The sequence below is a fragment of the Raphanus sativus genome, chromosome 1 (genome assembly GCF_000801105.2).
Source record: "Raphanus sativus cultivar WK10039 chromosome 1, ASM80110v3, whole genome shotgun sequence".
Lineage (NCBI taxonomy): Eukaryota > Viridiplantae > Streptophyta > Magnoliopsida > Brassicales > Brassicaceae > Raphanus > Raphanus sativus.
In genome coordinates this window covers 20,831,961-20,903,731 of record NC_079511.1, presented here as the reverse complement: position 1 = coordinate 20,903,731, position 71,771 = coordinate 20,831,961, and the positions used below count along the sequence as shown (strand labels likewise).

At 35.8% G+C, this 71,771-nt stretch overlaps 7 protein-coding genes and 1 pseudogene across 8 annotated transcripts in view; 4 read left to right on the top strand and 4 right to left on the bottom strand.

The window, feature by feature from the left end:
* Positions 1-2,897, bottom strand: part of LOC130496618 (uncharacterized) — a 3,723-nt gene extending 826 nt beyond the window's left edge. The window contains exons 1-2 of the mRNA XM_056988843.1: positions 882-2,897; positions 1-783 (exon numbers count right to left, since the gene is read on the bottom strand). The exon at positions 1-783 is cut by the window's left edge and continues 826 nt beyond it. Coding sequence (XP_056844823.1) covers positions 1-783; positions 882-2,875 — 2,777 coding nt within the window. The 5' untranslated portion in view covers positions 2,876-2,897. The remainder of the gene's footprint in view (positions 784-881) is intronic.
* An 18,403-nt stretch (positions 2,898-21,300) lies between these two features.
* Positions 21,301-25,636, top strand: LOC108841044 (uncharacterized). The gene is made up of 3 exons (XM_018613832.2): positions 21,301-21,852; positions 21,973-22,070; positions 24,840-25,636. Exons 1-3 carry the CDS (start codon positions 21,347-21,349, stop codon positions 25,487-25,489), a joined length of 1,254 nt encoding a protein of 417 aa, XP_018469334.1. The 5' UTR covers positions 21,301-21,346; the 3' UTR covers positions 25,490-25,636.
* Positions 25,637-29,074: 3,438 nt separating this feature from the next.
* Positions 29,075-30,399, bottom strand: LOC108827121 (uncharacterized; annotated as a pseudogene).
* A 780-nt stretch (positions 30,400-31,179) lies between these two features.
* On the top strand, positions 31,180-32,367 carry LOC108856565 (uncharacterized). The gene is made up of 2 exons (XM_018630401.2): positions 31,180-31,408; positions 31,511-32,367. The coding sequence occupies exons 1-2, from the start codon at positions 31,205-31,207 to the stop codon at positions 32,261-32,263; spliced, it is 957 nt and encodes a 318-aa protein (XP_018485903.1). The 5' UTR covers positions 31,180-31,204; the 3' UTR covers positions 32,264-32,367.
* A 7,895-nt stretch (positions 32,368-40,262) lies between these two features.
* LOC108805526 (hexokinase-like 1 protein) lies at positions 40,263-42,938 on the top strand. Its single transcript, XM_018577499.2, has 9 exons — positions 40,263-40,650; positions 40,828-40,978; positions 41,062-41,247; positions 41,313-41,387; positions 41,469-41,621; positions 41,701-41,796; positions 41,895-42,025; positions 42,222-42,303; positions 42,386-42,938. The coding sequence occupies exons 1-9, from the start codon at positions 40,358-40,360 to the stop codon at positions 42,710-42,712; spliced, it is 1,494 nt and encodes a 497-aa protein (XP_018433001.1). The 5' UTR covers positions 40,263-40,357; the 3' UTR covers positions 42,713-42,938.
* A 7,822-nt stretch (positions 42,939-50,760) lies between these two features.
* On the top strand, positions 50,761-52,126 carry LOC108840644 (AP-2 complex subunit sigma). Its single transcript, XM_018613473.2, has 6 exons — positions 50,761-50,918; positions 50,991-51,089; positions 51,161-51,211; positions 51,308-51,481; positions 51,714-51,773; positions 51,883-52,126. Exons 1-6 carry the CDS (start codon positions 50,916-50,918, stop codon positions 51,922-51,924), a joined length of 429 nt encoding a protein of 142 aa, XP_018468975.1. The 5' UTR covers positions 50,761-50,915; the 3' UTR covers positions 51,925-52,126.
* Positions 52,127-52,651: 525 nt separating this feature from the next.
* Positions 52,652-53,246, bottom strand: LOC108851732 (uncharacterized). The gene is made up of 2 exons (XM_018625197.2): positions 53,152-53,246; positions 52,652-53,086 (listed from the first exon to the last, which is right to left on the bottom strand). Exon 2 carries the CDS (start codon positions 53,076-53,078, stop codon positions 52,800-52,802), a length of 279 nt encoding a protein of 92 aa, XP_018480699.1. The 5' UTR covers positions 53,079-53,086; positions 53,152-53,246; the 3' UTR covers positions 52,652-52,799.
* Positions 53,247-68,977: 15,731 nt separating this feature from the next.
* On the bottom strand, positions 68,978-70,626 carry LOC108859222 (GDSL esterase/lipase At1g59030). 2 transcript variants are annotated; one of them, XM_018633104.1, is made up of 5 exons: positions 70,383-70,626; positions 70,153-70,283; positions 69,611-69,835; positions 69,261-69,516; positions 68,978-69,171 (listed from the first exon to the last, which is right to left on the bottom strand). In XM_018633104.1, exons 1-5 carry the CDS (start codon positions 70,624-70,626, stop codon positions 68,978-68,980), a joined length of 1,050 nt encoding a protein of 349 aa, XP_018488606.1. The 2 variants fall into 2 exon arrangements, with proteins under 2 accessions (XP_018488606.1, XP_018488612.1); XM_018633110.1 differs by having other exon boundaries at positions 68,978-69,150.
* Positions 70,627-71,771: the final 1,145 nt, after the last annotated feature.

Sequence of the window (71,771 nt, the reverse complement as noted above, 5' to 3'; positions counted from 1 at the left end):
CGGCGAGGTGATGAGAAGGTCAGGCGAATATTCCACTTGTCACAAAATATTTTGAAATCGTGGGATATGAATTGTCCTCCATTGTCAGTTACGATTTCGTATGGGACGCCGTGTCTACACACGATATCTTTCCATACAAATTGCTCGACCTCGACCCTGGTTACCTGCTGGAAAGCTTCAGCCTCTATCCATTTCGTGAAGTAGTCCGTTAAGACTAAGAGGAAGCGTAGCTTCTTCTTTCCACTTCCTGATGGTACTAGTGGTCCCACGATATCCATGGACCATCTCATAAATGGATAAGGGGCGGATATGTTAGACAGCTTTTCCGCAGGTTGGTGTATAATCGGTGCATGCCTCTGGCATTTGTCGCATGAAGAGGAATAGGCCTCACAATCTGCAATAATGGTAGGCCAGAAATATCCTTGTCTTTTGATTCTGATGGCTAAAGCTCTTCCTCCAGAGTGGTTCCCGCAGGAACCGTCGTGCATTTCCTTCATGAGTCTCATAGCAACGAGGCCATGGACGCATTTTAGGTAAGGTCCGGAAATGCTTCGTTTGAGGAGGACAGATTCAGTTACGCAATATCTCGCGCTTAATGCTTTGAGCTTTCGAGCCTCCCATTTATTGGGTGGAGTCTTTCCCTCCAGGATGTATTGCGTGATTGGAATTCTCCAATCCTCTCTTCCTACAACTTTGTTATGAAGAGACGAGGGAGGTTCCTGTTCGGGACCTGGTGTCGTGGTGCCCCCGGAGGTATTGGTAGGATTGGGCTCCAGGGAGTCTGAATTCCGAGGAATACCTCCAGATGAATTTTGGAGAGCTGTACGGCTTCTGGTTTTAACTCTGCAGATGACTGGGTCTGAGTTGGTGCCCCCGGGGTATTCTCGAGATCAGGCTCTAAGGAGTCTGAATTTCGAGGAATATCTTCCGTGATTTGGATTGTGTTCCCGGAGGTATGCTTTTTTGCGCTGCATATTCTGGTTTTTGGAAACCAAAATGTTGTGAAAACCTGGGTAGCTACCGTTTCAGGGCAGGTACCTTCGGGTTGCGCTGTTAGTTTGCTCTCTTTCTCAGCTTTAGTAGCTATGTCGATGCTTGGTTTCTCGATTCCTTCTACGGGTATGATTCGTTTTACGAGGGGGTCTGACGTGGAAGCTAAAGCAGCCAACGCATCTGCTGAGGAGTTCTCACCTCGTGGGATTCTCGTTAGCTCGAATTTGTCGAACTGCCTAGTGAGGTTCTGGACGACTTCGAGATATGCCCCCATTCTTTCGTCCCTCGTTTCATATTCTCCGTGAAACTGGCTAGCTACTAGCTGTGAATCACTATAAGCGTTTAGCTCTCGGATTCCGAGGCTTAGGGCGAGCTTCAACCCTGCGATTAGTGCTTCATATTCAGCTTCGTTGTTTGAGGCGCTGAATCCGAGCCTATATGACTGCTCAATGGTTTCTCCTGCTGAAGAAGTTAGCCTTAGACCGATACCGGAGCCCTGTTTTGATGAGGCTCCGTCGACGTATAGGCTCCACTTCGGAGATTCCATTTCGGAGTCTAACTGCTCGGATGTCAGTTCAATGATAAAGTCGGCAAGGACCTGAGCTTTCGCTGCTGCTCGAGGTCTATACTCAATATCATATTCGCTGAGCTCTATGGCCCATTTAGCCAATCGCCCTGACTGGCTAGGGCTGTGCAATATCATTCGTAATGGTTGTGAGGTCATTACAACGATCGAGTGCGATTGGAAGTAAGGTCGCAATTTTCTGGCAGCTGTTACGACTGCTAGAGCTAGTTTTTCCATTGCAGGGTACCTGGTTTCGGCGTCTATCAAACTTTTACTGGTGTAATAGACAGGTCTTTGTTCGTTTTGTTCCTCTCGTACTAGAACGCCGCTGACTGCAGCAGTTGATACAGCGAGGTATAGGTACAATGGCTCTCCTACTACTGGTTTAGATAGGATCGGAGGTTCGGAGAGGTAAGCTTTCAATTGCTTGAAGGCTTCCTCACATTTCTCGTCCCATAAGAACTTCTTATTATTTCTTAGAAGCTTGTAGAATGGGAGACATTTATCGGTGGACTTGGATATGAATCGATTCAATGCCGCGATTCGTCCAGTCAATCTCTGTACCTCTCTGGTCGTCTTAGGTGACGGCATTTCTAGGAAGGTTGCTATCTGCTGCGGGTTGGCTTCAATGCCTCTTTCGGTTACGAGATAGCCTAGGAACTCGCCTGAGGGTACCCCGAAAGTACATTTAGTGGGATTGAGCTTCATATCGTACTTGTTCAGGATATCGAAGCATTCCCTTAAGTGGGAGATATGATCTTCTCCAGCTGAGGATTTGACTAGCATGTCGTCGATATAGACCTCCATGGTTTTTCCAAGTTGTCCAGCAAACATCTTATTTACTAGCCTCTGATAGGTAGCTCCTGCGTTCTTTAATCCGAATGGCATAACCTTATAACAATAGGTTCCTCGTTCGGTTATGAATGCAGTTTTCTCCTGGTCCTCAGGATCCATCATGATTTGGTTGTATCCTGAGAAGGCATCCATGAAGGATAGGAGTCGATGGCCAGCTGTTGCTTCAACCAGGCGGTCGATGTGAGGTAACGGGAAGCTGTCTTTAGGACAAGCTTTGTTTAGGTCTGTGAAGTCTACACAGATTCTCCACTTCCCGTTTTTCTTCTTTACCACTACTGGGTTAGCTAACCAGTCGGGGTAATGTACCTCTCGAATGGACCCAGCTTTCGTAAGTCGGTCAACTTCGTCGTTAACAGCTTGAGCCTTTTCGAGGCCTAGCTTACGACGCTTCTGTTTGATCGGTTTGAAAGTAGGGTCAACTTTTAGCTTATGGGTGGTGACGTTCGGATCTATTCCTTTCATGTCACTGGTGGACCATGCAAAGGTTTTGACATTGCTTTTCAAGAAATCAATGAGCTCCTTTTTTGTCTCAGGAGGTAGCTCGGACCCGATGCTCACCTGTCTTTCAGGATCTGAGTCGTCGATGCAAACTTTTTCGGTTAGGTTCCTGGGGGACCTCGAATATTTTGTTGCATTTCGCGACCCTCCTGGATCTGTAATTGCTATTGGGGGACTTTTTGAGGATTTCGAATCCTCCCAAATAGCAGATCCTGGATATCTTCTGGCTACCATGTACGGTAGCTATCCCTTCGGGTGTTGGGAATTTTACGCACTGATGGTACGTTGAGGCTACTGCCTTCATTTTGTGAATCCAGGGTCTTCCCAAAATCGCGTGGAACGGGGAAGGTCTATCGATGACTACTAAGTTGGTCATTTTCATTATTCCGCCAGCTATGACTGGGAGCTTGATAGTTCCCAATGAGGTAGCTGTTTCTCCGGAGAAGCCTACGAGGTTAGCTTTTTGGCCAATAATTTCGTAGTCGTCTATTTCCATCCCTTTTAGGGTGTTATAGAAAATGAGGTCGACAGAGCTTCCTGTGTCTATCATGAGCTTAGGAACCTCGTATCCTGCGATGTTCAGGGTGACGATCAACGCATCATCGTGAGGTCTGTCAAGGTTTGAGGTCTCGCTTTCCCAGAAAGAAATCTTAGTATTGGATTCAGGGTTAGGAGGCTTAGGTCCAGTGTTAGACACAGCCTTCCGCACGTGATTCTTAATGGAATTGACGGAGTCTTGACATATGTCTGATCCTCCAAGGATACAGTCCACCCTCGAGTCGGGGCTCGATTGAGGGGACGGTTTGCTCAAGAGAGCTTCGACTTGTAAACTTTTTCCTTGGGGGAATTTCCCAAGAATCATGTCGACTCTTTTCTTGGGAGCTGGAGGTGGCGAATCGGTCTCCTTCTCAGGTGACCTCTCGCGGTTCGGGGAAGTGTCCCTGGAACCTCTTTTCTGATAAGGTGGTGGCTTTTTAAGGTCCACGCCCTTTATTTCTCCAGCTGCGAATTTAGCTGCCAGCTGGCGTTGGAGGTCCCAACACTCTTCGGTTGAGTGTCCTTCGCGATCGTGATAAGAGCAACGTTTGCCTTTATCGAAGCCTTTTGACCAGGGAGTTTTGTTTGCTGCTGCAATAGGTTTCTCTTCCTTGTCTTCCTCGATTGCGTAGGAATGTTCTCCCTGAGTCTGATTATTTCGAGGGTTACCCTTTTTATGAGGTCCCTTAGTCTCAGAGGAGTCACCTTTCGAATGATTCTGAGGTTTCTTGTGGAGTTTATCCAGTGCAGCTGTCTCCTCCTCCAAAGTAATATATTTGGTGGCTCTATGAAGAGCGTCATCGATAGTTGGAGGAGCATTGAGTGTTAGCTCTGACCAGAATTTCGATCTATAGAACAGACCTCTCCTAAGGGCCTCGATGGCGACTAGGTCGTTAGGATTCGAGAGCTTAGTTCTTATTGCCCTGAATTTCTCGATGTAGACTCGTAATGAGTCTCCCATTCCTTGACTGACCTTCCAAAGGTCGGCCTCAGAGGCTTGCTTCCGGATATGGGTTGAGTATTGCTTCATAAAGGCGTTGGTTAATTGATCGAAATTGTCTATCGAGGCTGGCTCGAGACCGGAGAACCACTCAAGGGCTGTTCCGACCAAATTTTCGGCGAATGTCCTGCAGTAACCTGCTTCACATTCTTCCTGTGTGAAATGGGCTTTAACAATTGCCAATCGGAAAGCTCTCAAATAGGCTTTTGGGTCGGAGGTCCCATAATACTCGGGAATTCTGATTTTTCGGGTATCTCTTATGTGAGAGCTGGCAATTCTGTCCGTGAATGGAGTTCCACGGGTTTCCTCGATTAAGCTATCGATTTCGGGAGCTGAACTCGTAGCTTTATGGACTTGAGCTCCCAATTTCTGGAGAGCCGCGTGAGTTCGCTCCATATATCTACGGATAGCTTCAGGTCCTTCAAACGGAAGGACGTTTGGATCGTTCGCAGGTACCCGACGGGCAGGTTCCTGACGGAATCGAGTTGGCTCATCCTCCCATGCGGTTGGTGGGCTAAGTCGCTCGGCATTTCTTGGGTTATCGGAATCTATCCTTTGATAACCGTCCCCATTCGGGATCGAGCTTCTAGTTTGATAAACCGAAGCTGACGCTCTGCCCCCAGATGGGAAGGATATTCCTGCTCCGGACCTAAGATCAGGCGGCGGAGGAGGTAAACGAGTACTCCTGTCAGTAACCTGACCGGGTGTGGAACTAGTTGTCGCTATGTTACTTCCCATAGCACTGGCGTTAGGTGGATTAAACACGGGAGCTGTTCCAGTATGAGGTGTCTGGAAAGCAGATCCGCGTCCTTCCGGGGCAGTGCTATCAGGGGAAAAATTTAAACGTGCTCGGGGAAATGAGGGATCGGTTAATCGATCATGAAAGATGACCCCCGGAGCTTGACGTTGCGGTGGTTGGGTTATTGCGTTTAGAGATCTAGTTATCTCTTCGAATCGTTGTTGACGTACGGTCAGCTGATGCATCGTGCGCTCACTTTCCTGAGCTCTGTCTACTAATTGTATCATCATCTGGCGGATCTCAGAGAGCTGAGCCTCTGTTTGAATCAGAATGGCTTGCTGCTGAGGATTCTCGGTAACCGGGAGCCCGGAAGTGTTTCCACCTGATGACCTCGGGTTAGTAACTCCGGTTGTAGTTTGGCTCGTTTGAGCATCAGCCGGAAGCTGTTGCCCAGATCGGTGGTCGCCACGTTGAGGCTCTGTGATTACGAGACTAGAGGCTCTGTCGTTCAGTGAGCCATCGCTCTGAATCGGGAGGTTAAGGTCAGACGGGTTTGTTGTCTGATCGGTAGGGTTCATCTTCAAGTTAGAGTAAGGGATTCGATTGTTTCTTCCCCACAGACGGCGCCAATTGTGAGGAGTAAAACTCACACCTAGATTTTAGATCAGGTTTTATATTTAGGAAAGGTTTGTGAAAGATTATCGCGGGCTGAATCCCGTAAGAACTTGTTGAATGAACTTCGATTTGTATTGATATAATAGAAATGGGATGGTTACAAAAGATGATCTTTGACGAATACAAAGATTACAAGAGAATTACAATGAGAACGTTTTGATGAATATTGAGTAAAATATCAGTTGGGTCGGATCCCTTTCTTAGTCTTTTACCCTCTCCTTTTATAGCCTTGGACTTCTTTAAGTTGTCTCCAACTGACCTCCGAGATTTTCTCCACTTGAGATGGAATCCGCAACAGCTTCCCCTTGACCGGGTCCTGCGCTTCTTCTTATTATGACGTGAGCTTCCTCTTCGTCGTGACCTCCTTGGTTAGGATCCTTAGTTTTCAGCCTTCGGCTTCTACTTAGCTCTCTTTAGACTTAGAACTCGTGATGGGCTTATCGCGGCCCATCGTCATCTTTTACTATTGAATGATCAGCTACCGGCCATATTTGGGCCCAACAGTCGTCAGGAAGAAGAATGGGAAGTGGAGAGTCTGTATCGATTTCACGAACCTTAATAAGTCATGTCCTAAAGATCCTTTCCCTTTGCCTCACATCGACAAGCTAGTCGATGCAACGGCTGGCCATGAGCTGATGAGTTTCATGGATGAGTTCTCTGGATGAGTTCTCTGGGTATAACCAGATCCTAATGCACCCTGACGATCAAGAGAAGACCTCATTCATGACCTCAAGGGGTATCTACTGTTACAAGGTTATGCCTTTCGGATTGAAGAACGCCGGCTCGACCTATCAAAGGCTTGTCAACATGATGTTCGCCGATCAGATAGGGCAGACCATGGAAGTCTACATTGATGACATGTTGGTAAAGTCCCTAGACGCCGAAGACCATATCTCACACCTTCAACAAGCCTTCACCACTCTCAGGAAGTACAACATGAAGCTAAACCTTTTAAAGTGCTCATTCGGAGTAAGCTCTGAAAAGTTCCTAGGGAACAAGTCACCCACAGGGGCATTGAAGCAAACCCAGAGCAGGTGAGAGCGATCCAGTGATACCTTCACCTCGTAACGTCAAGGAGGTGCAAATGCTGACAGGAAGGATGGCTGCTTTGAGCAGGTTCATCTCCAGGCTATCGGACAAGTCGCACGCCTTCTTCGAAACCTTGAAGGACCCCAAGGACTTCCAATGGAACGAGAAATGTGAGCAAACCCTATCCGATCTCAAGGCCTATCTCACTACTCCACCTCTCCTCTCAAAACCCTTGGAGGATGAGGTCCTATTGCTCTACTTGGCGGTATCGGAACACGCGATCAGTGCCGACCTGGTAAGGGAAGAAGGAAGAAAACAGCATCCTATCTACTACGTGAGCAAGTCTTTACTAGACGCGGAGACCCGCTATAGTCACCTCGATAGTCACCTCGAGAAGCTGGCCCTTGCCTTAGTTAACGCTGCCCGAAAGCTACGTCCCTACTTCCAGGCTCATCGAATCGTGGTAGTAACCTCCTTCCCCATCAAGGATGTTCTGCATAAGCCAAAAGTGTCTGGACGACTAGCAAAATGGGCTATAGAGCTGGGGAAATACGACGTGATATTCCGGCCTGCAACGGCCATCAAATCGCAAGTCCTGGCAGATTTCGTAGCTGAATTCTCTCCTGCCATGCTTCCAGCCCTGGAACAAGAGGTAAAGCTCCGTAATAGCGAAGGGGAGAAAGGCGAATGGACATTGTACGTTGATTGATGGATCTAGTAACGTAAGGGGCGCAGGCGTGGGACTAATCCTAACTTCCCCCAAGGGAGAATCAGCCTCAAGGCCCGTACGTTGCAACTTCAAAGCAACGAACAACGAAGCTGAATATTAAGCTCTAATAGCAGGGCTGACACTTGCCAAACAGATGGGGGTAGAAGATATCCAGGTCTTCAGCGACTCACAACTGATCATAAGCCAAGTCCAAGGAGATTATCCGGCGAAAGATCCGAGTATGATTAGATACCTATCCGTGGCTAAGCGATTACTCGACAGGTTCCGACATTGTAAGCTCACCCAGATCCCTAGGGAGCACAACTCCCAGGCTGACGCTCTAACTAACCTAGGGTCCGCCCTAGAAACTACGAGTCATATGAGCATCCCACTACTGGTACTCCAATGGCCTGCGACTGAAAAGGAGACGGAACCTGAAGAAGTATCTGTAGTAGACGAAGGAGAGACCTGGATGACACCCATCATCAACTATCTAAGGTACGACACCTTACCCGAAGACGAGACGAAAGTCGGAAGATAAGGCGCCAAGCTGCAAGGTATTGCTTTTCTGAGGGGAAACTATACAGAAGATCCTTTTCAGGACCCTACCTACGATGTCTTACCCCTAGAGAAGCCGCCAGGATACTAGAAGAGCTTCATGAAGGAGAATGTGGTTCCTATTCTAGTGATCGGAGCTTGGTACTCAAAGCTAGAAGGACAGAGTACTATTGGCCAACCATGGCGAGGGACTCCCTCAAACAAGCCAAGCTCTATAGCCAATGCCAGAAGCACGCGCCAATCTCCAACCTTCAACCAGAGAACCTCAAATCCTTAAGTTCTCCATGGCCCTTCCGAAAGTGGGGCATGGACATCGTAGGAAAGTTTCCTATGGCACCGGAGCAAAAAAAAATTTCTCCTAGTCGTGACAGACTATTTCACTAAGTTGGTGGAAGCTGAAGCACTAGCCAAGATAACAGATCTCCAAATCAGGAAATTCCTATGGACTAACGTGATCACACGCTTCGGAACTCCCCATGAGATCGTCACAGACAACGAACCCCAGTTCACAAGCTACAACTTCCGAAAGTTCTGCAAGGACTGGAACATCAAACTCTCCTACTCAGGACCACGACACTCTCAATCTAACGGCCAAGCCGAATCCACTAACAAGACAGTGGTGAATGTTGGGCCCGAATATGGCCCGGTAGCTGATTGCTGAATAATGAAAGACGATAACAGGCCACGACTGGCCCATCACGAGTTCGACATCTAAAAGGAGCTAAGTTGAAGCCGAAGGCTGAGAGCTAAGGCAATCTTTAGAGAGGTCACGGCGAAGAGGAAGCTCACATCATAACAAGAAGAAGCGCAGGGCCCGGTCAAAGGGAAGCTGTTGCGGATACCACCTCAAGCGGAGAAGATCTCGGAGATTAGTTGAAGACAACCTAAAGAAGTCCAAGGCTATTTAAAGAGAAGGTCGAGGACTAAAGAGGGGATCCAATTTTTATTCACTTTTTACGATCATTTACGTAATCTCCAATTCATTTTGTTATCTTTGTAATCATCAAAGAACATTCCTTGTAACCATTCTTTACCAAAATCATCAATAAAATCATTATTCATTCCACAAGTTTTTACGGGATTCAGCCCGCGATTATCTTTCCCTAACCTTTTCTAAACACTAAACCTGATCTAAAATCTAGGTGTGAGTTTTACCCCTCACAATTGGCGCCGTCTGTGGGGAAGAAACAATCGAATCCCTTACTCTAACTTGAGGATGAATCCTACCGATCAGACAACAAACCCGTCTGACCTTAACCTCCCGATTCAGAGCGATGGCTCACCGAACGACGGAGGCTCTAGTCCCGTAGTCACAGAGCCTCGACGTGGCGACCACCGATCTGGGCAACAGCTTCCGGCTGGCGCTCAAACGAGCCAAACTACAACCGGGGTTACTAACCCAAGATCATCAAGTGGAACCACCCCCGGGCTCCCGATCACTGAGAATCCTCAGCAGCAAGCCATTCTGAATCAAACGGAGGCCCAGCTCTCTGAGATTCGCCAGATGATGATGCAGTTAGTAGACAAAGCTCAGGAAAGTGAGCGTACGATGCATCAGCTGACTGTTCGTCAGCAACGATTCGAAGAGATAACTAGATCTCTAAACACAACAACCCAACCAACGCAACGTCAAACTCTGGGGGTCACTTTCCATGATCGATTAACCGATCCTTCATTCCCCCGAGGACGTTTAAACTTTTTCCCTGATAACACTGTTCCGGAAGGACGCGGATCTGCTTTCCAAACACCTCATACTGGGGCAGCTCCCGTGTTTAATCCACCTAACACCAGTGCTATGGGAAGTAACGTAGCGACAACCAGTTCCACACCCAGTCAGGTTACTGACAGGAGCACTCGCTTACCTCCTCCGCCACCTGATCTTAGGTCCGGAGCAGGAATATCCTTTCCATCTAGTGGCAGAGCGTCAGATTCGGTTTATCAAACCAGAAGCTCGATCCCGAATGGGGACGGTTATCAAAGGATAGATTCCGATAACCCAAGAGCTGGTGAGCGACTTCGCCCATCAACCGCATGGGAGGATGAGCCAACTCGATTCCGTCAGGAACCTGCCCGTCGGGTACCTGCTAACGACCCAAACGTCCTTCCCTTAGAGGGACCTGAAGCTATCCGTCGATATATGGAACGAACTCACGCAGCTCTCCAAAAATTGGGAGCTCAAGTCCATAAAGCTACGAGCTCAGCTCCCGAAATCGATAGCTTGATCGAGGAAACCCGTGGAACTCCATTCACTGACAGAATTGCCAGCTCTCACATAAGAGATACCCGAAAAATCAGAATTCCCGAGTATGATGGGACCTCTGACCCGAAGGCCTATTTGAGAGCTTTCCGATTGGCAATCGTTAAAGCCCATTTCACTCAGGAAGAATGTGAAGCAGGTTACTGCAGGACATTCGCCGGAAATTTGGTCGGAACAGCCCTTGAGTGGTTCTCCGGTCTCGAGCCAGCCTCGATAGACAGTTTCGATCAATTAACTAACGCCTTCATGAAGCAGTACTCAACCCATATCCTGAAGTAAGCCTCTGAGGCCGACCTTTGGAAGGTCAGACAAGGAATGGGGGACTCACTACGAGTCTACATCGAGAAATTCAGGACAATAAGAACTAAGCTCTCGAATCCTAACGACCTAGTCGCCATCGAGGCTCTTAGGAGAGGTCTGATCTATAAATCGAAATTCTGGTCAGAACTAACACTCAACACTCCTCCAACTATCGATGACGCTCTTCATAAAGCCACCAGATATATTACTCTGGAGGAGGAGACAGCTGCACTGGATAAACTACACAAGAAACCTCAGAATCACTCGAAAGGTGAACCCTCTAAGGCTAAGGGACCTCATAAAAAGGGTAACCCCCGAAATAATCAGACTCAGGGAGAACATTCCTACGCAATCGAGGAAGACAAGGAGGAGAAACCCGTTGCAGCAGCAAACAAAACTCCCTGGTCAAAAGGCTTTGATAAAGGCAAACGTTGCTCTTATCACGATCGCGAAGGGCACTCAACCGAGGAATGTTGGGACCTCCAACGACAGCTGGCAGCTAAATTCGCAGCTGGAGAAATAAAGGGTGTGGACCTTAAAAAGCCATCACCTTATCAGAAAAGAGGATCCAGGGACACTTCCCCGAAACGCGAGAGGTCACCTGAGAAGGAGACCGATTCGTCACCTCCAGCTCCCAAGAAGAGAGTCGACATGATTCTTGGGAAATTCCCCCAAGGAAAAAGTTTTCAAGTCGAAGCTCTCTTGAGCAAACCGTCCCCTCAATCGAGCCCCGACTCGAGGGTGGACTGTATCCTTGGAGGATCAGACATATGTCAAGACTCCGTCAATTCCATTAAGAATCACGTGCGGAAGGCTGTGTCTAACACTGGACCTAAGCCTCCTAACCCTGAATCCAATACTAAGATTTCTTTCTGGGAGAGCGAGACCTCAAACCTTGACAGACCTCACGATGATGCGTTGATTGTTTCCCTGAACATCGCAGGTTACGAGGTACCTAAGCTCATGATAGACACAGGAAGCTCTGTCGACCTCATTTTCTATAACACCCTAAAAGGGATGGAAATAGACGACTACAAAATTATTGGCCAAAAAGTTAACCTCGTAGGCTTCTCCGGAGAAACAGCTACCTCATTGGGAACTATCAAGCTCCCAGTCATAGCTGGCAGAATAATGAAAATGACCAACTTAGTAGTCATCGACAGACCTTCCCCGTTCCATGCGATCCTGGGAAGACCCTGGATTCACAAAATGAAGGCAGTAGCCTCAACGTATCATCAATGCGTAAAATTCCCAACACCCGAAGGGATAGCTACCATACATGGTAGCCAGAAGATATCCAGGATCTGCTATTTGGGAGGATTCGAAATCCTCAAAAAATCCCCCCAATAGCAATTACAGATCCAGGAGGGTCGCGAAATGCAACAAAATATCTGAGGTCCCCCCAAGAACCTCACTGAAAAAGTTTGCATTGATGACTCAGATCCTGAAAGACAGGTGAGCATCGGATCCGAGCTACCTCCTGAAACAAAAAGGGAGCTCATTGATTTTCTGAAAAGCAATGTCAAAACCTTTGCATGGTCCACCAGCGACATGAAAGGCATAGATCCGAACGTCACCACCCATAAGCTAAAAGTAGACCCTACTTTCAAACCGATCAAACAAAAGCGTCGCAAGCTCGGCCTCGAGAAGGCTCAGGCTGTTAACGACGAAGTTGACCGACTTACGAAAGCTGGATCCATTCGAGAGGTACACTACCCCGACTGGTTAGCTAACCCAGTAGTGGTAAAGAAGAAAAACGGGAAATGGAGAATCTGTGTTGACTTCACAGACCTGAACAAAGCTTGTCCTAAAGACAGCTTCCCGTTACCTCACATCGACCGCCTGGTTGAAGCAACAGCTGGCCATAGACTCCTATCCTTTATGGATGCCTTCTCAGGGTACAACCAAATCATGATGGATCCTGACGACCAGGAGAAAACTGCATTCATAACCGAACGAGGAACCTATTGTTACAAGGTTATGCCATTCGGATTAAAGAATGCAGGAGCTACCTACCAGAGGCTAGTAAATAAGATGTTTGCTGGGCAACTTGGAAAAACCATGGAGGTCTATATTGACGATATGCTAGTCAAATCCTCAGCTGGAGAAGACCATATCGCCCATTTAAGAGAATGCTTCGATATCCTTAACAAGTACGATATGAAGCTCAATCCCACTAAATGTACCTTCGGGGTACCCTCGGGCGAGTTCCTAGGCTATCTTGTAACCGAAAGAGGCATTGAAGCCAACCCGCAGCAGTTAGCAACCTTCCTAGAAATGCCGTCACCTAGGACAACTAGAGAGGTACAGAGATTGACTGGACGAATCGCGGCATTAAATCGATTCATATCCAAGTCCACCGATAAGTGTCTCCCATTCTACAAGCTTCTAAGAAATAATAAGAAGTTCTTATGGGACGAGAAATGCGAGGAAGCCTTCAAGCAATTGAAAGCTTACCTCTCCGAACCTCCGATCCTATCTAAACCAGTAGTAGGAGAGCCATTGTACCTGTACCTCGCTGTATCGACTGCTGCAGTTAGCGGCGTTCTGGTACGAGAGGAACAAAACGAACAAAGACCTGTCTATTACACCAGTAAGAGTTTGATAGATGCCGAAACAAGGTACCCTGCAATGGAAAAACTAGCTCTAGCAGTCGTAACAGCTGCTAGAAAGTTGCGACCTTACTTCCAATCGCATTCAATCGTCGTAATGACCTCACAACCATTACGAATGATATTGCACAGCCCTAGCCAGTCAGGGCGATTGGCCAAATGGGCCATAGAGCTCAGTGAATACGATATCGAGTATAGACCTCGAGCAGCAGCGAAAGCTCAGGTCCTCGCCAACTTTATCATTGAACTAGCATCCGAGCAATTAGACTCCGAAATGGAATCTCCGAAGTGGAGCATGTATGTCGACGGAGCCTCGTCAAAACAGGGCTCCAGCGTCGGCCTAAGGCTAACCTCTTCAGCAGGAGAAACCATCGAGCAGTCATATAGGCTCGGATTCAGCGCCTCAAACAACGAAGCTGAATATGAAGCATTAATCGCAGGGTTGAAACTCGCCCTAAGTCTCGGAATTCGACAGCTAAACACTTATAGTGATTCACAGCTAGTAGCTAGCCAGTTTCACAGAGAATATGAAACGAGGGACGAAAGAATGGGGGCATATCTCGAAGTCATACAGAACCTCACTAGACAGTTCGACAAATTCGAGCTAACAAGGATCCCACGAGGAGAGAACTCCTCAGCAGATGCGTTGGCTGCTTTAGCTTCCACGTCAGACCCCCTCGTAAAACGGATCATACCTGTAGAAGGAATCGAAAAACCAAGCATCGACATAGCTACTAAAGCTGAGAAAGAGAGCAAACTAACGGAGCAAGCCGAGGATACCTGCCCTGAAACGGTAGCTACCCAAGTTTTCACAACATTCTGGTTCCCAATAACCAGAATATGCAGCTCTAAAAAGCATACCTCCGGGAACACAATCCAAATCACGGAAGGTATTCCTCGAAATTTACGCTCAAAACCCATGTGAACCGTTCTAATCGGAAGAAGGGACTAAAGATTTGTGAAGGCGCGAATCCAAGAAATGAATACAACAGAAGAAGGCGAAAACGATAAGTATTATTATTATTATCAGAAGTCTTTATTCGGTTACAAAGTCATCAAAAGCCCGGGGAAAGAGATCATAATATAGAATAAAGCATAAACGAAAAACACTTCAAGGCTTCGAATGCGGCGCCGGAGGAAAAGCATCAAGTCTACCTCTCTCATTCACCGAACCTTGGATGGGCCCTCTGACAGGTCCCCAGCGGTTGATATTCCTCTCCGACCACTCCTTCACAAACTCCCAACGAGCTTGCTCACGGGCTCTGTGCACAGTCAAGGCTTGATGGGATAGTACCTCTCGAAGCTGAGTACGAATAGAGAGGATTTCCTCGTGCAGCGAAACACGCCGACGGGGACCAAACAATCTGTTATTCCCTACATTCCTCAGGGTTGAGGAAGTCGCAGTTGGAGGGACGAAAGAAGGCGATACATAAGATCGTCTTCTATAAGGGTTGACCCTACAATACTCGTTATATACCGATGATATTGAAGCACCAGGAGTCCCACCTAAAAAAAACCCAGCAGATCAAAGGGTCAGAATTGATCGAGTGATTGTTTAAAAGAAAGAAGAACTGTCTTACCCCAAATACGACTATGGCGTAAAGACATTCGGCTCATCAGAAATAAAATCCAACGGTATCGCCTGGGAATGTCCCTTGCCAGCTTCACCATAATCCTGCCAGCTGGGAATACCGGTCGGAAGATCTCTGCAAAAAGCACTACGTAAGGCGGGATAGCGACACAAAAATATCTTAAAAATAATAAAGGGGGCATACCAATGGATCGCCAAAAGAGAGGATAGAACGGAGCACCGTTAACCTTCATGAACACATATCTCCTGTTCCAGAAGTCGTTTGAAGGGAAACTTCCCCGGACTCCTCTGGGAGGCTCGTCTACCAAAGGTTCACCATCGCGAGACCAGATCTGATAAAAATCCTTCTTGTTCGATAAGGGAAGGAAGGAGTAGGAGTACAAAATTTCAGGTAGTCCGAAGGGAATACTGTGAAATTCACCCAACACTTGAATCGCCATCAGGGTACGCCACGTTGCCGGCGTAAACTGCTAGCCGGCGTAAACTGCGAGGGAGAAACCCCAAAGTAAGACGCTACTTCCACGACCAAGGAAGGGATGTCCCCCCTGAAGCCTGCTTCTAGGTACGCCTCGAAGATGGCTATCTCGTCGGTACCTCCATCGCGAGCGCGTTCGAATTCACTTGCACATCGGAGTTCCACCGAGTCAGGAAGAGAATAATTCATGCGAATCCCCATCAGATCTCCATGCCTTATGTCTGATATCGGATCATCCTCGCCCCCATCACCGAAAGAGCAAAAGCGACGCTGTCGCAAAGGAGCCATGGGAACATCTTCACTGCCCACTCTCGAAGGCGCTCCTGGAGTCAGAATAGGCGAGGCGAAAGGATCGCCGAACAGGTACCGAGGCCTAGCATGACCACCGACATGAGAAGCTGGAATCGCTCCAAAGGGGATCTGATCGTTCGACATTTTTCTCGAGCGAGGGTGATGGTTCTAATTTGGATCTATGTCATTGAAAGGTGCCGGAACATTCCTATATATACATGGACGGATTTTCCATTTAATCACCAAAGGAGAAAGGAAAATCGGCAAAAAATGTTCATCAATAGAAAAAGGAAGGAAGGGGAAAAATCGGAAAATCTCATGTATTCCTCTTCCGGAAAATTTCCAAAACCGTGTCAAGAAGATCTCACTGTCAACGGCTATCGGCATAGCGGCTAGGGTTTCTCCTTGTTTCCTTTTTCATGATAGGGTATCCATACTATGGCATGGATCGAACCCCGCTAAATTACTTCAGTCCTCATCAAGGGTCCCGGTCTGACCCACTACAAGGATATAAGGAACCCAAGAGAAAACTACCGAGGCTCAAGGAGTACATGTTATCCCTTGATTTCCACGAGCAAATCAAGGAATAAGGGGCAAACTGTTGGAGAAAGATATCCAGATACAAGTTTTCTCCAGCTTCCGGATAGGTCCTCGACTTCCAGACCCTTGCTCAAGAAGATACCAAGGATCGACCCCTGCCTTGGGTCCAACCCCTAGATCGGACCGACTCCTTAGAGCAAAATAGAAGTTTTCTATCTAAGGGGAAACTTCCATTTTCCGATTATGGAAGAGTTCTATTACTTGAAGCCGACATCTACAACTATAAAAGAGGAGCCCAAACCCTAGAATAAGGGATCGACAATTCGAGACTTAGAGATTATAGTTTAGGCGACTATAACTAGGGTTCATACACCATCAAACGTTGTAGTCCCAACCATTATAGTCAATAACATCTCTTTGCCCTCGATTCACAACTCTGTCTTACAAATCTTCTAGTGTTCTGTAGTACTAAAACGATCCTACATAAAAATACCCTAACAGCACCGAGGGCAGAGGGATTCTGAAATCATTCCTCTTCTCTGTAACTCCATTCCCACCGGTAAGGCTCCAATAATAATAGACCACATGAAGAGTTTAAGCTTTTTAGCTGTTTTACTTGACCATACATCTTTTAACCAGCTAAATTCCATGTCAGCGAAGGAAGTAGTGGTTGGTGGCATAGGAGTGAAGGGGAGCTTATAGGGCTTGTGAGTTATAGCCTGATTTTGTCGAGTACTCACCTGATTGCAGAGGGAGCCAGACAAAGGCATCTTCAGCTCCTTATTTGTTTGGCTTTAGTCATTGTATCTGCTCACTGAAATCGGGTAAGAATTTTTCTATTCTGCTTTTATTCCAATGGAGATCATCCGTTAGAAGATTAGACACTCTGAGGTCTATGGCTGCTTCTTGAATTGGCCCGTAAGGCTTTGTCTGCCTTGAGACAGAAATCTAAGCATCCTTCCATACTTTTATGTTCTGACCATTACCAATGGCCTTTCCTATGTTTTCTTGAAGCAGGTCTTTTCCGTGGAGGATGCGCCTCCAGCCATGTGAGTAGACCGTTGGAACCTGGACATCGAGGAAGTTTTTTTTATGGCAGTATTTCTTTGTAAGAACACGCGCGAGCAGACTACTCGGGTATGTAAGGATCCTCCAAGCATTTTTTTGTCAGCAGAGCTTGATTAAATAGTTGTATATCACGTACGCCTAGTCCTCCTGCTCCTTTACGTTTTGTTAACTTATTCCATGCAACCCAACACATGCTTTTCTTGTCTGCAGATTTCCCACCAGAAGCGGGTCAGAGTAGATTGGATTCAGTTGCAGAGGCTGATTGGCAACTAGAAACAAGACATGGCGTAGGTGGGGATGGCAGTGAGAACTGCCTTGAGCATGGTGAGCTTTCCTGCTCTCGAGAGGAAACATGATGACCACTTAGCAGCTCTTTGTCTGATCATGTCTACAATCGAGATAAATAATTTTTTTTTTTCTTTTCGAAAAGCTCTGGTAGACCTAAGTATTTCCCGACACCACCCTCTTTCTGAATTCCAAGGATATCTTTTGCTATTTGTTTGAATTCTTGAAGCGTTATTGATGAGAAAGTCACAGAGGATTTGGCAAATGTTGACCTTTTGACCAGACACTTTCTCATAATCCTGGACCAGAGTCCGACAGGTCGAAGCTGAGGAGTCACAGAACATCATAGTGTCATCGGCAAACACCTGGTGATTAACACGGGGCTCCCTCTATCCACACGCACACCTCTAAGGGAGCCATCCAGCTCATACTTCCTGCAAAGTCCAGAGAGGAACTCTGCACACAGGATGAAAAGATATGGAGAGATCGGATCTCCTTGCATAATGCCACGGTGAGGTTTAACTTTTCAATAGACTGAGTCAATTATAAGGTTGGAATATAATACAGTAGTGACGCACTGCATTATCCAGTTGATCCATTTTTTCTTGAAAACCTATACGTTGCATCACTTGTGAAACGAACTCCCACTCGACGCGATCATATACTTTAGACATATCCATCTTGACAGCCATAGAACAATTCTTCTGAGTGTGTGACGTTTTGAGATACTGCAAAACCTCATGTGCTATTAACACACTGTTTGTGATTGCTCGTCTAGGTATAAATGCAGATTGGTTCTTTGAGATGATTGAGATCATGACCGGTTTCAAGCGCAAGGATACCAGTTTGGATATCAGTTTGTAATAGACGTTACACAGCGCTATGGGTCGGTAGTCTTCTACCTATTTTGCGATATGAGTTTTGGGAGTGAGTCGTGTTTCATTTAGCGTAGGAGGCATGATTCCCATGGTGAAGAAGTATTGAATTTCATTAATGACAGAAGGACCGATAATATCCCAATTTGAGTGGAAGAAAGTTGCGGAGAAACCATCGGGGCCTGGGGTTTTGTCTGCGTAGATTGCAAATAAAGCTTCTTTTATTTCTACTGGCGATGGATCTCAGGTAAGGATTTCATTCCACTCCTGAGACACACATGGGTTCAGTGCTTGGAGGATTGTATCATCACTTTCCTCTCTTTTGTTGGCAGTAAAAAGCTTGTCATAGTAAGAGCAAACAAGAGCTGGTATTTAGTCTTCTTCAAAACGCGGGATCCCTCCCTCATCTTCCAAAACAGTAAGTTTGTTTCTTACTTTTCTAGTCTTAGGTACTGCGTGGAAGTATCCTGAGTTTGAATCTCCTAATGTGAGCCAAAGTTGGCGGCTTCTTTGTTTCCAGTAGGCTTCTTCTGAGAGATAGGCATTTAGGAGAAGCTCGTTTATTTCTTGAATTATGTCTTCATTTGGATCATCTTTTTACATTTGTTCCTCTAATTATTCCCTTAGGTTTTCAATTGTTTTCATGCTGTTCTTATGAAACAGCTGGCACCATCTGAAAATGGCCCTTCGGCATAGCGCCAGTCTTGCTTTTACTCCAAGGTAGAAACAATTTATCCAAATATCTGAGACAAGGTCTTTAATTTCTTTGTTGTCCTTTAGGCGTCTGTCATAGCGAAAGAGGTTATGACCTTTCTTCTTCGTTGTGTCTAGATAAGAGATGACATGACGATGATCGGACCCCTCGTACTTTAGGTACTTGGATCGACACGAGGGAAAGAGCTCAGTCCACTCTGGATTACTAAGGGATCTGTCAAGTCTGCATCTAACCAAGTGCGACTCTCTTTTGCCTCTCCAGGAGAGTAGACTACCAGAGTGCTTTAGGTCGAAGAGATCATTCTCAGATAGGGAGGTTCGAAACGCACCAAAGTTACCCTCTGCCCTTACTGGGCCTCCTTTCTTTTCACTATTATCAATGACCTCGTTGAAATCTCCAGTACGAAACCACAGTCCCTTTGGGTTAGGGTGTAGATTAGATAACGTATCCCAGATAGCCTTTCTTTTCGTATGGTCGGGTTCGCCGTAGACAAAGGTAGCTAGGAAGGTTTTCCCTTGTGATGTGATTTTCATATCAATGAAATTTTATTAATTTAATTTATTTTTTTTGTCATCATATTTTATTAATTTAAAAACCAGCATAATAATTTATGATTTATATTTTTTGAAAAAATCAAAAATCAAATTATATATATATATATATATATATATATATATATGTGTGTGTGTGTGTGTGTGTGTGTGTGACAAAAAAATTTCATAAAATATATATGTTTATTATTGTGTTAATATTTTAAAAGAAAACATTCACATAATTAGAAATATTTTAGAAAATATATTTATAAAAAATTGTTTTAGTTGGTTAATATTTAATTATAAATAGTTTATATGTTATTTTCTATCTTTTATAATTGAGAAAATAAAATTTAAGATAACAATACAATATATAAGAATTATCTTATTTAAAAAAATTTCTAATATTATTAATAATTTTTTTAAATTATATAATTAGTTATATATAAAATTCATTAAAGGTTATATTGAATTTAACCACTTAATTATTAAAATTTGTTTTATATCTTATTTTTAATTTTTATAGTTCAAAAATATTTCAAGATAACAACACAATACATAAGAATTATCTTATTTTGTAAAACTTAATATTATTAATAAAAATTCGGTTTGATTATATAATTAATTACATATAAACTTCATTAACGGTATCATCGACTTTGACCACTCTAACTTTTAACGTGAGAGCTCGATTACGAAAAATCATTTCGTAAATAATAGTATAGATTACGAAACAGAGAAAGTATATGGATCGATATGTATTTGTTTGTTTGTCCCCTCTTATACCAAACTGGATTTGCATGTTCTTAATTCTTTCCGAAAATATCATTGTTGTGGATATTTTAGACCTTTCCTAAAGTCGTGGGATCTTATGAACCTATAAGAAAATTTCCATGGTGTTTTATTAGGTACGTTGGAGTACTAATCTTAGCATTAGTACTAAAAAGATGGAAAAAGAAAAAGACAAAGAGAATGGTGGCTAACTCCACTACTACATTGCTAACGCTAACTAATGATACGATTCTATATAATCCAGAATCATATATGTTTGTAGTAGATGTCACCTACTCCGAGAAAAAATATATAAACTAATTGATTTCTTCTATAACGAGAGCATATTGCCACTACACCAATATCTAAATCTGGATCTGTGTCGACGTTTTGTATGGTTGTATGCGAGTAGAACTATCAACTATTATGTGCTCATGCAATTAATATTAAATAGAGTTGGTATATAACCAAAGTATATATAAATGTATGGATCAGTTTATGTAACAGTTTGCTCCCACTGGGTCTCTTTGTTTTATTATTATACGATCCCTTCCCACCAAAAACACAAGCAAAACAACAGAGACTTGTTCGACATACGGTGGCCACCGGGCTAGCGTTAAATCGCAAGAATACGTGGGTTGCCGTCGGTCTCGTAGGATTAGTCTGGGCGAAGCCTGGAACCCCACGGTTATCAAAAAAAAAAAAAAAAAAAACAGAGTCTCTCTCTCTCTCTCTCTCTCTCTCTCTCTCTCTCTCTCTCTCTCTCTCTCTCTCTCTCTCTCTCTCTCTCTCTCTCTCTCTCTCTCTCTTATATTCTATATATATATTATCGACAGTGCAATCTATTTTCACTGTCTTCGATATTCCTCTCTTTCATGGCTCCTCTTCCTTTCTTATCAGACCAAACCAAGTCGCAAACGCGTTTATCTTCAGATTCAAAGAAGAACAGAAACAAGAAAACAACTCCCCCGCCGCATCAGACGCCAACCCTAAAGCAAACGCAAAAGCTGAAGCAGAAGACCATATCATCAACGTCGTCTTCATGGAGCCAGATAAAGAACCTCCTGAGTTGCAAACAAATCGAGGGTCCACGAGTGCATGACCCATCAAAGATTACGTTATCATCTTGTGGCTCTTCTTTGTGTAAGTTCAGTGATGTTATTTATGGGAATGCCCGCGTGATTCACCGCTCAGATCACTCGCCGGAAAGCAGCAACCTTGGTCAAGATGGGGGGTTGTTGATCCGAAAACCTGCCACTCGTGGATCTTCTTCTTCAGTTAGATCTAACGGATGTAGTGCTTACACATCATCATCCAAAGCTATGCACTTCAGAAAACTCTCAGGTTGCTATGAGTGTCACATGATTGTTGATCCCAGCAGGTTCGATATTTTATCTTAATTTATTAAATTATTACTGAATTTGTTAAATACTTAGTTACATAGAAATAAAGAGAGAGATTAGTTAATTAAGGATGTGTTTATATGATTAAATGATGTTAGGTATCCAATATCACCAAGAATATTTGCATGTCCACAGTGTGGGGAAGTTTTTCCTAAGCTTGAAACCTTGGAGATCCATCAAGCAGTTCGTCATGCCGGTATGTTTTCAATCTTATTTATATTATCTGTTACACCTCGTACTTTATAACTCGGAGTTCAAACATTTATGGTAAGTAAATTTATAAAATTTGGCGTGATTTTAAACAAAAATGGTGACGTTCTTTCTGTGTAAAATACGGAATAGTATTATGCTATTTTTATCACAAAAATACATACGAAAACTAGATTAATTAATGAGACAGCATATTGACGATTTTACAATAACATATATTCTTCTTACCCAAATTACTGAAATCGTTCAGACATATTTTTCCTTTAATTAGTTTAGAAAACATGCATCAATTAAAATATTACTTTGGTCGTTTCATCGTTTGTCTTTTATATTTGTTTTCTAGTAATTGGGGCCGTAAATCTGGCATGTCATGTCGTTATTTTTGGACATGTATGCCCGTTTTGGATATGTATGCACAGCAGCATATTAAAATTATTATAAATAGATAGTACTAATTAATCTAGACGACAAACAACATCAACATTAGTAATCTCTTTTTTTTGGTCAACAACATTAGTAATCTATATTTTTTTTTTTCAATTTTAGTAATCTATATTATTAAAACATAACGATTTTGCCTTGATTTTAAAATTATTTACAAAGTCATGTCACAAAAATTAAACTTTAATTTAATTCTCAAAAAAAAGACATTAAACTTTAATACAAATATTATTTATGTAAACTAAACAACAGAATATTCTCTATCTTATGATAACTAATATTTTCCATATTTTATAAATGATAACTAGATTTTGACCCGTATTTTAAAAAAACGCAGACATTTCCTTTGTTGACGGTTTAAAAAAATTGTACATGAATTAGTAATTTTTTAATTGGAAACATTATAATTTAAAATTTGTTCTAATAAAATGTTTGAGTTTAAAGAAATATTTTTATATTCGACTTTGACCAACAGTCGAACTAATAGATCTGGCAGTCCGTATATAATTAGATTTGTATTTTATGAAAAAAAATCGTTAATTAAAAATCGATAAATTCGGTAAAAACAAAAACTTTCTACAAATCCGTGATCTGATACCAATTGATCCGATAAAAAGTCGGAAAATCTGATAATATTTTTTTAAAAATTGATTAAATTATTTATATACTTATTAATATTATATGAAACTAAATAAATGTGTGATTCCTATAACTTTGTTGATTTTTTTATAATGTAGTTGAAGAAAATGAATAAATGGTTATTAAAAACATAATCTCTTTTTAATTTCATGCATATATTCATATTTGATAGCAAGATTGCTAAATAATGCTATGCACAAAAATAATATTTAAATATATATTTATGATATAATGATTTAAGATATATAGTTTTAATTTGTATTGAAGATATGTATAACATTCGAATGATATGTTGTACCATTATATGGAATATGAGCTGTTTTTCATTAAAAATCGAACACTGATACTACAAATGTCACTTATAAATATGTGACTTCTTCGATATTATATTTTTCAACAATAACAGTATTTAGAAATATGTCACTGTTAATAAATCCATTTAGATGTAATTTTAAACCCAAAAATCTAAAGACAAAATTGTCATTAATGAAAGCTAATAATTCTTTATAAAGATAAGGATATTTTTGGAAAACTTCGAATTTTCATTAAGGGCATAAAACAATAATGATCTTCTTTTAATGGTATTGATAATTCTAATGTTCCTTTTTGAGTTTTAGTATAGTCTCCTAGGTTACTGACAAAAAAGTAATGTTTAAGCTTATATATTCTCCATTTAAATTAGACATCATTTTTAGCGTGAAACGATGAATATAAATATATACATGAAAATTAAAAAAAAAAAATTTACTATGTGATTTTTTAATTTATATAGATGCGTAAATTTTGAGTGTTTAAAAATACTTTAAAACTTATCATACAATTAAATTTTAGATCAAAAATAAATAAAAATACAAACTTATCATATACAATTAATAAGAAAAACTAATATTTTCATATTGATAAATTTTATTTTTATATTATCACTGTTACATTTTCTTCAAACGACATAATAAATTAATTATTAAAGTAAGGAAATACAAGTTTTTTCAATTCTATATACTATTAAAAAGTATGACTTATTTAATCAAAAGTTTCAAAATAATCAGATTTTTTGAGCGTTTAGTGTACCATCCGATATCGAATCGTGGATTAATAGTAGATTTATTTTTTTTACCAGGTTTAATCGGATTTTTAATTAACAAAATTTTGCCAAACTAAATCGGATTAGACAGATCGTCAAATTTATTGGTTCAACCACAGATTTGGTTAAGATACAAAAACATTGCTTAAAAATATCAAACATAATAATATAACAACTGTCTGAAATACTATTATAACAAATTTTAAATTATTTATTTATTTTCTTTACATACTTCTGTGCGTCTTTTAAATCTATTTAATTAAAATAACAATATGACCTATTGATATATGTGTGGTCTAACTATTTTACCACATGCCTCTTATAAATATTTTTTAAAAAAATATACAAAGAAAATTACAAATATAACTAAAAAATATAAAAATTAAATTTCTAAAAAAATATAAAACAAAAAATATATTCAACTCTTCTAAGGCGGATCAAAATCTAGTATATCTTAATATCACAGTTATAGTGTTTTGATCTGAATCTGGGCTGCCTTCCACTTAAGGTGGATTTAAGGATATCCTTCTCAACATCGACACGAAAATAATGTAAAGATTTCTCTAATGTTGTTAACTTTTGATAACATAACAGTGTCGGAGTTAGGGCCAGAGGATTCAGGACGAAACATAGTGGACATCATCTTCAAATCTAGCTGGTTACGAAAGGACAGTCCAATCTACAATATCGAACGTATATTAAAAGTCCACAACACACAGCGCACGATCCAACGGTTTGAAGACTGTCGCGACGCAGTCAAGTCCCATTCACATGCCTCCACCAGAAAAGAGCCTCGATCAGCAGCCGACGGCAACGAACTTCTCCGTTTCCACTGCACCACCGTTTCTTGCTCCCTCGGCTCCCGTGGTTCGACCTCCCTCTGCTCCAACATCCCTGGCTGCCGCGTCTGTACCATTATCCGCCACGGCTTCCACGCCAAAACTCTGCGTTTAGGTGGTGGGTCCAATGAGATTAAGGGTGTGAGAACCACGGCGAGCAGCGGAAGAGCACATGATGCATTGAGGTGCTTTGACCAACGGAGGGCGATGCTTGTCTGCCGTGTGATTGCCGGAAGAGTGAGGCGCGTGCAGAGCGACGCACCGGAAGATGAAAACGATTCTTGCTTGTATGATTCCGTAGCGGGGGCCGCTGGGGTCTACACAAATCTAGACGACTTGGCTGTGTTAAATCCCAAAGCCATACTTCCTTGCTTTGTAGTAATCTACAAAGTTTCCGAGCCTTGAAAAAGAGGGATACTTTTAAACGATTTGGATTTGTAAGTTTTTTGTGTAATATGTGAAGCAACATAATGTAGTATTTAGGGATAATAGCTAATTAATTGTGTAAAATTATGGTGTGGTGTGAAAGACTAGCGTCTCTTTTTCTTTTCATTCATTCTGTCATTTCGATTTTGGCATACATTAGTTGTTTCTCAAAAGATTATAGGGAAACAATTACTTTTTGTCAACTTGGAAAACAATTCTTGAGATAGATCTGAAGTAGGTAAACGTTTTGTCACTTGAAATTTCTTGATAAAAGAAAATTTAATATAGATTGTAGATGAACTGTCTCGATTCTACATAACAGGTCTTGTAGCACTTGAACAACACTAATTGACCACGCCATTTTGGCTGATATGTTTATTTGACAATTTCCACGTTATTATTTTTGGATAAAATAGCATGCTTAAGCCTTGAATTGATTGATCAAACATATATGCTCAAGAAGATAGAATAATAAAGGGTGACTTTATGTTTGCCATAAAAAGAGTAAAGTTGCAGGAAGAAGGGAAATGTGTTTAGCAAAAGCGAGGAGAGGAGTGATTTTTTGGGGTTAAAGGAAGAGTGAAGGTGAGGGATGTTTGCAGGTCGGTTTTATACTGTAGTGGCTAACTAAGTTTATTAATGCGATAATCACGCTTTAGTGCCATTTTGGAGCTTGGACTCCAACCTAATATGCGTTTAATAGATGGAACCCACTCACATCAAAAATAACAATTAAGTTATATTCGTTGATTCACTTCAGAAGTTTTGTATGGAAGAGTATATTTCGTTTTCGTATTCTAATTTCTGGGTTTGGTTTGTTAAAGCTTCTGGAGAACGATCTTTGTTCCTCCGAGGTTTTGACTCTAGGCTTTTTGAAAGTTGCCAGCTTGGTTTTTGGTGGGATTTCAACTGTTGTCGTTTTATGTAATTTTAGTTTCAACTTTAAAGTATTAACTAGATTTTGATGCATTTTTAAAACTCGGATTGTTTCTATTTAAAATATTATATTTTATAACATGTATATATAATTATTTTAGGAAATTATATAATGTATTTTTTGTATATGTGTTGTTTGGAATAGTATGCAGTTTAAAAGAAAACTATTGAAATTGTACAAAATAATAATTTTATTAAAATTAATTTTGTTAACCAAATGATGAATATATTTATTCTAAAACCATACTTTTGTAATTTTGTTGTTATAAAATTGCTCTTAAATAAAATTAGTATAAGGGAGAGAGGCTTATGAATCTATGAAAGGAAGGGATATTTCAAAAGTAGTAGATTTTATGAAATTTGTTGATAAAAAATGTTTTATAAAATTTAACGAGATCTCAAATATAATAAGTGCCCAAATATTGGCTGAATTGATATAATTTCAGAAAGATTACAAAAATATGCATGACCAACTATTTACTTACATATGGTGTAATACATAACGAACCGAAACATAAACAAAACTTCTAAAAACATCTGATACATATTTTCAAATTATTAAATAGCAATTTCACTCCGTGCAAGGCGCAGATCTCAACCTAGTAATGTATATAATACACATTTATATTACAGACACAAAAATTATTTTCTGCATATTACTTTTATAAGTCTGATCGATTATATATGTTTTATCTGATAATAAAATTGCATATCCTTCTCAATGTGTGTTTTAATCTGAAATAATATAATTATTCTTAGTTCTATTTTGAGCTAATAAACATTGAAATCTTTGTTAATAAAATGATATTACTAGTTATTATAAGATTGATCCGGTTAATTGACCAAAACAATAGTCAAAGAATTTCACTATGGATATTTTAATATATTGTCTACTAATATTTTTGCTTACACTTTTATGTTTATCTAATAATTTTAAGGATATATAATTCCTAAACCGGCTAACTAACATGTTAACGTATATATTTTTCTTAAATCATTTTTCTGGGCTGGTTCATAATTGTAATGGATATTATAATTTACATGCTTATAAATTAGATTTTTCAATTTCTTCTATTCAAAACTTCGATAAGCAAAAATTTGACCTCAACCAAATATCTTCCTCTCAACTTGACTGATACAAAATCTGCCAACTGACTCACTTATAATTTCACGAAGCTATTTTTTGAGAAATATGAGGTCAAACAGTGACACATAATAGACAAAAGGATAATATCATCACTTCTTTTTAACCACTTATGCAAATACGTATATTTTTTGCATCATCACCCAGTTACCACATTTAATTTCCATTGTTATTCATCTAAAGTGGCCTTGTATTATCTTTATTAGAGGGAAATATGAGAGATATTTTATTTTACCATATGGAATTTTGTCATTCTTCTATTCAAAATTCAAAATCTGCCTATTTTCTTTATTTTTCAATGCATGGCGGAAAAAGAGTGGATCTGCGGGGTCCCAAATGAATTTGCTTATTCTAAAGAAAAGCCTTGTTCTTTGGAAGACATACCTCGTCTCTGGTACTGCATGTTTCTGCTCTGCAAGAACTTTGAATCATTCTTTTGAAGCTCATATTTTTCATCATAAATTATCTGCTTGCCCACCATCCATCCATGTTATTCGCTTAATTGTTATTCTATACGGTGAGGATGTTGACAGTGAACCCATATTAGGTTATTTACACAGAGAAATGGAAAAATGATTGTTTTATATACTTATAGTTTGTTTCGCAATTTTTTTCATTTTGATAATTTTTTTCAATTACATGGATTATATCTGTTTGCACAAATACCTCGATGAGTGCCGCTCGTTAGTACATAGAGTCCAATCAGTATATCTTGAGACAGTACAAAAATGGGAAACCCTGGAATTAACAATGGGCAATCCTGAGCCAAATCCTAGGTTACTCGAACAAACCATAGTTTAGAAAGCCGGTTTATCTATTTTGATATTTTGAATTGAATATTTAGAATATCAAAGAATTGAAGTAGGTAAGAAAATGTATCTGCTCTAGCTGAAAAAGATATTAAGAGAGGTTTAGTCTATTCTACAATGTCTCAATCGGGTTATATGATATTAGAGCATATCCAATGGGTGATACCAATAAGGTATCTCAACATTTAAGAAAAAAGAAAAAAAAAAAGAAAAATAGGAAAGTAGGAGAGAGACATGGGAAAGTATCTCTGCACTCATACCCTTAAGGCATTTCCAACCCACACACCAAATTTGGTGTGAAAAAAACATCAAATTTGGTATTTTGGTGTTTCACTTTCTTTTTCATCTCCAACCACAAACACCAAATTCCACACCAAAAAGAATATTCTCTATTATTATAATATTAAATTTAGTTTGGTGTCTATTTTTTAATAGTTTTAATAAATAATTATTATTTATACAACTGATTAATTAATAAATAAAATAAAAAATTACAATTGATAAAAAAATATATTAATCAATAATTTGAAAACTGAAGAAATTAATTGGAATAATTTATTTAGTTTTGGTAAATAATAATATTATGTGATAAATTAAGAAAGATGTAAGATTACAATCCGTTAAACAAAATTACAATGCATAAAATATAAATAACCAGAAATAAAATACATCATACTAATTTTCAGAATTAGTATATTCAAACCACAAGTGTTCAATTAAATCATTACGAAGTTTAATATGCGCTTCTCGATCCTTAATTTTTCTATGTCGAGCTAAGAATTCTTGAAATCGAGCATCATCTTCACCCGTCATCTCAACTTCAGCAGCTGGGACTTCTGTTCGTTCTTCAATTGTTGCATCAACATCACGTTCATCCTCTACGATCATATTATGCATTATGATACAAGTTGTCATTATATCATGTAACACTTTCTTACTCCAAAAGCGTGTTGGTCCAGCCACAATTGCAAATTGTGACTGTAATACTCCAAATGCACATTCCACATCTTTTCTACAAGCTTCTTGCTTCTTTGCAAATAATTATTTTTGGGACCACGTGGATCGTGAATTGTTTGAACAAGAGTGGACCATTTTGGATATATACCATCAGCTAAATAATAACCGTATTATAACTTTCCCATTAATAACATAATTAGCGGGTGGAGCAGTTCCTTCAGCTAAATTAGCAAAAAGATGAGACGCCTCTAACACATTAATATCATTGTTAGATCCTGGTAGACCAAAATATGCATGCCAAATCCAAAGATCATAATCAGCTACAGCTTCTAGTAGGAGATCCACTACGACCAACATATTGTCCTTCCCAAGCTATTGGGCAGTTTTTCCATTTCCAATGCATACAATCTAAACTACCCAAACATACCTGGAAATCTTCGGCGTTCTCCAATCTGAAGTAGTCGTTCAACATCATTAGCGTCAGGTGATCGAAGGTAACTACTTCCAAACACCTCGACAATAACACGACATAATCGCTTCATACTTTCTATAGTAGTGGACTCTCCTATTTTGATGTACTCATCGGTGGAATCCGCCGGTAACCCATACGCCAACATCCGAAATACAACATTTATTTTTTGCAAACCAGACAACCCAAGTCTACCAACACCATCTCTTCGCTGGAAAAAGTAATTGTCATGTCTTTATATAGCATCATGAATATGCATAAACAAAGGACGGCTCATCCAAAATCTTCGTCGGAACATCGTCTCCGAGAACAAAGGATTATCTGAAAAATAATCATTAAAGAGATTGCGAGAAGAAATTTCTAGATCACGGTTGATAACTACATGACCCGGAATAGATCCACCGTGGGAACCCTCCGAGTTAGATAGGTTATGAGTGATGAAAAAATTGTTGTTAGCAGTAATTTGAGCTACTACTTGCTTTTCTATATCCTCGTAATAATCATCATCTGAAGAAGAAGATGAAGAAGAAGAAGAATGTAGTATATAAGATGAACTTCCATAGTTGAAATTCATTTTTTGTAAGAATTAATAGAAGATGATGGTGGTATTCATCTTATTTTCCATATATGGTACCCTCTTTATAGTGTGAGTAATTCAATCTTATCCGTTCAATTTTTTCGACCAAAATCTAACCGTTATATTGATCATTCTCATCATATTTATCTCAGTGACCACTATCTAAGAAAATACAAATTGATCTTACCCGTTAAATTTTGTCGACCAAGATCTAACTGTTGCATTGATCAGTCTCATCTTCTTTATCCTAATGACCACTATCTAGAAAAATACAAATTGATCTTGCCGTTGAATTTTGTTGACCAAAATCTAACCGTTACATTGATCAGTCTCATCATCTTTATCAATGACCATTATCTAAGAAAAATACAAATTGATCTTACCCATTGAATTTTTTCGACCAAGATCCAACCATTGCTTTAATCAGTCTCATCATCTTTATCAATGACCACTATCTAAGAAAAATATAAATTGATCTTACCCATTGAATTTTTTCGACCAAGATCCAACCATTGCTTTGATTAGTCGCATCATCTTTATGTCCCTTACCACTATCTAAGAAAAAAACAAATTGATCTTACCCATTGAATTTTGTTGACCAAGATCTAGCCGTTGCATTCACAAGTCTCATCATCTTTACATAAATTATAATTATCTCATAAAAATACCAAAATATCTCTGAATTTTTGTGGCCAAGATGTAACAATTACGTTTGCCTTCACTTGTCTATAAAATGTATACTTCTCGTTGAATGATCACACCATCTTGTATTTATTTTCTTACCATTAATATTCCTTTTAAAATGGCCTCAATTCGCTCTCAATCATATTCTATTGAAGAAGATAAACACTTATGTCATGTGTATCTTGATGTTTCTCAAAATCCAATCATAGGGATAAACCAATCAGGCGATCAATTTTGGACAAGAGTTCAAACTGAATATGAAAAATCTGAGATTTCTCTTACCCAACCAAGACCGAGAAGATCTTTGCAAACCCAAGACATTGTAAGTGTGTATAAATAGATTAAGGTTGTATTTGCTCCTACTTTATTATTTTTTATGTTTTCTAACTTATTTACATTTTTCTCTTTCTTAATATAAAATCAGTTAAACCAAGCGAAGATGTTATTGACACAAGAAGTCAAATACAAGAAAGGGTTTAAATTTGATCACGTCTGGCCAATCCTTAAAGGTATTGAAAATTTTTCAAATAACCACAGCAACAGATCAATTGCATTCTCAGTAGAAAGTCGTAATGCCAAATCGTCTTCATCAATCCAAGATGAGTCATCGCCATCCATTGGTATGAATTCCTTCGATCTAAATTTAAATAGTGAAGAATCCAGTGGTAATTTATCAAAGAGACCAATGGGTGTGAAAAAAGCAAAAAAAAAACAACACTCTGATGAACAATGTAAACAAATGATGGAGCAAAATGATAAGCTTCTAAAAGCTATGGTTAAAGGTACTTCAGAAAGAAACGAAATTAAAAGACAGAAAATAGAGTTACAAAGAAAGAAACATGAGCGTAAAATGTTACTCGCGGATTTGAGTTCTATAACTGATCCAGCAAGACATGCGTATATTGAAAATGAAAGAACGATGATTCTAAGTAGAAGAGCACCAACAACCCAATATGAAGAACACGGAGAAGGTTCTCAAAAACAATATCATGGATCCCAATATCGAGCATATCAAGCTCAAGGAGACCAAGCTCAAGGGGATCAAGCTCAAGGAAGTCAAGTTCAAGGACAACAACCTCAAGATGAAGACCCAAAATCACCAAGTGAGCAACAAGATTTTTCCCAGTACTATAATTTGCTTAGCGGAGGCGGAAATGGATTTCCCGGAATTTATTAGATTATTATTAAAATTTATATTTTGTGTGTTTTATGTGTATTTTTTTAAAATTATGTAATTTTTGTGTGTTTGATTTTAATTGATAATTTTATGTGTGTTTAATTTTAATTATTTGTATTTTTAATTGATGGTATTTATTTGTATTTTTAATTAATTTGCTTATTAATATATGCTAAAAGTATAATTAACTGATATATATTCATTTAAATATATTATTTTAAGATAAAAGTAAGAATAAAAATTATTTTAAGTTTCGGTGTTTTGTGAACAGTGTTACACCAAATATGGTGTAACACTGTTCACAAAACACCAAAAAATTATTTATGCCGTTGGGTTTGTCGTTCGGTTGGAGAGTGAAGCACGTCATATTTGACGTTTTGCCGTTCGATTGGAGTTACTCTTAGATACTTAGTATTACACATGTCATTTATTAAATGGTTTATAGTTTTAGAAGTCTTTTTAATTTTATAAATAAATAAAATGTTATCAAATAATAATTTTAATTTTTGTTTAGAAACTGAGTTACATACTCACCAATAAGGTTGCTCTTAGCTCTAGGTATGAGGTCTTATGGATCCACTTTAAGAGCTTGGGCAGCAGCAACAAGATTTGGAAAAGGAATTGATTGTGATTTTGAACCTGTTCTTTCTGTGACCTTGCAAGGCTAAATACTCATGGGTAACCGATAGCCTTGATTGTGAAATATCAATTGCTTATTGAACACTGTGAATTGCGCAAAAATAGGATACTAATACACAACCTAATAAAAATATATAGAATAGAACCTAATGAGATAGAATAAAATAGGTACAAGAAACCCCAAACTAAATAAATGGGCTTATTAATGTTTCAAAATCAAATAGATGTATTATCATAATCTCGAGCGGTCAGCTGTTAACTGATTGGTCACAGGTTCGAATTAGAGGGGAAGTCAGACTTCTGAAACTTGAGTGAAATATGAATAAAATATTAATAAATAACAATTTACTAAATATAACTATGAAATAATAATAACAAATTAAATAAAATGTTATTTCAAATCTTTCTTCTAATAACGTGTCTTATCCGGAAAATGGATATCCCACGAAAATATTTGGATTTTAATCCTTCTTCTTTTTTCTCCATGCGAATCAACCCGTCGGGTATGAATTTTACTAATCAGTAATAATAATGTAGTTTCTTATACTGAAATTTCATGAGAAATAAATGATTTAATTTTCTGGTCAAATAAAATTACTATGGTTTGAGAGATAGGCGGTGGTTTACCATGTGGCGGATGTCAGTGTTCGAGTCCGCTTATCTCCAAAATGTTGGTCTCTAACTAAAAGGGTAAATGTTTGAGCTTGAGAAGCTTCTCGCCGTGTAGGTCCAAAAATACAATTTTTAATTTTCTTCTAAAAAATACAAAATTGAGATTTTCTAGAGCGTGATAGACTTCTTACTATTAGAAGACTGGATTCCAGAAAAACTAAAAGAAAATTCTGTATTAGTCGAGGCAAATCTATTATAACATGGAGTGTGAATCAAACTCACATTTGAATTGAAATTGAGATACTGAAAACGGATATCTCTTGAAAATATTTTGAGTTCAATCCTTAATTTTTATTTCCACTCAGATCAACCCGCCGACTTGGCTTATAGATTCCATTTTTAAATGTATACGCCTTTTTGTGTCAATTTGAAATTGATAAAAAATTCCTAAAAAAGTAATTTTTAATTATATGTTTGTTATTTGATATGAAAAAAAAATATTTGACTAATCTGGCTGACACTGAATTTGATAAAATGAAATGATTGAATAATTGAATAATAAAATTATTAAGGAATAGCCGTTGAATGAGAAAAGTCTTTTGGTTTGATTAATCTTCCAATCAAAAACTTCATTTCAGTATAAGATATTACTAGAGATTGACACGCACGTCCGCACGGATATTTGTTCTTACATTTTTATACATCAATATTTATTTTTCATAATTAGTGTTATATATTTTAGATGTATCATAATGTAACTAATTAGATTCAAAAGACCTGTCGAGAAAAAAAAAGATTCAAAAGACCTAGACCGAATCATGTAATATGGTTATTTTTGGTACATATATTCAAATCCATTTTAGATACATTGGTTATTTAGATATTTATAGGTTCCTATACATTGAACCGAACTCACCCTAACCGAGAAGGACCCAACTCAAAACCCACACATTAATTTATAATATTCAAGCATGGCCAAATTTCTAACTAAAAAAGTAAATGTTTGAGATTGAGAAGCTTTTGGCTGTGTAGGTCCAAAACACACAATTCTAAAAATAAAAAAAATGAGATTTTTCTGGAGCATGATAGACTCCTTCTTACTATTAGAAGACCGGATTCTAGAAAAACTAAAAGAAAATTATGTATTGGTCGAGGCAAATCTATTATAACATGGAGTATGAATCAAACTCACGTTTGAATTGAGTGAGATACTGAAAAATGGATATCTCTTGAAAATATTTTGAGTTCAATCCTTTTTTTTCCACTCAGATCAACCCGCCAACTTGGCTTATAGATTCCATTTTTAAATGTATACGCTTTTTTGTGTCAATTTTAAATTGATAAAAAATTCTTAAAAAAGTAATTTTTAATTATATGTTTGTCATTTGATATGAAAAAAAGATTTCACTAATCTGGCTGACATTGAATTTGATAAAATGAAGTGATTGAATAATGAAATTATTAAGGAATATCCGTTGAATAAGAAAGGTCTTTCGGTTTGATTAATATTCCGATCAAAAACTTTATTTCAATATAAGATATTACTAGAGATTGATCTGCGCGTCCGCGAGGATATTTGTTCTTACATTTTTATACATCGATATTTATTTTTCATGATTAGTGTTATATATTTTAGATGTGTCATAATGTAACTAATTTGATTCAAAAGACTTGGACAGAATCAGATAATATGGTTATTTTTGGTACGAATATCCAAACCCGTTTTAGATATATTTGTTATTTAGATATTTTTAGGTTCCTATACATTGAACCGAACTCACCCAAACCTAGAAGGACCGAACTCAAAATCCACACGCGTGGGGCCTAATTTCTAATTAAACAAGTAAATGTTTGAGCTTGAGAAGCTTCTGGCCGTGTAGGTCCAAAAACACAATTTTTAATTTTCATCTAAAAAATACAAAATTGAGATTTTTCTGGAGCGTGATAGACTTCTTACTATTAGAAGACCAGATTCCAGAAAAACTAAAAGAAAATCATGTATTGGTCGAGGCAAATCTATTATAACATTGAGTGTGAATCAAACCCACGTTTGAATTGAAATTGAGATACTGAAAATGGATATCTCTTGAAAATATTTTGAGTTCAATCTTTTTTTATTTCCACTCAGATCAACCCGCTAGATTCTATTTTTAAATGTATACGCTGCCTTTTTGTGTCAATTTAAAATTGATAAAAAAATTCCTAAAAAAGTAAAATTTTAATTATATGTTTGTTATTTGATATGAAAAAAAAGATTTGACTAATCTGGCTGACATTGAATTTGATAAAATGAAATGGTTGAATAATGAAATTATTAAGGAATAGTCGTTGAATGAGAATGGTCTTTCGGTTTGATTAATCTTCCGATCAAAAAAATTATTTCAGTGTAAGATATTAACATTTGTATACATTGATATTTATTTTTTATAATTAGTGTTATATATTTTAGATGTGTCATAATGTAACCAATTAGATTCAAAAGACCTCGACTGAATCAGGTAATATGATTATTTTTGGTACAAATATCCAAACCCGTTTTAGATACATTAGTTATTTAAATATTTATAGGTTCATATACACTTGACCGAACTCATTCAAACCGAGAAGGACCCAACTCAAAACCCACACATTAATTTATAATATTCAAGCGGGGCCTAATTTCAAAATAAAAAAACGATACCCGAAAGGAACAATGGATAGCCAATATTCATGCCTAACTGATTTTATAAACTAATAAAAAGACTATTTCTATGTGTTTTGTTTAAATTAAGTGAAAAAGAAAGAATTTTTTATTTAGTAAAATATTTATACGGAATGAAAAATTAAGTGATAATAAATGTAACATATTTTTATTATTTAATTTAAGTTATTATTTTATTCAGAAAACATGTCTTTAAATTATGTTTTTGACTATATAATCTTTCACAGATTGAAACTAAAATAAGAAATATTTTAGTAAAACAAACTAAACTGAACGTTTAACCATATGCAAAACATAATTATTTTTACATTTTTGATTTTATAGTTGACACAAAGTTAATATTGATTAAATAATAAATAAAAATTTGTACTATTATTATTATAATAATATAATTAATTATGTGAATTATTGTTAAGATAATATAATTACTAAAATTGTTAAACTAAGTGAAATATGGCAATACAATTAATGTAATACTATTATTCATGTTTTCAAACAATTCTCATTTTTACTATTAAACATGTTTCCAAACAGTAATAAAATATACTTCGGTTTTAATAATATACTAGATTTTAACCTGCACGCCCGTGCGAATGTATATTTCAAAAATATATATCTATTTATTTTTCATGTCAATATAAAAACTGGATATAAATTTTAAATCTGAAGAACCGATCACGATCCGAAAGAATAATACCAAACTCGAACCAATATTGATTAAATATCCAAATTATTCAAAATTTTGATATTTAGACAACCGAAATCATAACCAATTCTAACTGAAGTATTTTGGATATCAAAATGTATCCGAAAAAGATTTATATATATTAATAATTTTTAGTTTTAATGTAAAAACATCCAGAATATATATGATACTTTTAGGTTGGTTTAAATACTTAAAAATATATAAACATAGTCAAATATAAATATCTAACATAGTGAAAGTATATTCAAAACAGCAAAAATATTTATAATAATTATTGATTTTTGATAAAAAAAATTTAACCAAACCAATTTATATGTTAAGTTTAGGTATTATGATACATGTTACTCATATTTATATACAATATATTATTTTATTTATAGATTTTAAGAAATTCAAAATATATAATGTTTTTTAAAAAATAATTTAAATGGGTTATCCGAACCTGAGTTGAACTCGCAAAGATCCGAATATAATTCGAACTGAAATTTAAAACTATCTGAATAGGGCTGAAATCTTTGACCCCGGAAACCCAAACAGATCCGAAACAAACCCGAATGGATACCTGAACGCCCAGCCTTAGTCATAATTCGAACTGAAATTTAGAAATATATGAATGAGGCTGAAATCTTTGACCCTGAAGACCTAAAACCCAAATAGATCCAAAACGAACCGGAATGGATACCTGAATGCCCAACCCTAGTCACTATCTATCTTATTAAAACAGAAACATTACAACTTCTTCTATGTGGATTTTAAAGTTGGACCTTATGTAATTAATGCTATATTAATCTACTTATTATTAGACATGCCTTTTTATAAATAATTAATATCAACCATTACTATAGTTTTTCACTTCTTACCTTATTATTATATCCACTACGCATGTTTCCTTATATTGCATATATTTTACTACTCTCTCTGTTTCAATATGTAAGTAGTTTTGCCTAAAAGCACAAATTTTAAGAAAGTTGTTATTTAAAATATATATATAATTTAATCAATGAATTCAACCAATTTTAAAAAACCTAACATTATTTCATTGGTCACACAATATCCAATAAATGAAAAATGTGCATTGAAATATGTAAACTACTTATATTGTGAAACAAACTATTTTTGGTAGAACTACTTATATTAAGAAACAAAGGGAGTATAAGCTAGATACATCCACTAGCATATTATACTATAAGATAGATTATTAATAATAAATCTACTAACATATAATACTATACGACAGATTACTAATAATACAATATATTATCTGTATTTATTAACTTCATCTATCAATATTAACAATACTATGAAGACGACTAACTCTATACTTTGAACCTATAAACCATGATATACTAATTTATAACAAAAATGATATTACTGTTACAAATTAGTTTTTATAAAAATTATTTATAGCAGCAATTTGTTATATAAGATAAATTTAATCATAACCTAAATCTTTTTTTTCCTGTTCAGAAAAAAAAACCTACGAATATATACCATTAAGTTAGCTAAAAATCTTCCGAATAAATAGTAAATCTCACCAACCCAGAAAAATGAATTAAAAATATAACAAAATATATTATGTTTGAAATTTAGCTCACTAGATCGGGTATAAATCTGTTCATTTCAGGTATGAGTTCTTCGAGTTCTCAACATTTGGATCTAAGTAGGTATTTGGTTTTTTTGTCCGGGTCGATTTTCTGTAGTTCCGGATTATTCTAAATTTTTATATTATAAATCTTAAATAATATATAACATGTATATAAAATATGTGAATCAAAAGATAAATCCGCACAGGCGCGCGGGTCATGATCTAATTATGTATTATATATATATATATATGTCATCATATAATTAATTGTATTGATCCATCATATAAATAATCATATAATTAATAGTATGTGATATGTACCATTTTATAAATAATCATATATATTATATTCTTAAAGTTTAATGTGAAATATAAAAATCATAATTTAAGTTGGTGTATGAAATTAATCTTTTTGTTGTATTTTTCTTATATATACTAAAACATTTTTAATAATGGTTAGTGAAAAATATTTTAGTAAAAATAAAATTTTGAATATATCCATATTTTAAATCAATTTTTGATATAAATCAAAAATAATTATCTTGATTTGAAATATGTATATAAAAATTAAATTTTATTTTATGATTATTTTAGACAAAACAATGTTTTTAGATAATTAGATTAGTCCATTTTGTACATTTTAAAACTGATATAGTGGATTTCCAATTTTTGTTAATAACATAAGCCATTACTTTTTTTTTCTTGACATACTTTTATCCATGTTTAAAAATTTTAATTTTTTGCATTAGTTTTCTATGAATTATTATTAATTTTATGATTTTTTTTTTGAAAATTGAACTCTTGAAATTTTTATATTTGACTAAAATAAATAAGGTAATAATAATGTTATTAAAAATTGTTTTATATAATATACTATTTATATTTTAGTTTGTGTTTTTATTTTCACGATAAAGAATCGTAAATAAAAAAATTTAAATATAGTGACAAAATTGTAAATAAAAACAAATATATAAAGAAGATTGTTTAATTTATTGTAAAAATGGTTAAATATTTAAATAAAAAAGTATTAAATATGTTATTCATGTTTCTAAATAGTTCTCATTTGTTATTAATTTATTGAAAATACAATGATTAAATGTGTAAATAAAAGAAAGTCTACATCTCTACTATCTATATTTCCAAACATATCTCATTTATTCTATTATCTTTGTTTCCAAACAATCCAATTGTGTACTTCAACTTTAATAGTATAGATTGTTATTAATTTATTGAAAATACAATGACTAAATGTATAAATAAATGAAAGTCTACATCTCTACTATCTATATTTCCAAACATATCTCATTTATTCTATTATTTTTGTTTCCAAACAATCCAATTGTCTACGTCAACTTTAATAATTTAATAATATAGATAGACTCACATATTTTCTTATCGGTTAAACTTTATGAGTCATTAACCTCTATTTATTAAGATACCCTCATTAATTAATACATGAAGTGTTGTAGGTTTGCCCGTCTTTATATTTGCTAGCCTAAGCTATCGGAAACACGAAAGGTCAACCAATAATAGATGACACCGTCAGGGGTAAACGAGAATACTTGCCACAAGCGATAACTTTGATTTCTCCTAATCAAAACACACAAAAAATGAAAACAAAAATGGGATTTGAAAAGAAATGATAATAACAAAGTTTTTAGTTGAAAGCCCATTGTTTTATGAGAACAGTCTCAAACCACTAGTCATAAAACCACTCATTCTACTAAGTCCTATAACTAATTAAAGCCGACATGAGCGAAATAATCAAACAAAGTAGCAACTTGACAACAAAGAGTAGTTGACTTCTAACTCGTGTCCCCTTACAAAACCAGAACCAAAACTTAGACAATAATGTCACTCATCACATTTGCTGCTTCCCCTCTTGTTATTACCCCAACCGTTAGATCTTTCACCTTCACACCACCTCATCGTCGCTCCAATCACACCGTAATGTCCGCCGTCCGATCTGAGACCACTTCAACATGTCCTGTTCTGACCAAGTTTCAGAATGACTGTGCCACCCCTACCCCGTTCTTACGCGAAGTAGCCAACGCCCTTGCTGATGACATGCAAGCCGGTCTAGCTGTCCATGGAGGAGGAGATCTCGAGATGATCTTGACTTATGTCGACGCTTTGCCTTCGGGGTCCTTTTTATTTCCCTCTTAATCATTTCATTATGCTTTGTGATCTAAACATAATTTAAAAGTTTGACTTCTTGCAAAACAAGTTTGAGTTTGATCTTCTTAGGATCCTTTGAGTAATGTTTTTCTCTTGTAGTTACACGTTAGACTCACCAAGAGAACTTGATTAATCGCTTGTAGGAAGGAGGAAGGTTTGTTCTATGCATTGGATTTAGGGGGAACAAACTTTCGGGTGCGTAGCGTACAGCTAGGAGGAGAGGAAGAACGTGTCGTAGCTACCAAATCTGAACAGCTATCTATTCCTCAAAAGCTTATGATTGGTACAAGTGAGGTAACGAATGACTCAAATCCTTTTTTTTTTAATACATCAATGAGTGTTACTAATCAATAAGGTTCTGTGATGAATGTTTTCAGGAACTCTTCGGGTTCATCGCTTCGAAGCTTGCAGATTTCGTTGCAAAGGAGGAGCCAGGGCGGTTTAGGTTGGAACAAGGGAGGAAAAGGGAGATCGGGTTTACTTTCTCCTTCCCTGTGCATCAAACCTCCATTGACTCAGGAACGCTTATCAAGTGGACTAAAGGCTTTAACGTGTCTGGAATGGTGAGTTCATGTTTCTGTTTACCAAGTTGTTATTTAAATGTGGTAGTTAAAAATGTTGTTTGCAGGAAGGTAAAAACGTGGTTGCCTGTTTAAATGAAGCTATGGAAGAACATGGACTTGATATGCGAGTTTCTGCTCTCGTATGTCTCCTTTTTACTATTAAAATTAATAGATGGATAATTCTTGTCTTGTGGGCATAGTAACCTTGTTGATGTGTAAAGGTAAATGATGGAGTGGGAACATTAGCTGGAGCAAGGTATTGGGACAAAGATGTGATGGCCGGTGTGATTCTTGGCACTGGGACAAACGCTTGTTATGTTGAGCAGAAGAATGCAATTCCTAAACTCCAAAACAAATCTTCTTCTGGCACAACGGTATCATTGATATTGATTTTCTTATATGTACATAGTTTTGTTCTGTTCCCCTGCTTATACTTTTTTGAATTTTAATTAGATCATAAACACAGAGTGGGGAGGTTTCTCTAAGTGTCTTCCACGAACCATTTTTGACCAAGAGATGGATAAGGAAAGCTTAAATCCTGGTGAACATGTAGTAGATCTTTCTCATGCAACATTATGTTTTTGTTTTTGTTAGTGTATGGTGTCACCAATTCTTATAGTTGTTAATTTTTTTATGTGTGGATGAAGTTATATGAGAAGATGATCTCAGGGATGTACCTTGGTGAAATTGTAAGGAGGGTTTTGCTTCATATGTTTAAAGCGGGTGAATTGTTCGGACAATCAGTTCCTGTCAAACTATGCACTCCTTTTGCAATCAAGTACTTACCATCTCTCTCACTATCTTTCTCCAATTAAACCCATTTCTCTATAAACTTTCCCACTTCAAGGTACGGTTTGGTTTGGTTTGGTTTGTATATCTTAAAACTGGCTGTTGATTTTAGGTATGAAAATCTTATGTATGCTTTTTACTAGTAGTTTTTATTTATTATAATTGGTATATTGATTCTGTAATAGGAGCCAGGATCTATGCAAAATGCAAGAGGACAATACAGATGATCTTTCAAGTGTTGGATCAATCCTATACAACATTTTTGAGGTAAGTTGTTAATATATAAAGAAAAACAATCACGTCTATAGATTGGATCAATTTATTGACTCAATCAAGATACTGGAAACAGGTAGAGGCGGATCTGAAGGCGAGGAGGAGAGTGGTGGAAGTGTGTGACACAGTAGTGAAACGCGGTGGACGTCTAGCAGGAGCTGGTATAGTGGCAATTCTGGAGAGGATTGAGAGAGAGACAAAAAGACTGACTTCAGGTCAAAGAACCGTTGTGGCTATGGACGGTGCACTCTACGAGAGGTACCCGCAGTATCGACAGTATATGCAAGATGCACTAGTTGAGCTTCTTGGTGATGACCTTGCAAGGCACGTTCATATTAAACATACCAAAGATGTGTCTGGGCTTGGTGCTGCTCTTTTGGCCGCTACTAACTCCATTTATTAGTAGTTGCACGTCTACTTCGTGAGTAAAAGACTTGGTGCAATACTGCTGCTCTTCTTTTTCTTCTCTTTTTACTTCATGAGTTAAACACGCATTATGTTATCTCTAATATATAAGAATTGTTAAATTCAAGCTCTGTATACTATGCCACTAAGTAGAGGTGGTTTATTCCACATAAGCTTTAGCTCATTTTTATATCAAGTGAAAAACATAGTGGTTTTCATCTCTCCTTGTATGCTTAACTAATTTATGATTCAGCTATTGATTGTTAATTAAATTCAAATCCAGTTATTTGGTGTATGTTTCTTGTAAACTGAGAAAGAAGATGATGAGAATGTTCTGAGTTTATTCACGTCGTGTATGTTACATATATACTTGTTACAATGTGATCTCAGCATACGAGATTCTCTGTTATCCAATATCTATCAGAGTCTATCTCAACAATATATATCTCAACAACTAACTTGATCTCCAAGACTCATATCACACCAAACCGTAGACCGGTTTGCCATAACCCAACATAACCATCGCTAACACTCCCCCTCAAGTTGGTGCATGGAGGTTTTGAACACCCAACTTGGACAGTAGATAGTGAAACGCAGGCGCCCCCAAAGCTTTAGTCATGATGTCCGCTAGCTGCTCTGTTGTACGCACATGTCGTGTCACAATACTCTTGTCTTGGACTGCATCTCTAACACTGTGACAGTCAGCTTCAATGTGTTTCGTACGCTCATGAAACACGGGGTTAGCTGCAATATACAAGGCCGACTTACTGTCACAGAACATCACCATAGGCTCTGAGTGTTCGACACCGAAATCTCGCAGAAGCCGTTTGAGCCACTTAAGCTCACGAAGCGCCACTGCCATGGACCTGTACTCTGCTTCAGCTGAGGAGTGAAACACTGTGTCCTGCTTCTTCGTCTTCCAGGAGATAGGAGAATCACCCAACAACACAATAAAAGAAGATAATGAGCGCCGGGTCTTTGGACAGGCTGCCCAATCTGCATCACAGAACACTCGAAGCTTCAGGTCACTCACAGCTTTTAGCATAATCCCTTGTCCAGGACATCCCTTTAGATACCTCAACACACGAACCAGTGCATCCCAATGAGCTTCTCTCGGATGCTGCATTACCTGCGAGAGCACATGCACTGCATAGCTGAGCTCTGGTCTTGTTATAACGAGGTACACAAGTTTGCCGACAAAACGTTTATACCGCGCTGGATCCTTACAAAACGGTCCTTTGTCAGACAAAAGCTTATGGTTCTGCTCCATTGGCGTTGATACTGGTTTGCATCCAAGTAGACCAGCCTCTGCCACTACATCCAATGCATACTTCTTCTGAGTCAAGAACATCCCTTGCGGTCCTCTTGCAATTTCTATACCAAGAAAGTACTTCGCTTTCCCCAAGTCTTTCATCTTGAAGCAGTTACTCAAGTGTTCTTTAAACTTCACTACCATCTTCAAGTCGTTACCTGCGATTATCAAGTCATCTACGTACACGAGAACACGCAGTGATCTATCGCCTTTGATGTATGTGAACAGAGAGTAATCAGAGTAGCTCTGTTTGAAACCGAATTTCTTCAACGCAGTGGTCAGCTTCTCGAACCAACAACGCGGAGCTTGTTTCAGTCCATACAAGGACTTTCTCAAGCGACACACGTTCCCTTCTCCACATGTCTCGAACCCTGGTGGCATTCTCATGTAAACTTCCTCTTGTAGATCTCCGTGTAGGAAGGCATTGTGCACGTCCATCTGGTGCACTTCCCAGTTCCTAGCAGCGGCAACTTCTAGTAACGTGCGAACCGTAGTTAACTTCGCTACAGGTGCGAAAGTCTCATCATAGTCCCTTCCTTCCACCTGCCTGTTTCCACATACAACTAACCTCGCTTTGGGTCGTTCCACTGTTCCATCGGAGTTAAACTTGTACTTATAAAGCCACATACATGCTAGTGCCTTTTTTCCTTCAGGTAGCTTAGTTACATCCCAAGTTCTTTGATCCTCAAGAGCTGTTACTTCTACCGCCATTGCTTCTCTGAATCGTGGATCCAGCATAGCTTCTTTGAAGTTTCGTGGCTCTCTCACTGAGGATATAGCTGCAAGAAATACTTGATGCTTCTCAGAGAACACTGCATCGCTAACATAGCTTGAAATAGGATAAGACGACGTACCTTGGACCGTAGAGGACCTTGATGAAGTTGCAGTCGGTGGAACGAGAGTGGTGTTATGTTTATCTAGACACTGAGAGTTGTAAGCAATGTAGTCTTTGAGCTTGACAGATGGTTTAGGAACTCGATGCCCTCTCCCTAGCTGTTCCTCTTGATTCACTTCCGACACAGAACCATCAGTCTCAGTAGTATCAGTGACATTTCCAACTTCCTTCTCAGCTCCTGACTCTGCCTGTATGGTAGCAACATCACTACTCCCCCTTAACTCCTCGACTGCGACCTCGTCATATATAACACCAATAGTAGGAGAGACCACCGGAGTAGTGTTACCGGACTTGACAGTGGTCACCTCATCAAATGGAAATGAAGCCTCGTCAAACACAACATCCCAAGAGACAAATATCTCCTCACTCTCCATGTCATAGAGTTTCCAACCTCGCTTCCCAAATGGATAACCTATAAATGCGCACCTTCTACTTCGTTCTTTAAATTTGTCTTTGCTGCGAGATAACTTGTGAGCAAAGCATAAACACCCAAACACCTTGATCTCGTCATAAGAAGGCGGTTTGCCATGTAAACATTCATAGGGCGTTTTCCCACTTAGCAAACTAGAAGGCGTCCGGTTGATTACATGTGCAGCAGCAATAACACACTCTCCCCAGAACTTCACAGGAAGATTAGCTTGAAACATAAGCGACCTAGAAACATTCAGTATGTAACGGTGTTTGCGTTCAACTCTTCCATTTTGCTGTGGAGTGGACACACACGACGTCTGGTGGATGATACCGTTTGCTGAAAAATACTTCGACAGACACACGAACTCAGTCCCATTGTCGCTTCGAACCTTTTGGACATGTTTACCAAACTGCCTTTGAACGAGAGCACAAAAGTCTGGTAAAACAGTCTTGACTTCTGATTTCTCAAGAAGCAATTGAATCCAGACGGCTCTGGAGTAGTCATCGACGATAGTAAGGAAATAGACAGCTCCACAAGTAGATGGCTCGCGGTAAGGACCCCAAAGATCGACATGTATTAACTCAAATGCAACAGAAGCTTTATTGAAACTTTCAGAGAATACACCACGGGTTTGTTTGGATTTGAAACAAATGTCACAACCACCAAACTTTTCCTTATTATCTAAAACACCAGAAACAAATGGTAAATTTCCTAAAACACCAAAAGCAGGATGCCCCAATCTCCGATGCCACAGATTCTTGTCCTCAGCGGCTTTGACTCTGTAGCCTCGTGCCAAAGTAACACCCGGTAAACATACACTCCACCTCGTTCTTCACCGGCTCCAATCAGGGTCCTCGTAAAACGGTCCTGCAACACGCAAAGAGTGTCAGTAAACATGGCCAAACACCCAGTCTGCTTGAGTAATTTCGAAACAGATAACAGCGTGCAGTTCAGATTAGGAACAAACAAAACGTTTCTCAACACAAGCTTATCAGAGAGGCGTAATAAACCATTCCTGGAAGCCTTTACTTGGCTACCATCAGCGAAACTAACAGGACAATAGGCTATCTCCACTGTATCGGTTAGCAAACTAAGATCACCGGTCATGTGGTGAGATGCCCCAGTGTCAAGTATCACCTCACCCGTTTGACGCTTACCGTTCAGTTTGTCTGGAATGGGAGTCGGTTTCTGCTGATCAAGCAGAGCAGACAACGAAGCCCATTGCTCCGGCGTGAGACCACCAACTCCAGACGTTGCTGCCTGAGCTACATTGGATCGAGGCTGCTGACTGCGACCTCGTCCTCTTCCTCTGCCACGACCACTACGATCACCTTGATTGCACTCTGTCCACCAATCAGTAAACCCGACGAGTTGCCAGCAGTCCTTCTTGTCATGTCCAGGTCGCCCACAGTGAGAGCACACAACAGCTCCTCCACGACTACGAGCTACAGCTGCAAGCGTTGACGAGTTCTCGGTAGCATTGACCTCTGCTTTCGTTGAGAACCCTACTCCTTCTTGCTTGCTCTCCACGCGAGATGACTCGAGACGTCTCTCCTCTCTCACGACTCTCTGGTACACGGAGTCGAGATCGGGCATAGGCTCCATCCCGATGATATTAGTGCACACATTGCCGAAGCGCGCATCATCGAGCCCCATCAAGAACGTATGCACTTTCTCCTCCTCGTATTCGGCTAGGAACTTCTCCGATGCTCCACATGTGCACTTTGGAAGCGGCTTGTAGTTAAGAAGCTCTTCCCACTTCCGCACAAGACGACCAAAGTAGTCCATAACAGAGGAACCACTTTGCTTACAAGCCGACAACTCAGATCTCAGCTGATGAACACGAACTGCGTTTCCAACTGAGAATCGTCTTCTCAAATCACTCCACATCTTGTGAGCGTCAGGAGTGAAGGTCACGGTGGATCTGATCGCCGGAGATATGGACGCTCTCATCCATCCCACGATCATGGAGTTCACCGTTCTCCACTTCTCTGCTTCTACCGGTTGATCAGTCTCACTCGGTAACTTGAGGGTACCGTCAATGAATCCGATCTTACGCTTCGCACGAAGCGCGTTCTCCAGCTCCGACGACCACTCTCCATAGTTCTCTCCTGTAAACTGGACAGATGAGATGGATACTCCTGGGTTATCAGAGGGATGGAGGTAATACGGTGACAACACACTGTTGTTTTCGCTACTTGCGGTTTTGATAATTTCTTTAGACATGATCTCTTTCTCAATCGTTTTCTTTCAATGGATTTTTCAGATTGGCTCTGATACCATGTAAACTGAGAAAGAAGATGATGAGAATGTTCTGAGTTTATTCACGCCGTGTATGTTACATATATACTTGTTACAATGTGATCTCAACATACGAGATTCTCTGTTATCCAATATCTATCAGAGTCTATCTCAACAATATATATCTCAACAACTAACTTGATCTCCAAGACTCGTATCACACCAAACCGTAGACCGGTTTGCCATAACCCAACATAACCATCGCTAACATTTCTCTAAAATTAATTAGATTCTGTAGTATAATTTCAAATCTCAAGTATTCAGAACAAAAATTAATTAAAGCACAAAGCTAATTCATTTACGAATCTCCGATAAGAGACCTCACGCTCTCTAACGATGAAGAGGAAAACTATGACGAATTGTCCGATGTGTTGAGATCGACGATTGGAGGACAGTGACAAGCCAACAGGGAGGAGCTAACGGCTATAAACTGATCTGCAGCAAACTCGAGACGAAGATAATAAGATATCAACGATTAAAAAATTTAAATTTAAATTTTAATTATCCAATTAATTGTTTATGGAAAATGACAATATCGTAATTTATCATATTTTTTAATGGCTCTGATATCCGTATACTTTCGAAAGAAGACCGACTACCGCCTAATGACCGTACATCAGAGCAAGTCGGGTAACCCGTCGAAAGCATCCAAAAAGACCGCCGATTTCATCCCATGTTAATTGACATTGGCCTGCACAAAACAAACCCATATCCGTAATTTATCATATTTAATGAAATTTAATTTAGTTATTTTAGATTTGAGTGATAGTTTAAGAAGAAAATTTTAGTCTAGTGTTATATGAGATCAATTTTTAAAAAACTATAATAAAAATATTTATAATAGTGTAGTATTAATTACACATCAAAATTTTTTTACAAAATGAAATTTTAAAATTTAAAATAATAAAAATATAAATATGTTTATAAATGTAAATTATACATTTACATATATCAACAAAAGAATATCTATATAATAGTTATTCTAAAACATATAGTTTTATTTAAAAATACTTAGATAGAAAATATAAGTAATAGATTGAATATATTTTCATTGGAAATGTATTTAAATCAGTTACACTTTAAAATGATAAGAAAATATTAAGATAGATTCACACATAGCACATATAAAAGATCGAATTATAACAAAATATAGACCGTAAAATTATTAAAGAAGCAAAAATAGAGATTTTGAAAAAAAGAATAATAATCATTTACAAAAAAATGGATATCATTTCTCAAAATGTCATTATTTTTTATAATGCATTTAAAACATATTAGAGATTTTTGGCACTATATTCTGATTTGTACTTTAATATGTTGTAATTATATTAAATTTATTTATTTATTAATTTTTTAATTTATATTTTATATAGTCTTAAATGTGTTATTTTCATTTTTATATACCTTATTTCTTCCCAACATCAATTTAAAAAGTTAGGGAAAATCGCATAAAAAACCTTCAAAATAACACCTATTGACACTTTAAACCTTGAAGTTTTTCGACTAACACTTTAAACCTTCAAAGTGGCATTTGTATCATAAAAACTTTCAACTTGGCTTATTTTTTCATCAAGTAAAAAAATGACCCGTTGAACAGGTAAATATGATGATGTGTAAGTTTTTCGAAAAAATAATTGTTCAACTAATAAAATCAATAAAAATTAGATTAAAAATCAGGCAACTAAATAAAAATTCAGAAAATTAAATAAAAATTTTAAAATTTAAAAATAAAATTAAATAAAATTTTAGATATTAATAACATTTCAAAAATAAATACGATTAAATTAAAACAAAAAAGATTAAATAAAAACTCAGAAATTGAAGAAAAATTATAGAAAATCACAAAATTAAAAAAAAAATCATAATAGTTTTTTTAATTACAAGTTTATTTTTTAAGGAAAAAAACATATAAACGTTGACAATAAAAATTTTAAACATATCACTGATGGTGGTATCTCATATTACTATTAACAATGACGTTTTGAAGTCTCTCAAATGATAGCTTTTTTTTTTTTGCTGAAATTTTAAATTGATTATCAACAAAAAGAAAAAATTACAGGCCACCAAGGTCTATGCTTTCAAAACATGAACACAATCAATAGGAATGAAATAGAAAAGATGTTTATCCTTAAGGTCGACCCATCCAACGCTGCATCATTTCCGTGTAGAAAGATGGGCGTCGATGGCGTAAGGAGGAGATCCTATTTTTTATGGTCTCAAATGATAGTTTCCGAAATCAACCTTAAAATGACGGTATATATGTCTATCAATTTCAACAACCATCAATTAAAATTGTATCTACCATTTTAAAAAACCTTGATATATCTATCGTTTTAAATGACGGTTGTTGAAAATATAGTTATTGACATATCCACCATCATTTTTAAGGATGATATCGGAAAATATCTTTAGAAATATGTCAAAACAACATTGTTAATGGTTATGTGAGAAACCACCTATCGTCAACAGTGATATTTTTGAAATTGTTATTGTTAATGATGATATATTTCTTTTTTAAAATAATCTTGTAATTTTAAAAAGTAATATGAATTTTTCATTTTTAAAATATTGTGATTTTTCTTTCAATTTTAATTAATTTTCTGAATTTTTATTTAATTACTGTATTTTTAATTTAATCTTACTTATTTTTGAAGTTTTATTTAATTTTGTAATTTTTTTTAATTTTCGAATTTTTGTTTAGTTTTTCTGAATTTTTTATTTAGTTACCTGATTTTTTTTAATTTTTAAATTTTTATTATTTTTTATTGATTTTATTAATTAAATAATTTTTTTTTCGAAAAAACCTACAAATCATCATATTTACCTGTTCAACAGATCATTCTTTTACTTGATGGAAAAATAAACCAAATTGAAAGTTTGTATGATACAAATACCACTTTGAAGGTTTAAAATGTAGTCGAAATTTTTTAAAGTAAATGCCACTTTTAAAGTTTTTTAATGCCATTTTCCATAAAAAGTTATTAATATTTTCCAGCTTTTTACTATATATGTTAATAACTATATATTTTCATTGAAAGTGTGATGATGTTACTTAAATGCTTTTTAATTATTTTTTATATGTAAAATATTTATAGTAATATAATAGTTTTTATTTCAATGTTCTATATAATAGTGGTTTTATAATTTCATTTGGAAATCAGTAAATGTATTAGTTTGTCTAAAAAAGGTCTGCTTCGTGAAAATTCAAAGCGAGAGAGATCTGAATCGAAAGAAATTGGGTTACATCTCCGGTCTGATCGCTCGTGAAATCTCCAGAGAATATGGTTGCTGCTTTGTCTCTTCCCCACTCTGTTGATCCATCTATGTGTCTAAATTGATCTTGTCTTTTTTTGCAGATCCGATTCATATTATTGCAGAACAGACAAGGGAAGACTCGTCTTGCCAAGTACTATGTCCCTCTCGAAGAATCCGAGAAACACAAAGTCGAATACGAGGTCTCTCTCTCTCTCTATATCCTCTTTTCAATCCTTTGGCTCCTCTTCCTGATTCTTAATCTTCTCCTCAGGTTCATAGGTTAGTGGTGAACCGCGACGCAAAATTCACCAATTTCGTTGAGGTTTGTGCTTTCATATCTTGACATGTAGATATAGAAGCTAACCATTGATTCTCAAGTTTCTAGCATTTTGTGAATCTGTCACCTGTCGTGTTTCAGTTTAGAACACACAAGGTGATATACAGGCGTTACGCTGGACTGTTCTTCTCCGTGTGCGTGGATATAACGGACAATGAGTTGGCTTACCTTGAGTGCATCCATTTGTTTGTGGAGATTTTGGATCATTTCTTCAGCAATGTCTGTGAGCTTGATCTGGTCTTCAACTTCCACAAGGTACCCATACCTCTCTTTGTTCCTCTTACCCTCCTTATGTATATAGTTGTTTTAACCTCTTAAGTTTTAACTTATGATGATGCTGTACAATTCGAAAACTGGCTTCTTGCTTACAACTTGTGTTTTTTTTAAATACTAAAGCTTGTTTCATTTCTTCTAAAGCTGACTATCTTGTCCCATTATCTGTATGCAAGCATTTAATAGAAATCCTCATATATGTTGATTGTAACAGGTGTACTTGATACTTGATGAATTCATTCTTGCTGGAGAGCTCCAAGAAACCAGTAAAAGGGTATGGGAGTTCTTTTTATTTTGTCAAGCTTTTCTCTTTCACGAGAATGTATCACACATGCTCTCTCTCTTAAACGCTAAAGGTTGTGATACAACTTGTTAACTTGCAGGCGATCATCGAGAGGATGTCAGAGCTCGAGAAGCTAGAGTGATATGATTGTTTCTCAAAGAGCTGGGGTTATTGTTTAATAGATGTCTTGGTCACTCTTTTCCTTGGCGTGTCCAGAGATTTGATATTCTTTGTTGAGTTGAAGACGACAATGGTGATGTTAAGATTATTTGTAAAAGGATATAAAACGATTCTGTTGAGATCACTATCCAAAATTTGCTTTATGTGAGATTTTCTTTCAACTAGTGAGGTTACTTGCTAGTTACCACAGCCATTAAGGCATGTATAAAGAAAATGTTTGATTTGAGTATATGATAAGATCCTAAACCAAATTGATAAGTGTCCGAGATATCAACAAAGTATAGAGACCAGGAATGTGAACTTAAAACAAGTTTCTTTAGTGAATCAATTTTCCGGTGGTATTAGATATCTCAACCATCTGCTAATGTCTCTAGCTAATAATCTGGCCTGTGCTATCTTCCAATTCCTTCTCTTTCCTCCATCGATGAGTACACTCAGGTCACAGAAAATCTCAATTTCAGTGACAGAATCCTGACAACTTCTCTAACCACCCAGCTCTTACCGAGAGACTTTGCTAGCTACTGGATCAATATATCATGCACCTAATGCCCTTACACACCACCATGGTTCAGCTCTGCTCTGTTGAGTCTAGTCTGATTCAGTTAAGCATTGAGTCTAGTCTATTCAGTAACACTTGTCCTATGGAGTGCATCTAGCATAATGCAAAAAAAAAAAGAAGAATTTCAACATCTCTTAACCTAACAGTTTTCATATTCTTCTCTCAGATAAACAGAACTGTTCCACAAACAGCTAACATATGCAACAACAACATCCATAGATTAAAAAAAGACAGAAGTTTGCTTAATGGAACAAGGTTTTTTAAAAGGAGGACACATATCAAATCTTTGTCTTCTTGGGCTTCACAGGACATTTGACAGCATCATCCTCATCTCCTTCATCAGACACACTTTCATCGGGGACATGATCAGGAACATTATGCTTTGTAATAAACTCCTTGAGTATCTTCATACTTTCCTCTTTCATCGAAACCAATTGGTCTACGACAGTATCACCTTGGACTGCATCAACCGTGTAGCTCTCCGTTCCAAGTTTGAATGAGACTTTAACTAGATTCTTCCCAGGTACTACTACTGAGTCGTGAGTCTCAATCTCCATTATCAAGCCTAAAGTTTTGGAATTGTAAGAATAAATTCAGCGTAGAAGCTTAATGAGTTTAGGGTTTGGGTACCTGAAATTCAATCCCGCTGAAAGAAGGAGCTAAAAGGAAGACGAATGCAAGGCGACGGTTATGAGCGATTAAAATTAGGGTTAAATGGATTAATATCAATATCTAAAATATTCTTTTAGCCTGAAAGCCTATTTACTAAAAAGGCCCAAAAATGAAATTTCATTTTTAACTTTTTCTTTTCTTAAATCACACTTCTTACTTAATTTACAAAATAACCATCCAAATGCTAGCTGTTTAATTATAGCACGACCATTAAATATATCTCACGTAGAGATGTCAAACAGGTTTATCCGTCACGTTCCGTCCCGTATCGCAGTGGATTAGTCGTTGAGTGGGTCACAACGGATCTGTCCCTCGCGGGCTGCGGTCCTCCGAATATCGGCCCAAATTCGTAACGCATAATTTATAAGTCTTCGCGAGTGTCCCGCAGAACGCCTCCTTCACTTTCTTCATGATTGTTGAAGTAGAGAGTTGTGTAAAGAATTGAAGAGTACTCATCAACATCGATCACAACAACATCCAAGTGATCACTACTTGGTTTAGTGGTCTTGACGTAAGTGAGAACCATTTGGACAGTAAAGTTCAACTCTCTCAAGTATACTCCTTGTTTGATTTTTTGTAAAGCAGCGTCTCTGCATAGCAACGGTAACTTATACTAATGGTTTCTTCTTCTCCTTCAACCAAGCTATTGAGCTTAGAGTGTAGAGATAAGACTCTGCAGTAACCCAAACGCTGAATTCCAGCTGTTTAAAGAACAAGCAGTAGCTCTTCAACAAGTAGTAGCTCTTCAACAGAATCACTGTAACCAATTTTTTTTTTTTTTAAACACAACTTGACAGTACTGAAAACAAAACCCATCAACTTAAACAAAAAAATTCCACATAGTAATAAAGCAATTCATAATACTGATAACAAAACCAAGCAGAAATGGGGACTTAGGGTTGCGGGTCTTCAAAATCCCGCCGGTTAACCTGTGGCCTGTCCCGCATTCGGCCCGGCCCGCATTCGGCCCGGCCCGCATTCGAGCAGTCCTGTTTTGTGCCCGTCCCGCGAGGCCTGAAAAATTACGGGCTTATCAAATGGAGGTCCAATCCCGCCCCACAACAAGCTTTTATGGGTCAAGACCGCGGTCCAAATCTTTGATTGCCATCCCTAATATAATCTCACATAAATATCCAACCAATAAAATAAAAAGATAATCAGAAGAGAGTAGAGATAAATTTTCATCTAAGAATTCTTAAAGCATCACTAAGAGATTTTTTTGTGCCATGCGCATAAATTATAAATTTTAAACATAATTATGTTATTTTAAAGTAAAATTTAGTTTACAGTTTAATATTATTATTTATTAATTTCATCGGTTTGAAAATAAAATCCTAAGTGTCATTAAATGTTGTCTTATTATTTCAGTTTGGTTTATCTGATTGAATTTAATTTTGGTTAAGCATAAATAGAATTAAAATTACATTTCATATTAACAAAATTTATTTATAATCTATATATATATAAAAGAAGGGTTGGTTCTCTCCTGCTGACACATCAACATCCATGTCACAAATTCCTCTTCTGTAGTCGCGACAGCTGTCCCCATGTACTAAACGCTGCGATTCATTTAATTGGAAATCATTTTGGGCTTTCGTCTGTTGTGTTTTTGTCCAATAATTGTAGGCTTAATTTTTTTGTTTTGTTTACGGCCCTGAGTATCTCTTAATCGAGCTAACCCTACTTCCATCTTCGTTTCTGTGAGTTTGACGGCGATGAAGACAAACGATCTTCTTCTTTTCTCATGTAACGGATTGATTTATGATCTCTACTAATGGATCTTCAATGCGTCGGTCCGTCGTCGAGATCACCATTCCTCTGTTATAAATATAGGTTAGTATTTCTCTTATGGAGATAGTGATCTGTTCATCCATCTGCACCTTATCTCTCTTAATCTCCGAACTTCTACTAATCTCTCTCAATGGCCAACTCTATGGTATTTTTTTCCGATTTGAAGTTTGGTAGGTGTTCATCGGTTGTGGAGGCTCGGCTGCGGAGGTACTGGGAAGCGAGGAATATCAAGCGTGCTGGGGAGCTTATATGGGTTGCTCATGGTCGATGTTAATGTGAGTGGGATCTGATTTTTTACTCTTCTATGTAATGATTGTTGTGAGTTTGTTCTGATTTTTTTAACTGTTTTTTAATAAAAGAGATGGACATAGGAGGTGCAAGAGGAAGAACATGAAGAGACTGGGAGGCGGTGGTCTTCCTCTCCACATTTTTGGTAACTTGAAGCCAAATAACAGCCGCAAAAATGCTTTCATCAGTAAGAGACTCTTCTCCTTTACCCAATTCAAAAACACTGATAGAGTTAGCTGTTAGCTATTCTTTTCTGTTGCGAGGATTGGGAGGAACCCTTGGTTTAAGATGATGATATGATTGTTACAGTGTGTATGTAGTATGTACACTGTGTAATGATTTTGTTTGATTTTGTTGTGTGTGTGTGTTTAGTTTTATGACCATCATTGAAAGTATGGGGAGCAAAGGGAGACGAGCAAGTTGCAGCCAAGAAAGAATGCTTGAACATTTCAAGACACTTGAAACAGAGCTTGGAACCATACTACGGTGGAGAAGTGTTTGGGTTCCTAGACGTCGCGTTGATGGGTTATTACAGCTGGTTCAAAGCTATGGAGAAGTTTGGTGAGTTCAGTATCGGAACAGAGTTCCCAAAGTTGACTGAGTGGACCAAAAGGGGCTGAACACACAAGGAAGCAAAATTGTTCGGTATCAAGACTGTTATGTTCTTATGCGAAATCTGTATTTTCTTTCTTCTGTATTTTCTTTGTTTGTGTGCTTTATATTATAGTAACAGACTATAAAGGATTATTAGTTTCATAGTAACAGACTGTAAATGAATGATTGTTACTTCAATGTGGTATGACCTTGGCTTCATATGTTTACTTTATAAAAGTTTGGATAATATGGTTTATCTTATAAAAGTTTTAGTAAGTTGTGTCTATACTTAAATAATAATTTTTAGATTGTTATATTATTTAACTAACTTTAGAAAATGAATTGTAAATTGATTCATTTTTCACATTATCTAATATAAATAAGTTTCAAAAAGTATTAAAAATACCAAAGGATTCACAGACAAATATATAAGAATGATAAATAATGATAAATAATTTATCATTTATGTAATGAATTTCAACAATAGTGTCAAGTATTTTTTTATCTTACTTACTTTTATAATAAAATATAACAAACACTAAATATGTAAAATAAATACAGTAATGAAAAAAATAAAAGCTTTTTTATTAATTTATCAAACCTTTAAATTTATAATAAGAGCAACAGAAACAATAGTAAAAATTAAAAATTATTTTTATTTTGGAGTAAACTGCATACTTTTACACATATATGTGTTAACAAAGATTAATATAGACAAATATAAGTTAATAACAAAATACCATTTGTTTTTCTAAGAACAACAGAAACAATAGTAAAAATTAAAATTATTTTTGTTTTAGAGTAAACTGCATATTTTTACAGGTATATGAAAATACAATATATCTTTTAATTGATCTTTACTGGTTTAACAAAGATTAATATAGACAAATATAAGTTAATAACAACATCAATTACAATAATTGATGTTAAACAAATATTTTGTATCATTTATTAATAAGTGTCTCAAATTGATACCATTTGATTTTCTAAGAACAACAAAAACAATCGTAAAAATTAAAATTAATTTTATTTTAGAGTAAACTGCATATTTTTAAACGTATATAAAAAATACAATATATTTTTAATTGGTTTTTACTGGCTTAACAAAGATTAGTATAGACAAATATAAGTTAATAACAACATCAATTACAATAATTGATGTTAAAACAGATATTTCATCTCATTTATTAATAAGTGTCTCAAATTGAAACCATTTGCTTTCTAAGAACAACAAAAACAATAGTAAATATTAAAATTAATTTATTTTAGAGTAAACTGCATATTTTTAAACGTATATAAAATACATATTTTTAATTTATATTTACTGGTTTAACAAAGATTAATATAGACAAATATAAGTTAATAACAACATTAATTACAATAATTGATGTTAAAACCAATATTTTGTATCATTTATTAATAACTGTCTCAAATTGATACCATTTGTTTTTCTGATATTATTTATGTGATGTAATATGATCTTCCTTTTTAATAGTGTGTCATACACATTTCTTGCGAATATAAATCTAAAACAAACCACAAAATCATATAAAAATAACAATTTAAATCACAAGTAAAATATATCCTCCCCGTAGGGCGGGCCGACCCTAGTATATTATATTTAATGATTTTTTATAACAACAAATATTCATTAATTCTAGGATGAGTTTACATAACCAGCATGTAAAAAAGATGATACTAACGTCAGAACATAAAAATGAAGCATGAAATGAAAGATGAATCTCCTAAATGTCGTCCTTTGCTAATTTATCTGCCACGCGATTCGATTCACGAGGGATTCACTGTATCTTCACATCTTTTAGCCTTCCTAACCACCAGTGAATATCACGAGTCCAATTATAGAGACCAAAGTGTAGTATCCGGTTCTAGATAATGTTAATAGCCTTCAAGTCGTTTTCTATTATCACTTTCTTGTATCTTATCTAACATAATTGTAGCCCATCAAGATTGCTTGTAATTCACTCTCAAATACACTTTGAACCCATCTTCCAGGACTATGTGACGATCCATATATATTCATGTATCATCTCTCAAAACCCATCCAGCTTTACTCTGAGTTGTTATTTCCAGAAAAGAACCATATACATTACATTTGATCCATCCTTCAGGCGGTCTTCTCCAAAGCTTATGAACTGATCTACTGTAAGGATAAGATGTCTTGATATATGTGTGTGATGCTCCTCTAAGTTTGTATCCTTCCATTCGTTTCTATCATTTCTTGCTAACTGAAGTAAAGTATTCCAATGCATCTGTTTTTTTGGGAATATGAGTTGATTCATGCTCATCCATAATCTCCATAAAATCCAGAAAGGTAACTCCTGGAAATGAGACATCCGAGATGTACAACAAGTCAAGCAAGCTTCAATCCTCTCTTCCAAAATCGCGCTTGAACTATTGATCACTATATTAGACCATCTCCAATGTATTTTGATATTTTCACCTCTAAAATAGAGGAATTCTATAATAGAGATGAAATATGCTCCAATATATTCCCCCTACAATAGTAATATCTAAATATAGAGTAAAAATGGAGGAATACTTTTTCTTCATCTATAAATATAGGAAAAGTAGAGATTTCTATTATAGAGAAAGAAATAGAGGTGGGTTAGAGCAATTTCACCTCTAAATGCTATAGAGGTGAAAGTAACAGTGAGTTGGAGATGCTCTTAGAAATTCCAAAAGCTCTCCATATCATTTTTGCATAAAGACATTCTGAAAAAATATGTTGCTCTCTTTCAGCATCTTGACAACATCTTCTACACATTGAATGTCTCATGACATGTCTTCTCTGAAAATTTTCACCAGTATCAAGAGACTTGGACATAAGTTTCCAAGCAAAATGCTTAATCTCGGGGGGCATTTTGGTATTGCATATTTGATGTTTTATTTTGCATCACCAAATGTAGGAATAATCACCGGATTTGTAGGTAAATGAGTGCTGAGCCAGTAACCAGACTTCAATTTATACAAAACGTCTTCATTGTAATGCCATCCCAACAAATCAAGATTTGCCTTACCACTGAGCTTAAGCGATATGATGATGTTTTAGTCTTCTTCCTCAAAGCTTCTCTTAATTTTTGATAGTCTCAATCTCTTTTAAATGACTATTGATTTTAAATATGTATTTTATCCCTTAGGTTTAAATATATATATGATATACCATGAAATTTACCTGTTTTTAACCATGGTACTCCCTCTGTTTTTTAAAGATGTATGTTTTTGAGTTTTCACACATATTAAGAAAACACATTAATCATGTATTGTTTTTAGAAATTATCAAATTTCAAGCATTTTAACCAATAGTCTTTCAATAAATTCAATTAATTTTATTGAAAATTGTAATTTTTATATAGAAAACATAAAAAATACATCTTTTTGAAACAAATTTTTTTCCAGAATATGCATCTTTTAAAAACAGAGGGAGTATATCATATGTTTTTGGAATCTGTTTAGTATGTTTACATGTTCAGGAGTGATTTGGAGTAAAGTGGTGATTTTGGGGCATTTTGGAGATAAAAGGAGAATACACCCGAGCTGATCATTGAACAGACAAGAGGCCGATATAAAGAGTTGATAATAGATCGATGCATACTCTGTGCCATTGATCGACGGCAAAGCTGCAGAATCCCAGTTTGGTCTCAGCTGACTTAAAGCCCAAATCTCGACCAATTTATAAGATTGTCACTGACCGACTTTAACCTAATATTTATGTGCCCTGCCATTGTTCTAGGCAACACATGCTTTCATTACTTCTTATTTTCACAGTAAACATATTTAGTTTTTTTAGTAGATTTGAGAGAGGATCGAAGACTCTTTCAGAGCTTGTTATTTGAACTCCATTGTTTACTATTGATACAGTTTTATTTATACCTTATTATGAATTGCTTAGCTATGTCTGAGTAATTAACTTGTTAGGTGTAGGATTCAAATAGGATATGAAAGATTAGCCAAAAATATAGAATAGCTAAGTTGCTAGAGATATTCATCATTAAAATTATGTTTAATGTTTGTATTCTAGAGTAGCTAACCAGAACCCTGATAATATGATAGTTACGCGCAAGCGACGGCTTGGTCTTCTACTATAATAGTTTCTCTGAGCTAACAAGTAATGCATGATAACATGTCATATATCGTTTGGAAGTCTACTGTATTCAGTTTTTTATAAAGATATAACATGTGGCCTTGGTGGTACACTTTTTCTTCTTATTAAACATGTTTAGTCTATCCAACATCAAATAATCCACTTCATCAAATTTCATTTTTAACATGTTAATTGTGTTGATTCAACTGTTAAATATTTTATTTAACACCCCAATTATAAATGGCATAAATATTCTTATACTATCCACAATGGTTTTAAGATTCAACAATCTATTTTCCAGTTTTTAGCACTCCTTTCACATCATCTTCTATATCTTTCACCTCATTATTCAACACACATTTTTTGACACACTACAATGATTTTGTTTAATAAAAATCAACAACATATTTTTGTAATCAATAATTGTTTTTCTATATCCAAATGAATAAATATATTCTTTATTTATAGAAAATTTTAATATTAAATTTTCATATAAGATAAAAAATAATTTATTTTATAAAGAGATTATGTGTTTCAAATAATTAGGCGGATATGAAAAAGTCAAAATTTCTAGAAAGTGATATGAGGCACTGGTGGTCTTCATTTTCTTTTTATTTAACATGCTGAATCTATTCAGCATGGTGAATCTGTTCAGCAAAAAACAATCTACATCATCAATTTTCATTTTCAGCATGCACATTATAATTATACAATTTTGATTTTTTATTCAATACTCCCATTATAATTGGTCTTACTCATGTTGATGAAAAGTCTGAACATATCAGTGGATCTTCCGCGCTAGTCATCGGAGGAAGAGGTAGAAGAAAAACTTTACGAGAAAAGAGTGCCTAAAATTACTGAGTTTAATGAAACAAGTAAATTACATATCCAATCAAACTTCAATTAGGTTATCCCAACCCAAACCAGCAACAAATGGATTTCAGATTTTTAAAAGTACTATAACTATATTATTTTTTTCACTTTCCATTTGTTTTAACAATCCATCATTTTCCATATGAAACATAGTCATCTCACCTATGGTTTTCATTGCACAAGAAAATAACAATGATTTAACCGTTTATAATCCCCCAACACTGCAAAAGAGACTTCCAGTTTGAAAATTTCATTTGAAATTTCTTATCATCAGGTTACATATATGTGAGGCGGACATATGTTAGTGAATGGGTGTCAAGTGACACACCTTTACATTTTATAGAAAACACTTAATATATATGCATATTCGGTAATATTGAATCACATTTAATATATTTTTGACACACCTCTATTTCTAACCTACTAACTCTCTTACTATTAATTAAAAAAACCTACTACAAGCTCATTGACTAACCAACATATTTTACAAGTATATTTTAACTAAATAATTACTTTAAACTTTAAAGCCCTAATTAATATAGGTTAGAAGATTGTTACATTTTCTTCTGTTCTCAATTTTTTTTGTCATATTCCTTAAGAGAATATTAAGCAAACCATATTATCAATCGTTATCAAAATATGTAAGGCCTTTTTGAGTTTTTTTTTAATTAATATGCTTTTAGTGATTTATTTATCCATAAGTTTTTTTGTAATAATATTTTCTATTTTACAATCAGACAAAGTTTTGAATATTGTATAGGTTATTTTTTTTGTACGTAACTTTTTGAATGTTATATTTCATAACTATGTAATTTTATTATATTTTGTATATTTCTACTGATTTTGAAAAATTGGTTAGTTGTTTCTTTTCAGTTCTAGACATGGAAATTTTTTTTAAGAAAAGCTCTTACCATCATCTAAGAATGATTTATATGATTTAGATAATCTACCATGAGATCCTGCTGATTGGAAAAGAATATCAGAATATAATATGAATCAAAAGAATGAGGTAATCCAAAAGTATTTGATTAGAGGTCCTTGTCAACCTCATGTTCATATTTTATAAAAATCATTTGATAGGAGGCGTAGACACTTCAATCATGTTTGGTTTGATTAATATCCAAATTAGTTAAAATATGATGTGAAGTAAGATGCAACTTTTAGTCTGTATTGTTAGTTGTTCAGAAATAATGCTGGTAAAGGTGGAAGTAATGATGCTTGGACCATTGATGGTTTCTCTAGCTGGAATAAGTTTATTTTTTTCAGACTATGTAAGAGGTGTTAACAGTTTTCACATAAATGCATCAACGAAGTGTGAAAACTTTATGAAGCAAGACAAGTCTATAAATCATATTTTGCATAAATAAAATGATATCACGAAGAATGAGTATCGTATTCGGTTAAATGCTTCCATTGATGCTTCAAGTTTCTTGCTGTGACAAAGATTACCTTTACGTGGTCATGGAAAGAAAGAATAATCTGCTAATAATTGTAACTTTGTTGAACTCTTAAAATACATAGTTGAGCAAAATGAAGATGTGAGTAGGGTTGTTCTAAGAAATGCTCCTTGAAACAATCATATGATTTCTCCAAAGATTCATAAAGATATTGTGCATTGTTTTGCGGAAGAGAAAGTCAAAAACATTTTGATGAAATTGATCATGATGTATTTGGATTATTTGTGGATGATATACCATGAATTTAACCCACTTTTAGCCATGATATATGAGTTTTTTAGATACTATTTATTATGTATTGGAGTTTTTTTAGAGTATTTATAGGTTCAGGTACATTTTGGAGGAAAGTGGTGATTTTGGAGTCTTTTGAGGTGTAGAGCTGCAAAGATGCGTCAGATGTTTAGCTATGGATAGAAACCTTCCCACCGTTAGATTGAGCCCATAGTTTGCCACAAGATAGAGATTTGAGTTAGATTTCTAATGTCACCGGTTTGGGGTTAATCAGCATCATATAGCAGAAGTTAAGTCTGTTTTGCTGAAGAGTGGACAATCTGCCTCGCGAGAAGGTGTTGTTGGGGAGATGAATGAACGTCGATCGATGATGCACTCTTGACATCGATCAATGGTGATGCCATAATGCGGGCCAAATATATTTGAAGATCGACTAAAGCCTAGAAGCTACCACAAATTACCAAAATACCCTTGAACGATCATAAATTGTATTTATATGTGTTTCTAAGCCATTGTTGACGGTTACGCTATCTAAACTTATTCTATTCATTTTTATTAGTTATGAGAGAAGAGAGGAACTCCTTAAGACTCATAGAAGTGCTAATATTGAAAATTTGATCCACATTAAAATAAAGTAAGAAGTAAAGAAAACATGAAGCATGAGAAGACAAATATAGACATCGAAGACTAAAATTAATAAATAATAAAATGATAGAACTAGATGATGTTACCTTGGATTTTGATTCAACTCCTTTGATACATAACAATCTAAGAAATATGCAATAATTAGTTGAAATCACTACAAAATCTCATGGTTAGTTGGCTCATTAAATATGTTGTCATGTGTCAATGCAAAAGAAAGCATTCACCAAAAAATGGGTGGTAGATAATGAACAAAACTTAGGTTCACCCCCTAGGGTGAACCTCTAAATTTACCCCCTAGGGTGAACCTCTAAATTCACCCACCAATAGGATTTAGTTATTTGAGATTTTATATCTCTTAAAAAAAGAAACTAAATAATAAGACTTTAGTAAACAAAATTATGTTTTAGATAAAATAAATAGTAGTAATTATCAATTTTTTTTCAATATTGATAATTATGTTAGCAAATATTAAACCCTAAACCGTAAATTCTAAATACTAAACCCTAAACCCTTGGGTAAAGTTTGAACCATTGGACAAATCCTATACCCTAAACCCTTAAATTTAAACCAAACTCTAAATCATAAACTAAATCCTAAAATCCTAAACCCTAAATCATAACCCTTAATACGAAACCCTAAATCCTAAATTCCGAAATGGTTTATGGTTTAGGATTAAAGGTTTAGGATTTAATATTTGTCCAGGAGTTTAGGGTTTAGGGTTTCGTATTTAGAATTTAGGGTTTAATATTATGGTTTATGATTAAGGGTTTAGGGGTTTTTTAGGGTTTGGGATTAACAGTTTAGAGTATAGGATTTGTCAAAGGGTTCATGCTTTCCCCAAGTTTTTAGGGTTTAGTATTTAGAATTTAGCGTTTAGGGTTTATTATTTGCCGACGGATTTATCAATATTAAAAACATTTTTTTTTTATAATTGCTACTATTTTTTATTTATCTAAAAACATAATTTTATTTCACTAAATTCTTATTATTTGGTTTTCTTTTTTAAAAGATATCAAATCTCAAATAACTAAATCCTATTGGTGGGTGAATTTAGAGATTCACCCCTAGGGTGAACCTAAGTTTTATTCGTAGATAATCTTTTAAATATCTACGTAATAAATAAATATTAAGATAGATACTTTCTCTCATAAATAATGAACACGTTTATTTAAATGTTCATCCCTAGTAGTTCGTGTCATTCATGTTTTCCATATTAAAATTCTTGTTCTCTCCACGAATAGATTTTTTATGATGAAAATACATTTATAAGGGACATCAACTATATTTTACTGATTTGTGCGACATAATTCTTAGTGCAAAGAAATCAACTCCTCTTAAGCAATAATTTCGTACATGTGTAATGTAAGAATATAATTTAAGTTATTTGTAAAGAACAACAAGATATAACAATTAATGCATGGTAACTTGTCACATATCGTATGGAAAACTATTTTATTGGTGGTCCATATTTTCTTCTTATTCAACATGTGAAATGTATTTAACACCAAATAATCCACTTCATCAAATCTCATATTCAACATTCTCATTGTAGTATTTCAACTGTTCATTCTTTTATTCAACACCAATTATAACTGGTATAAGTAGTTTTAGACTATCCACAATGGTATTAAGATTCATCATCCTCTTTTTCAATTTTTAACAATCCACCCATGTCATATTATCTTTCCTTTATCTCATCATTCAACACATTCAACTTTTACACAATACAATGATTTTGTTTAATAAAAATAAAAATCCTATTTTCTAAAAAAATGTTATTTTTCAATGTCCAAATTAAATAAACGTAATCTCTATTTATTGATAATAATTTAAAAATGAGATTATTGGTTTCAAATAATTAGGAAGATGTAAAAAGGTAAAAAATATCTAGAAAATAACATGAGGCATTCACGCTCTCTTTTTTCTTGTAATTTAACATACTGAATCAAATATAAACCGTATAATCCACATCATCAATTTTCATTTTCTACATGCTCATTTTATTAATTTAACTATTGAATTATTTATTCAACACATCCATTGTAAATGGTCTTACTTAAATTAATGGAAAGTTTGAACATATCAATGGATCTCCTGTCGTTCGTCATCGGAAGAAGAGGTGGAAGAAAAAAATCGACGAAAAAGACGATTTAAAACAACTATGAGTTTATTGAATCAACTAAATTACATATCCAACCAAACTTTAACTAGGTTATCCATATCCAAACCAAAAACAAATGGGTCTGTAGAAAATGACAAGTTATGAATTTTTCTACCCTTATGATTATTAAATATATTCAGTCAAAAAGTTAATTTAACATTAGTAAAAAGGTTATTATAGGTATTATATTAGTTTTCTTAATTAACGTGCAAAGTTGTAGAACGACATGTAAAAAAATAGAGAGAGACAAAAAATTGACAAAACTGAATGATGTTACCTAGGACACTGATTCAAGTTTTCAGATATATAATGCTCTTCATCAATATGAAATAATTTGTTGAAAACACCGCAAAATTTTATGGTTACTTCACTCATTAAATAAGTTGTAATTTGTCAATAACAAAGAAATCATTCACAAAAAAAATTTGAACGGTATATAATAAGTTAATTATTCTTTTAAGTTTTAACACAATAATATGTTAATTATAAAAGTAGTAAATAAATATCAAGATAGATATTTTCTCTGGTAAATAATAAACATTCATTTAAATGTTCAACTCCAATAGTTTTTGTCATCCTTGCTTTCCATATTAAAATTCTTCCTTTCTCCACTAATAGATATTTTGTAATGAAAATATCAGCTATTTTTACTGATTTGCGCATCATAATTCTAAGCACAGCTAAGTCGTGATAATCTAGAATTTCTTACATGATTTATGTAAGAATATAAGTTTATGTTATTTATAAAGAACAACAACATGTAACATCAGGGGTGGAACAAGAGTTTTCTTTTAATGGGTGCATAGTAATAATATTGAAAAGTATTGTTAAAACTTAGAAAGGTGGTGCATCGAAGCCACGTCTCTTGACAGTTGTCGGTGCCATTTAGCCGAATAAACCAATTTGCACTCATCTGTCCATTGTAAAAATTTAAATTTCTAAATAATTAGGGATGCATGTGTATACATAGCTCTCAACGTAGCTTCGCCTATGGGTAACATGTAATGCATGATAATGTACCACATATCGTTTGATAATCTATTGTATCACATTATTTGTAAAGAAGTGACATTTGGTGTTGATTTCCATGTTTTTTTATTCAACATGTTTAATACATTCAACACCAAATAATTTACATCATCAAATTTTATTTTAAACATGTTCATTGTGGTGATTTAACTTTTAGTAATTTGTTCAACATCCCCAATTGTATGTGGTATAAGCAGTCTTAGAATATCCACAATGGTTTCAAGATTCAGTATCCTCTTTTTCAGTTTTAACAATCCACATGCATATTCTTCTCTTTTTTCACCTCATCATTTAACACACTTTGAACTTTTATCCATTACAATTACAATTGCTTTGATTAATAAAAATCAACATCCTACATTAGTAATCAATAGTTATATTTTCTATGTTAAAATTAAATAAACATAGTCTTTATATATAGAGAATTTAAATAATATTTTTATATAAAATAAAATAAATTATTTAATTTATAATGAGACTATTGGTTTTAAATAATTAGAAGGGTATGAAAAAAATCTCTAGAAAGTGGCATGTGTCATTGGTTGTCTCCATTTCCTTCTTATTCAACACGAAATAATCTACATTTTTAACATGCTCATTGCAATGATTTAAAATTTTAATCTTTTATTCAACACCTTCATTGTAAATGGTCTTACTTACATTGATGAAAAGTTTGAACATATCGATGAATCTCATGTCGCTTGTCATCAGAGGAAGATGTGGAGGACAAAGCGACACGAAAAGAGTGCTTGAAACAACTATGAATTTAAATAATAAAGTAAATTACATATCCAACCAAAATTCAATTAGGTTATCCAAACATAAACCAACAACAAATGGATCTACATATTTGTTTGTTAATACTATAACTGTATTATTCTCTTTCTTTTATGTTTCATTTGTTTTAACGATCTATCATCTTCCATCTGAAACAGAGTAATTCCACATATGGTTTTAATGTCACAAAAACACAATGCATGACTTAGCCATTTATGGGGATGTTAAAATGGGTTGAAATTAATGGTTTATCCAAACCAAACCAATCCATGGATCCTAATAGATCAGAATTCGAATGGTAATGGATTAATGGTTTTGATGGGTTAGTGGATTTAGTGAGTTTGGGTTGAAATGGGTTAGTGGATTATTCAATCCAACCTAATTTTCACATCATCTATCTCATTTTTCTATTTTTTCTTTTGCTACTCAGTTAATTAACATAGATTTTCGATCTCTTTTTTTTTTTCATTCTTCTTCGACTCATTTATCGACACAATCGATTACCTGTCAACACAACTTTGGGTAATATTTCTTGTAAATCAACGTAGCTGTTCGATATAGGATTTTCTATTTGTGATTTTGACAGTCAACATAGTTTTCAATTATGGGTTTCAATTGATTTAGAGTTTTGGGTTTGGGATGATCTGTGCATAGATTTAACATTCTGGAAATTTGATGAATTTAGGTTATGGATGATACGTCCTGGGTCGGGACATGATCACTCAAACAGACTTAGAGGATATGAACTCGCCAAAAGAGAGAACTGATAGGATGAACGGTGACACAAAGGGTTGCGGAAGGCCCAATGATACTACTAGACTCCGATCGTTGCCGGATGTGACGCACCGGTCCAACAAAAGAAGGTTCGAAACTTGGAGATAACCTTACCAAGAAACTAAGAAATGTTCTAAACAAAGAACAAAGAGAAAAACTTATAAAAAAAGGAAAAACAATCTGCTTTATTCCGTGGTTCATAAGCCATATTTATAGGTTTACAAAGTGTAAGAATTCAAAGAAGAATATGCTAAAAACAAGACAGTGAAAATTGAAATAAAGACATGACTAAATAAAGTCTTTGACTAAAAACTTGGACTGCCTCTTGTTATGGTCACAAGCCTTGACTTCCTTAAATGAAGAATATACTTCTGATAAGGGCCAAGACATGTACTTTTGAGGCCTGGTCGAAATCCATCTTGAATCCGCACATGTCTGAATTCGCGAGAACTGAACATCACCTGATTTTTACATGGCATAACTCCCTCATCTGAACTCCGGTTGATCTGATTCTTCTTCAAGGAGTTCCATAATTGAGTTGAGCATATTCTCCAAGTAGTTTCACACAAAGAAACATCATGGTTTAGAAGATATGCTTCATGAGGCAGAAGAGGTGGTGGTTTTGATAGTGACGGCGAAGATTACAAAGGGTCCAGTAGATCAAGAGGGAACATAGAAGATATAGGCGGGTTTGGGGGAAGAATGGGAAGCAGAAGTGGTGGTTTTGAAGATGGGTTTGATAGAAAGAGCAGTAGAGAAGGACGCGGTTCAGAGAGTTTCAGGGAATCTAACAGACTAGGAAACAGCCATCGGAATAGTGATGGTAAAGACAAAGACTCTGTTGATTTCAAAAACAGTCGAAGAGTTATTGAAAGATAAAAGAGAATGTAATAAACTGGTTTCCTTTTGTTTCAGTATTCAATTGGTTGTAATGCACTTTATAACATTCATAAATTTTGACACATTGAAAATTTGAAGAATGAATACATAAGGGAGACAAAAATGAGATGGGGAAACACAATCACACCAAGAGAAAAATAAACCGTAGTCAGATGATTAAAATCAATAGATTTTGCTTAAATATTTGTCAAGCAAGTTGTCAACCATGACTTGATAAGCTCTTTCAGTTGGGTGGTAGCTATCCCAAAATATATATGCTGAGGAATTAGAACATGTGAATGGATTCAATGAGTTACACATGTAGGATATTGCGAGAGATCCTCTACCGCAACATCCTCTGTCAGCTACCTCAAAACCTGGAGCATGATGAGATAATTTCACTTTGACTTCAGTATTTTGGTTCAGGTTTTATGATACAAATGGAAAATTTATAAGATGAGCTTACCGTATTTGGCAGGATGTTGGATCATGTCAAAAAGAGTATCATAAACATCAATGTAGAGGATAACACCATCCAACTCTTTATCTAAAGATTCTAGTGCTGGTGAAAGCCTTGCATTGAATTGTTTAGCCATGTTGTTTAAAGGTTTAACACATCCTCTTGTAAACAAACCTCCGAACACTGTTCTTTGAAGTGGTACACATCCAACAGGCACTGCGCTAAACACTCCTATTTTTTTAGCTCCAAGCTTATGTAATTCCTAAGTATTATACAAAAGATATACAACTTGTGTTAGATATAAGTTTATTATTGTTTGATTTATATTTGTGAATAAATCAGTTTAAAATACTTACTCTTACGAATTTGACTGCTGAGTCAGCCAAGAAATTGGCATATGAGGTACGGTCATATTTATGAGATTGAGCCATGAAAGTGTGAGCAAGGTCGTTGCTGCTAGAACACACAACAAAAAAACTATGGTCCAAGATATCTTGAGCTTTTTTCTCTCCAAAATGTTGTTTGATCGTTGATATATATTGCTTGAAATATGTTAATTGATCCCAGACTGATATCACAGACTGCAAAAGAAAATAATAATCGAAATGTATCAAATTAGAAGGGTTAATATTCATGAATATATTTATAAACTTCTATAAATAATTATTAAATATTTATAAATAATTTAAGAGGATTAATTTTGTCTTTTCCATAATAAACTTAGAATATTTATAAGAATGGTTATCAATTAAAAGTAAATTTGAAAAATGGTATCACATTTGAGATAAAATTAGAATTCTCCTATCAGTTAATTATGAATTATAATAGGAAATAATAGAAAACCTATCAATTAATTATAAAATATAACAAACACTGATGACAAAATATATTAACATACCATAATCTTAGCCGTTAATGGATCATAACCAGTTCCTCCGGATGCAAATGTAACACCCTTAAGAAGATCTTGGGGCTTCAAATTTGGGTTCATAAATGCTGGCAGTGACTTAGCTATTCCCAACTTTTCCGCTGAAAGAAAATTGGTGAAAACCAAATGTATCATGATTTTATATAAACGGCTATAAGATTTTATGTAAACAAATATTAAAAAAAAATTGGAATTGTTACCAATGAGATCTGAGGGAACTCTTCCATCAGAAAACCTTCCGGTGGCCAAGCCGCCGGGAAAATCCTTGCCATAGGGAGGAAAATTGCACTTCAAAAGCGTTGGGAGTCTATTGTTATTACCAGTATCCATAATTGAATCTCCAAAAACTATTAGCGCAGGGATTGTTGCATTCTTTCCTTGCTTTGCTGCATTAGTTTCAACGGCAATGAACAACAAAGCAAGGCATAATAATTGAAACTTCATTGTCTTAGTTTCTTTGTTTATTTTCTGCTCCGGATTTGTTTGCTTTCTACAAATTTGAAAACATGTGTATATATATAAATATATTCTTTAAATTTGTTGAAACTTCTAAAAAATCTCTTTTGACAGTAGTTGTGTTTGTTGGCTCTAGTTAGTTATTACATTCCTTATGGTTTTAAAGACAAAAAGTTTAATTGTTATTTCTTACCAATAACTTCCTTATGAGTTGGTTGTCGCAACTAAAATATACTATGTTTGGGATTTATACCAATTAATTAATGTAACCATAAGACATAAAATGTTTAGCCAAATTTGGTTTATAAAATACTATCATATTCTAAATTACAACTCACATTTTATTCGGTTCATTTTACCAATTTATAACTAATAGTATCTTTATTAATTATATTCACATATATATATGTTATAATAAATTATATATCATCATCATTACCTCAATAAATATATATATATATATACATTTTTAAAAATATAATTAGGACAATGAATCTTCAATCGTCTTAGTTGCTTTGTTCACAAAAATTTAATATAGCAATCAAAGTTCCAAAAAAAAACTTAAGACCTTTATTTTTGTTCCTCATTTTCTTGACCATAAAGAACATCAGTTAATAGTATAAATATACCATTTTTTTTACTATGGGTATAAATTAGACAAAAAAATTTGAACTATTAGTATATCAATTATAATTTGGGTATGAATTTGCTTTTTGGCGATTCTTGATGTACGAGTTGCTCAAAAATCCTACTCTCTCCGTTTCTAAATAAGTGTCATTTTGATATTTTTCACACAGATTAAGAAAATGGCGGAAATATATGTAAGTTGTTATTAATTACACTTCTCTGACCTATAATATTTGAGATATATAAAATTATTTATAAAGTCAATGCAAATTGCAATTGATTTTCAGCTAAAACTAAATATAATTTACATTGAAATTGTAAAATAAAACTTTTTGCGTAACAAAAAAAATGTTAGAATGAAACTTATTATGAAACTGAGGGAGTAGTTCTCACTATCGTCGGGCCGCTTGAACTTATTTTGGGGATCACCGACGCCAATTAAAGTTTTAATGGATATTTAATACATATTGAAAGCACTAAATAATAAGGTGTTTACTAAATCCGCT

Excerpts from the sequence above, each read along its gene's own strand:
- LOC108840644 (XM_018613473.2), top strand. Across the intron at positions 51,090-51,160 it reads AACACAAAGTCGAATACGAG|GTTCATAGGTTAGTGGTGAA; the intron begins GTCTCTCTCTCT and ends TCTTCTCCTCAG. Across the intron at positions 51,774-51,882 it reads TCCAAGAAACCAGTAAAAGG|GCGATCATCGAGAGGATGTC; the intron begins GTATGGGAGTTC and ends GTTAACTTGCAG.
- LOC108856565 (XM_018630401.2), top strand. The coding sequence starts at position 31,205 with ATGGCCTCAATTCGCTCTCAATCATATTCTATTGAAGAAGATAAACAC. Across the intron at positions 31,409-31,510 it reads CTTTGCAAACCCAAGACATT|TTAAACCAAGCGAAGATGTT; the intron begins GTAAGTGTGTAT and ends ATATAAAATCAG.
- LOC108859222 (XM_018633104.1), bottom strand. The coding sequence starts at position 70,626 with ATGAAGTTTCAATTATTATGCCTTGCTTTGTTGTTCATTGCCGTTGAA. Across the intron at positions 70,284-70,382 it reads AGTTCCCTCAGATCTCATTG|CGGAAAAGTTGGGAATAGCT; the intron begins GTAACAATTCCA and ends ATTTTCTTTCAG. Across the intron at positions 69,172-69,260 it reads CCAACATCCTGCCAAATACG|GTTTTGAGGTAGCTGACAGA; the intron begins GTAAGCTCATCT and ends ATCATGCTCCAG.
- LOC108851732 (XM_018625197.2), bottom strand. The coding sequence starts at position 53,078 with ATGGAGATTGAGACTCACGACTCAGTAGTAGTACCTGGGAAGAATCTA.
- LOC108805526 (XM_018577499.2), top strand. The coding sequence starts at position 40,358 with ATGTCACTCATCACATTTGCTGCTTCCCCTCTTGTTATTACCCCAACC. Across the intron at positions 40,651-40,827 it reads GTCGACGCTTTGCCTTCGGG|GAAGGAGGAAGGTTTGTTCT; the intron begins GTCCTTTTTATT and ends AATCGCTTGTAG. Across the intron at positions 41,388-41,468 it reads ATATGCGAGTTTCTGCTCTC|GTAAATGATGGAGTGGGAAC; the intron begins GTATGTCTCCTT and ends TGATGTGTAAAG.
- LOC108841044 (XM_018613832.2), top strand. The coding sequence starts at position 21,347 with ATGGCTCCTCTTCCTTTCTTATCAGACCAAACCAAGTCGCAAACGCGT. Across the intron at positions 21,853-21,972 it reads ATGATTGTTGATCCCAGCAG|GTATCCAATATCACCAAGAA; the intron begins GTTCGATATTTT and ends AAATGATGTTAG. Across the intron at positions 22,071-24,839 it reads TCAAGCAGTTCGTCATGCCG|TGTCGGAGTTAGGGCCAGAG; the intron begins GTATGTTTTCAA and ends ATAACATAACAG.